The sequence below is a fragment of the Nycticebus coucang genome, chromosome 13 (assembly GCF_027406575.1).
Source record: "Nycticebus coucang isolate mNycCou1 chromosome 13, mNycCou1.pri, whole genome shotgun sequence".
NCBI lineage: Eukaryota > Metazoa > Chordata > Mammalia > Primates > Lorisidae > Nycticebus > Nycticebus coucang.
Window position 1 is genome coordinate 46,892,104 of NC_069792.1, and position 72,089 is coordinate 46,964,192.

General features: G+C 42.4%; 1 long non-coding RNA gene across 1 annotated transcript; it reads left to right on the top strand.

Moving 5' to 3' along the window:
- The first annotated feature begins 6,213 nt into the window (after nucleotides 1-6,213).
- On the top strand, nucleotides 6,214-55,499 carry LOC128563837 (uncharacterized). The gene is made up of 4 exons (XR_008373906.1): nucleotides 6,214-6,313; nucleotides 48,231-48,339; nucleotides 53,638-53,750; nucleotides 55,189-55,499. It is a non-coding gene; the product is annotated as an uncharacterized LOC128563837 (long non-coding RNA).
- The last annotated feature ends 16,590 nt before the right edge of the window (nucleotides 55,500-72,089 follow it).

Here is a 72,089-nt window from a genome sequence, read left to right on the forward strand (position 1 = left end):
AGTTTTTTTTGAGACAGGGTCTTGCTGAACCTTTTTTTTTTTTTTCTTTGCGGTTTTGGGCCGGGGCTGGGTTTGAACCTGCCACCTCCAGCACATGGGGCCAGTGCCCTACCTCTTTGAGTCACAGGCACTGCCCAGCTGAAACAATTTTTTTTAAACACCACATAATGTTGAGGGAAGAGAATGAGAAACAGAATAACATCTATAACCCAATAAATACTGTTAATAATACAAAAAATACAAGCACAATAAACAACAACACATTTTTCAAGAACAGAAACAAAAGAGACACATTGGTGGATTAAAATGGTTGCATATAAAGGAAAATGTGTCGGTAACAAAATAAGCGCAGGGCTTTGCTAGGACGCCTGGGGATTTTTTTTTTTTTTTTTTTTGAGACAAAGTCTCACTATGTTGCCCTCGGTAGAGTGCCGTGGTGCCACAGCTCACAGCAACCTCCAACTCTTGGGCTTAAGAGATTCTCTTGCCTCAGTCTCCCAAGTAGCTGGGACTACAGGCACCCACCACAATGCCTGGCTAGTTTTATTGTTGTTGTTGCAGTTGTCATCGTTTAGCTGGCCCGCCGACTGGGTTTGAACCCACCAGCCTGAGTGTATGCAGCCAGCATTGTAACCACTGTGCTACAGGCACTGAGCTGAAGCCTGGGGATTATGTGCCATCCAAGAAAGAAAAGAGAAGGAGGGTTTTGGGAAATCTGGACAATCCATTGAGATTTCCAACACTGTCTAGGGGACCCCATTTGGGCTCTGGATGCTGAAGCTCCACCTCAAGTGCTATGCAGTGTGCTTTACATACATTACTCCTGTTTACAGCCCTGAGACAGTAGACTGCTCACAGAGGAGACAGATTCCTCCCCCCGAAGGTCTGAGGCCCTTAGCTCAAAGTAGGAGGCTGGCCACGGGGGTCCCACTGGAGCTCTGCGGAGAAGGTGAATTTAACTTGGGACTTAACAGGTGACCTAAGATTTTTTGTGAGCTGAGAAACCAGCAGAGGCAGGGGAGAATAGTGTGTGGCAGAGACAGAGAATGACCCCATCAAGGAGAGAGGTAAGAGAGGTAAGCAATCTACTCACAGAACAGCAAGGCCTGAACTCAGACCTCAGCACATATCCAAGTACTATTGGTACTTTTATTTACCTAACACTTTTAAATGACAGATAACAAATGGCAAATAAGCACATTAAAAAGACGCTTGGTGCCCATAGCACAGTGGTTACGAAGCTAGCCACATACACCAAGGCTGGCAGGTTCAAACCTGGCCTGGGCCAGCTAAAACAACGACGACAACTGAAACAAAAAATATCCAGGCATTATGGTGGGCATCTGTAGTCCTAGCTACCTGGGAGGCTGAGGCAAGAGAATCGCTTAAACTCAAGAGTTTGAGGTTGCTGTGAGCTGTGATGCCATAGTACTCTACAGAGGGTGACATAGTAAGACTCTGTCTCAAAAAAAAAAAAAAAAAGAAAGAAAAGAAAAGAAAAGAAAAAGATTCTTAACATCCCTAATCATTTGGGAAATGCAAATCAAAACCACAATAAGATGCCACTCCAATCCATTAGAATAGCTTCTATTAATTAATAAGAAGAAAGTGGGCAGGCATGGTGGCTTATGCCTGTAATCCTAGCACTCTGGGAGCCCGAGGTGAGTGGATTGCTTGAGCTCAGGAGTTCAAGACCAGCCCGAACCACAGCAAAACCCTGACTCTAAAAATAGATGGGGCTCAGCGCCTGTGGCTCAAGCAGCTAAGGTGCCAGCTACATACACCTGAGCTGGTGGGTTCAAATCCAGCCTGGGCCTGCCAAACAACAATGATGGCTGCAACCAAAAAATAGCCGGGCATTATGGTGGTCACCTGTAGTCCCAGCTACTTGGGAGGCAAGGCAGAAGAATAGCTTGAACCTAGGAATTGGAGGTTGCTGTGAGCTGTGATGCCATGGCACTCTACCCAGGGTGACAGCTTGAGGCTCTGTCTCAAAATAAAGAAATAAATAAATAAAATAAATAAAAATAAAAATAGCTGGGCATTGTGGCAAATGTCTATGGTCCCAGCTACTTAGGAGGCTGAGACAAGAGGATTACTTGAGCCCAAGAGGTTGAGGTTGCTGTGAGTTATGATGCCATAGCACTCTAGCCCAGGGAGGGCAAAAGAGTGAGACTCTGCATCAAAAAAACAAAAAGGAGGAGAAGAAAGTGTAAGGATGTGGAGAAATTGGAAGACTTGTGCACTGTTGGTGGGAATGGAAAATGGTACAGCCTCTATGAAAAACATTATGGCAGCTCCTGAAGAAAATAAGCATAGAATTACTATTTGATTTAGCCATTTCACTTCTGAGAATATACTCAAAATAAAGCAGGGTTTGAAGAGACATTATATACTCTGTGTTCATAGCATCATTATTCACAGAGGCCAAAAGGTGTAGGCAACCCATTGTCCATTGATAGATGAAAGGATAAACCAAATGTGTTATATGCAAACAATGAGATATTATTCAACCTTGAAAAAAAGAGGAAATTCTGACACATACCACAACATAGATGAACCTCGAGGACGTGCTAAGTGAAATAAGCTACTCATAAAAGGACACTTATGTGGGAACCTAGAGCAGTCAAACTCACAGAGACAGAAAGTAGAATGGCAGTTGGTAGTGAGGGGATGATGATTGGGTAAAAAGTTTAAATTTTGCAATGTGAAAAGAGTTCCGAAATGGATGGCGGTAAAGATCATACAACAACGTGAATGTACTTAAGCAACTCAACTGTGCACATAAAAATGGATAAGATGGTAAATTTTATGCTGTGTGTATTTTACAATATTTTTATAAAAGGAAGCTTTATATCACTATTATAAATAAAAACCTTTCTAAAGGAAAGGTCTCCCTAAAGACAATTAGGTGCTGAAGCCTGCTAAAGCTGTGCACGGAGACCTCATCTCTCTTTAATTAAAGGGTGAATCAGCAAGTGCCAAGAAGCGTTAAAAGCACTCTGGAATCAATTCTGTCCTTGGCAAACTCAAGACTGAAAGAGAGCCTCAGAGAGAACCACCTTCTCCCCATTGGTCTATCAGGGGGATGTCTGTGGGGGATTAGAACCATTTCTTAAGCTAGGGATCATGGGCATCCTACACTTTGAAAGACACACACTCCCCCATTCAGGACAAGGGTATAGGGACCAAGAGCAGTTCAGGCAAAGCAGACCAGACCAAACCAAGTGGGGGAAGCAAAGAACCCCATGAGGTCCTAGAAATGGCCCAGGCTGTTTCATCCAGGAATTCTCCAGGTACTCCTTGCCCTAAAATTGGGGCCTCCAACTGGGACCCCTCCCTCTAGGGTGGGGACTCCATTGCTCTGGACTAGGGGCCTGGAGGTAAGTGAATAGGTAAAAGTCAGTCTCAATCGGCCAGGGCACAGTAGACCCGATGGAAGAGAGAGAACTGGAAGGAGAAAGTGTGAACGATGTAGCCAAGAAGGCACCAGTAGGGTGGTGCCTGTGGCTCAAATGAGTAGGGCGCCAGCCCCATATACTAGAGGTGCTGGGTTCAAACCCAGCCCCAGCCAAAAAAAAAAAAAAACTGCAAAAAGAAGGCACCAGTAGCCGTCTGATGTTTTAGCCTGCACTGCATCCATGCCCTTTTCCTGGAAACAGTGCTTCAGTTTGCTTTTGGGAAACTGTCTCTTCTCCATTCTCCGTATTTTTGGTTGCGCAAGGCTGAATCCACCCACTCCTCACAGTAGGAGGCAGAAGACCCGGCCCCAGCAAGTCAGATGTCATCCTTCCTCCCCTGCTCTCAACGACCCTGTAAGATCCTGAATTCAGCCGCACTTGAAGATACACTCATTCTACCCCCTAGCTTTTGCTTTAGAATGATGCATTTTTTTTTTTTTTTTTTTTTTTGTAGAGGCAGAGTCTCACTTTACCATCCTCGGTAGAGTGCCATGGCGTCACACGGCTCACAGCAACCTCCAGCTCTTGGGCTTACATGATTCTCTTGCCTCAGCCTCCCGAGTAGCTGGGACTACAGGCGTCCGCTACAATGCCCGGCTATTTTTTTGTTACAGTTTGGCCGGGGCTGAGTTCGAACCCACCACCCTCGGTATATGGGGCCGGCGCCCTACTCACTGAGCCACAGGCGCAGCCCAGAATGATGCATGTTTTAACTAACATGGGTGTGTGTGTGGAGAGAGATGAGCAGCAGATCTCACTACAATCTTCTGGTCCAGGGCCCCTGGAGGTTTTCCTCTTGTCTGTAGAGGTCATTCCCAACCACTCAAGTGCCCCTGCAGTTCTGGGTTTAGTAGGCCCCCACACTCTTACGTACAGAGACATCTCCCAGCCATGATGTCACCTGTACGACTTGGAGTTGAATAGTTGGGTATTAAATCTCTTAGACATGTAATTTTAAATACTTGTTTTAAAGTTTTGGCTTTTTGTATTCTGTGCTCAAACGTTTCAATACACTATTGGAAAGCTCCTGGGCTCTAGGCCCAGTGACTGTCACCCCTGCCAAACAAACAGGATCCAGCGCGGGTGCAAAAGGCTAGTGGTCGCCTCAGACCCTCGTTCAGGCAGGCGGGAGCGGGCATGTCTTGCACGCATGCGCGCGGGGCGGGGCTGCGCCTCAGGCGTGCGAGTTGCCGTCAGGTCGGCTGGGCGGGGCGGTGGCGGAGGCGCGCAGGCGGCGCCCGCCGAGCGGACGAGATCGTACGCCTGAGGGCAAGCTTGGGGCGCATCCTCACAGAGCTGCCCCTCTATACCCCCGCCGCATCGAGGCCAGGCGGCCCCCTCTCAGAGGGATGGAGAGGGCCACCCCCCCCTTAGTTCTTGCGGGACACCGAGTAAACGACCGCGTGCGGCCTGAACCGGGGTCCTGGGCGAGGGATCGATGGGCGCGTCCCTGTAAGCGGACCCTGGACGTGAGGGCAGCGGGGCCGCGGCACCGAGGAGAGCCGTGTTCGTGCTCGCGCCCGCACAAGCCCCGGCAGAGCCCGCCCCGCCTCTCGTAGCCGGCCGCAGAGCCCGGTCCGCGAGCGGCAGCAACGGCTGCCGGAGGGACGATGAGCGGCGCGGCGCGGCGCGGGCGGGCCTGGCCCGGCTCGCGGCGCTCACACTGCTGACCTGCAGCCTGTGGCCGGCGCGGGCGGACATGCCGCGCCCACGGCATTACCGCCGAAGCGAGGCGGCGCTGACCGCGTTTAGAACGCCGGTAAGGAGGCTTGTGCTCCACGGAGCTTCGCCCCCAGCGACCCCTGCACAAACGGCATCAGAAACGGTGCTCTACGTGCCAAGTCACCCGCAGGAGCTTGAACGACCGTGGCAATCTTTAAAATTTATCACTTTGTTTTTCTTTAACATAGGTCTGTGTGTTCTGATACTAATCACAATGTGCTTTCTCAGGGCTAGACCCATTGCACTGCAGGATAAGATAAGGCACGAGCTTGCTAGACTCAATACCGCCTATAAGTCAGGCACTAAGACGTTTAAGTAATAAATACCTTCACAGTAAATACCAATGATTTCAATGTATAAATGTTTTATTAAAAAAAGAATCATTTATAACTAGAATAGACAATGATCCTATACAAATCAAAATAGTACAATCACGCAAAGGCAGGGAAAGCAGGATAAACAGAGAAGTAAGAAATTATGCCAGCCTTCCCTTTATCTTGAGCAGTTAGCAAGAAAATACAAACCTTGTTATCTCTAGAAAGAGGAAGAAGCAAACAACTTCACAACCATGCTGAGACCAGCTCTTTTATAGTGAGTTAAACTTTGTACTGTTTAGTCTGGACATGCTTTTGACTGTTATCAACAAAAGGCAGAGCAATTGAATTGTTGTTGAAAATGTCTGGAACAATCAGAGCTTACCTAAGCATGAGAAACTGCAAACATAAAGGAAAAATCTGTAACTTTCCCACTAACTCAAAATAACTCTTGTGTAACCTATGACGCCCCCTGCCTGCAAAAAGAAGTGTATAAGTACTTGCATACTTTCACAGTAAAGTTGCAGCTGCATACTCCAACCCGTGGTATGTCAGACTGTCATTCCTGCGCCGACCTCTCAACCTTCCTCGTTCCTTCTCCCTGCTCTTCCTCGGACTGAAGCCCACCGACTGGGTGGTCCGTGACACGGACAACGCGAGCCAAGAGTACTATACGGCGCTCATGAACGTGACGGTGCAGGAGCCCGACCTGGTGCCCCTGCTCAACGTTCAGCATTGACCGCCGGCGCTACGTGCTCGACTCGCCAAAGGCCGAAGTGCGCGGTCAGGTGCTGGCACCGCTGCCCCTGCACGGAGGTGAGTTTGGGGCCGGGGAAAGGGCAGCCTGGGATGCGGCGGCGGGCCCAGTGCGGACTGGCCGCGGTGCGCCGCTCGGCACACCCCGGCAGGGTAGGGGTTCTGTGGTGTAGAGCCGGCCTGCTCGTGCCTGGGAATGAGGCTCCAGAGGCGGTATTGGGTTTTCCCCCTTTTAAGAAAGACTTGGAACGTTCTTTTTTCGGTTTAAGTAGCTTGTTTACTGGAGGGCATTGAACTGTGAGTTTGTAGGACAGCTAGACAAAGGAGGTGGTGCAAGAGTGCAAAACTAATTCATGGTGGATGAGATCGCAACCTGTGTTTTGGAATCTGCAGTTTGTTCCTGAAATCAAGGACCTAACCCTGGATTGGCTCTCCAAGTCTGAGATCTTTTTCTGGTGGAAAAAACGTGCCATTTTTCTTAAATGGTCATGGGGCGGTGGGTAGGAGAAAATGGGCATCTTCCCTGTTGCTTTTGGCTCTTATTCTGCCCCGGTGGTTTTGTAATTTGACGCCTGAAATTTTCACATTATGAATAATCTGATGCTAATTGGAACTACTAACGAAGTCTTCGTTCGGTTTACAGTTGACAACCAAGAAGGAAATAGCTAAAATTTTCAAGAATTGTCTTTGAAACCGTTTGCCTTAACGTCTTGTTCCTTTTTTTTTTTTTTTTAATAAAGCGGGGTTCTGTTTAATTATTTGGTGTAAAACATACATATATGTATATATATATTTTTTAAATTGCTGGTCATATTTTTAAGGAAATATTTTCCACGTTGTGTAATATGATTTTGGGGGGTTTTGGCCCACTTGGAACTTTTGGGAAATGTTCACCACCGCATTCTCATCCTGAGAAAGCTGAAAGATTTTTTTTTTCACTGCTGTTCATGTTAGGATGACCTAAACTAGGCAACCTAAATAAGGTAATGGTGTTTGTTTTTATACTCTAAAATATTAACATATCGTGCCCTTCTGAGATCTGTATCTGTGTGCTAAAGTACTAAGCTGTTTCTTCTTTGAAGTAATCGGGCTGGGAAAAAAGAATCACAGAAGACTTTTTGTGTAGCTTGTCTCTAACATAGGCTAGGCTTTTCCAAGTTTTTCACCTTAATGTTCATTTTTCATCTCCACTTTGTTAAAAATGGCAGTCAGGATGCCATCTTGGCCATAGAAACAATTTGTCTTGGGTTCATTCAGTACACATTTGTCTGCCTGCTCTGTGCCAGTCACTGTGGTTGGGATGCATAATGTCTGCAAACTAGGGCAATAACAATGGTAGCCTATTTTCTGGTGGGGGAAACCATGGAGTCACGTGGAAGAGTAGAAAGAGGAAGAGAGGCAAGCAGTTCTGGAGCAAGAGCTGCTGGCCCTGTGCAGTGTTTTGAAATCTCTGGTTTGTCTTTGAGGGAGGCTTGGTTCCCTCAAGCACCACAAATCCATAACCTTAACTTTGGATTGTTGCCTCCAAAGTGTTCCCAATATGCTTAAATTACTTGTTGCTTACCTCCCACCCCAAACAAAAACTCCCATATCTTTGAGAAAGCAAAGCTATTTTAGGTGTTTCAATAGAAGGGAATTGGAAACTAGCTGATGTGAACTGATGTGTGGGTGAAGGCTAGTCTTCATATGGGAAGAGCATTATAGGAGTAAAGGTTCTGAGTCACACCTGTGCTATATGCCTGTGTGACATTGGAAAAAGTAATTGTGCTTAGCCTCAGTTCCTTCATGTAAACTGGAATGACGGAGTACTTACCTCTTCAGGTTTTTGACCGATTTAAATGGTTGCTTAGTTCTGAAAAGAGGAGATATGTTAACCTAAAGAAATCTCTGTTGGTGGAGTTTTAGACACTGCGGCAAAATGAACAAATTTGTACAGTGTGTGGAGATTTGAGTGTGAGATCAGTTCCTCCGAGTTCTTTCTTCCTTTCCTTGATTCTCAAGGGTGGTCATTTTGTACGTTTCCCACCTGGTTCCAAAATAAATTTGCTTCAGGTTTTCTCTTGGTGTTGGTGGTGGTATCTAGCCTACAGGTCAGTGGTTCCCAACTTTCCTAATGCCGCAACCCTTTAATACAGTTCCCACAGGTTGAGAACCGCTGCTATAGTAATCTGAGTCTGGCTTTGTACCAAGGAGTATTCACACATGAGATCTTTCAGTTCAACAAATACTAATTGAATCCTACTGTCAGCACCAATCAAGGAACTACTGAAGAAGGAAGGGTAACAGCAGTGAGAAAACAGCGGTGAGAAAACATAAAAAGTTTTTATAAGTTAGGCTACCTGTAAATTGTTTCTAAGCCTGTGGGTTTATGTGAAATCCAAGGCGTTCTGCTTTTGCAGTAGGAACTTTGAAATGTATTTTAAAAGCAAGAATGATGATAGAAATCTGTAAAATTATTCATGTTTAAAATAATGGTTTGAAATTGTAACAATATTTAGGTATTTCACATTATAGTATCGTTTTAGTGAGTTTCAAAGTTTCTTTTACTTTTGGGAAAAATAGTTCATTCCTATGCTCTTTATGTGCTTATAATTTTGAATTGAGTTTTTGGTATTTATTGAGGATTTATTGTGTGTTGACATCAAGCAAAGTGACGTTCAAATTACACAAACATGAAAGTAATGAGGCAGATTCCTGGCTCAAAAACAGCTATAGTCAATAGTGTGAAATTTATGAAACTTCATCTTGAGGTTAGGTGTTTGGTACAAATGTAAAAACAAAAGAACGTTATAGTTTTCCTACAGCTTTAAAATGATGGCTCATTTTAAATCTTTTTTTTTTTTTTTTTTTTTGAGACAGAGTCTCATGTTGCCCTGGGTAGAGTGCTGTGGTGTCACAGTTCACAGCAACTTCGGACTCTTGGGCTTAAGTGATTCTCTTGCCTCAGCCTCCCAAGTAGGTGGGACTAAAGGTGCCCACCACAGCACTTGGCTATTTTTGTTTTGGTTTCATTGTTGTTTAGCAGGCCTGGGCCAGGTTCGAACCCGCCAACCCCGGTGTATGTGGTGCCACCCTAACCCCTGAGCTATGGACCCAGAGCCTCATTCTAAATCTTGATTTGTGAAATTAGTAAGTTTTCTGTTTTGCAGCAAACTACTACATATGTGAATTACAAAGGTAGGCATGTGTGAATTACTGAATAAGATTTATTTGTCCTATACTTTTAAAGGGGCAAACTGGCAATTTTTTATTAGACTCTTTGATATTTTGGGTTGGGCAGGACTCAATCCTGTAATCCCAGCACTGTGGGGAGCCAAGGGGGGAGGTTCCCTTGAGGTCAGGAGTTCAATACCAGCCTGAGCAAGACGGAGACCCTATCTCTACTAAAAATAGAAAAATTAGGTTGGAAGGCTGAGGCAGGAGGATTGCATGAACACAGGAGTTTGTGAACTGGCTGACTCCACTGCACTCTATCCTGGGGAACAGAGTGAGACTCTGCCTGCCCCCCCCACCTCCCCAAAAAAGTACATTTTGAAAAACGTCACACTTTACATGGTACACTTTATGGAGTACTTCATAAACAAGTGCTATACTTTGAAAATAATATCTGTGTGCTTAATGAAATGCTCTGGTGAGTGGAGATGCATTTTTGAGGGGGCTTACAATTTTTGTATTTTTTTTTTAACCAAACAACAGAAATTTATTCTCTCTTAGTTCTAGAAGGTAGGAGTTGGAAATGAAGATGTCAGCAACCTCCAAAGGTTCTAGAAAAGAGTCCTTGTCTCTTGCAGCTTCCGGTAGCCCTAGGCATTCCTTGGCGGTGGCAGCACCAACCCAGTTTCCGCTTCTGTCTTCACATGGCAGTTTTCCTGTGTGTCTGTGTCTCCAATTCTTCTCCTCATCAGGACACCAATATCTGGACTTGGGCCCACCCCAATCCAGTATGATCTCGTCTTTACTTGGTTACATCTCTATGGAGTGCCAGGAACTGGTGGTGAATGAGTTATTAAGCCACAGCAGTCATGTCACTTATAGTCATACCTCCATTACGCACTCACGTCACAGCAGAGACATCGTCACTTGTCAGGGAGCCTCTGGAAAACTGTGCAGTATATCCCTGTGAAGCGTTTCGGTGTTCTTGGACTTGGCACTCAGTTGAACTGCCTTGGGGAGAGCTTGAGCAGGAGTGTGGAGAACTTTGGGCATTGTCTGGGGCCCCAGACTGAGCCACTGAACTGGGCGCAGGAAGTCATTGTGAAAGAACTGCCCCACAATTTTTGTATTTTAACTGATAAAGAATTCATTCTTAGAAACTGAGTTTTGAAAAGAGTCTGTCTTGTGTTTATGCGCAGATTTACAGTTGCTTTTTTACTACTTAAACAGTAAACTTAGAACTAGGAACAAATTTTTGAGACAGAGTCTCACTCTGTTGCCCTGGGTAGGGTACTGTGGTGTCATAGCTCACAACAACCTCAAACTCTTGGGGGTTCAAGTGATACTCTTGCCTCAGCCTCCTGAGTATCTGGGACTACAGGCGCCTGCCACAAAGCCCAGCTAGTGTTAGAGACAGGGTCTCACTCTTGCTCAAGCTGGTCTCCAACTCCTGAGCTCAAGCAATCCACTTGCCTAAGGCCTTCCAGAGTGCTAGAGGAGTGCTAGGATTATACGCGTGAGCCACTGGGCCCGGCCTCTTAGGTACAAAACTTTTAATACCATTGCAGAGCACACTTGCTAGTGTCTGCTGTGGAGCAGATGTTGAAATGTGCTTTTTATGTATATGCACACTAACTTCTTGTTTGGGCACAGAGTAGGGCTTGGGAGAGGAGAAGGCTCTATGTTGATGATTTGATTATGTATGTAGATGTTCTGGTGGAAAGAATTGCTTTGAATAGAAAGGTTCAGGATTGGTTGTTTAGCCTTAGAGAATAATTTGACCCAACGATAAACCTTTTCTGCTAACTTGCTGACTGTAGGAATGCAATAAATTTCAAAAAAAAAAAAAAAATCTTTGTTTTTTTATATTTTTAAAAAGTGATCCTATTAGATGAACCTGTAATTGGTTTTAGAACTTCTCATAAGCAGTGCAGAAGATTGATGCGAAATAGGAATTTGGATAAAAAGGGTTATGTTAGAATTCATAATGGCAAAAGCAAGGGCTTTCAGACATAGAGATTTGAAAATATTCAGAGAAAAAGTGTATATATGATCCTGGGAGCAAGAATGCTGAACCTTCAGAAGGAGAATTCAGAAAGAGCTGGAGGCTCTCAAAACCAAATTTTGACGTAAGTTAAATAACCAGGAAAGAAGAAAGAGGAGATATATACAATAAATTATATTGAACTTACAGCTTTGAAGATGTGTTACATAGTGTGTTTTTCCTTCATTCGTGGATGATTTCCATTAACACGTAAATATTAGAATGTTTGTAAAAAGCCACTCAATCTCCCACCAAATCCTTCTCTTGCTGTCACCCCATTTCTCTGTTAAGAGAAACAGAGGCTTCTCAGAAATGTTATCTATACCCCCATTTTTTTTTTTTTGGCAGTTTTTGGCTGGGGCTGGGTTTGAACCCGCCACTTCCGGCATATGGGGCCGGCGCCCTACTCCTTTGAGCCACAGGCGCCGCCCTATACCCCAATTTTTCTTCCTGCTGTTCTTTGTACTGTGAAGATCTTTGATTGTCATGCGGGTGATTTTGGTAAAGATGTGGTATATTTAACTGATATAGTTGATGACAGGGTCAGGATTCCAAAGATCTCAACGTGTGGAATGATGGACTAGAGCTAACAAAAGAAGTTCATGGGAAGAAATATATAGTACTGAATTTGGTTTTTTTAAAAAAAAAAATCACCCGCCTTGAGGGAGATGAGGCTTAGCTATGATGTCACTAGCTAAGCAAAGCTTATGTATGAGCTGTTTCTGACTTTGCCGTGTCTAGTCTTGTGCTGCATTTGGGAATCTGGATCGAAGGCAGCACCAGTCCCACTTCATGTAGTCTAAACCGTGCACCTTCAGTTTATGTTTAGCTCTGAATACTAGTTTTAAGAGATGAACAAACCACAGAGAAAGCATCATTTTGATTGTTTAAAAGGAAACTCTTCATTTGAAAGAAGGTTAGACTAAATAGCATCTAAGATTCCTCTACCTAGTAATAAGACAAATCTTAAACAAATCTGCCAAAATATACCATTTAAAGATAGTGGTGACTATGGGGAAAGGGCCAAGGAAGAGGAAGGGAGGGGGGAGGTTTTGGTGGAGGGAAGGTAATGGGTGGGGTCACATCTATGGTGCATCTTAGAATGGGTACAGGTGAAACTTACTAAATTCAGAATACAAATGTTTACATACAGTAACTATGAAAATGCCATGAAGGCTACGTTGAACAGTTTGATGAGAATATTTCAGATTGTATATGAAACCTGCACATTGCACCCCTTGATTGCACTAATGTACACAGCTGTGACTAACAATAAAAATAAATAAATTAAAAACAAATAAATAAAGATAGTGGTGGTCTTTTCAAACCAGTCATATTGGGAGAGTGTGCCTGTGTACATATTTATACACATAATATGCAGCAATGAAAACATTAAACATCGTTAGCATTCGTTTTGTGAGACCTTTTTGATCAATTAAAAGTATCTTCAGCATATTAAATCTATGTCTTTTCTAGATAGATTAGAATTTTGACAATAATCATGAGTTATTCAGTGGCTGTTGTGTTGAGTAAGGTGCCTGCCTAAGCAAGGTAATGAGAGTTTTGTTTAAAACGAGAGAAGCTATAAGAAAAGGAATTTAGAGAAGTTTCTCTTCAAATCCCTTGCCCAGCCTGCGATGGGATCCCTTGTTTTTTTCTTGCTGATGCGTTTGAGTTCTCTGTGGATTCTGGTTATTAAACCTTTGTCAGAGTTATACCCTGCAAATATCTTCTCCCATTCTGAGGGCTGTCTGCTTGCTCTGCTTACTGTGTTCTTAGCTGTGCAGAAGCTTTTTAGTTTGATCAAGTCCCAGTAGTCTATTTTTGAAGCTGCTTCAATTGCCCGGGGGGTTCTCCTCATGAAATACTCACCCAGACCAATTTCTTCAAGGGTTTTCCCTGCATTCTCCTCTAGTATTTTTATAGTTTCATGTCTTAAGTTTAAATCTTTAATCCAATGAGAGTCTACCTTAGTTAATGGTGAAAGGTGTGGGTCCAATTTCAGTCTTCTGCAGGTTGCCAGCCAGTTCAGCCAGCACCATTTGTTAAATAGGGAATCTTTTCCCCACTGAATGTTTTTAATTGGCTTGTCAAAAATCAAATAGCGGTAAGTAGCTGGATTGATCTCTTGGTTCTCTATTCTGTTCCAGATATCTACTTCTCTGTTTTTGTGCCAATACCATGCTGTTTTGATCACTATCGATTTGAAGACAGGCGCAAGGCCTTCAGACATATGAAAAAATGCTCATCATCTTTAATCATCAGAGAAATGCAAATCAAAACTACTTTGAGATATCATCTAACTCCAATGAGACTAGCCTATATCACAAAATCTCAAGACCAGAGATGCTGGCGTGGATGCGGAGAAAAGGGAACACTTCTGCACTGCTGGTGGGAATGCAAATTAATACATTCCTTTTGGAAAGATATATGGAGAACACTCAGAGATCTAAAAATAGATCTGCCATTCAATCCTGTAATTCCTCTGCTGGGCATATACCCAGAAGACCAAAAATCACAACATAACAAAGATATTTGTACCAGAATGTTTATTGCAGCCCAATTCATAATAGCTAAGTCGTGGAAAAAGCGCAAGTGTCCATCGATCCACGAATGGATTAATAAATTGTGGTATATGTATACCATGGAATACTATGCAGCCTTAAAGAAAGATGGAGACTTTACCTCTTTCATGTTTACATGGATGGAGCTGGAACATATTCTTCTTAGTAAAGTATCCCAAGAATGGAAGAAAAAATACCCAATGTACACAGCCCTACTATGAAACTAATTTGGGACTCTCACATGAAAGCTATAACCCAGCTACAACTTAACAATAGGGGGAAGTGGGAAAGGGGGGGGTGGGTAGAGGGAGGGGAATCGGTGGGATCACACCTGTGGTGCATATTATAGGGGTATTTGCGAAACTTGGTAAATGTAGAATGTAAATGTTTTGGCACAGTAACTGAGATAACGCCGGAAAGGCTATGTTAACCACTGTGATAAAAATGTGTCAAATGGTTTATGAAGTGAGTGTATGATGCCCCATAATCATATCATTGTATACAGTTATGATTTAATAAAAAAAATTAAAAAAAAAAGAAAGAAAAGGAATTTATTTTGATGTGCTTCTGAATCCTTTCTTTACGCAATTCACAAAAGAGGAAATCCAGCCATGTCCACATCAGTGGGATGAATGAAGATTCTTCAGGGCTAGTTCTCTAAAGTATAGTAATCTTGATTTATTTACAAAATGAAACTATTGGGTTTTTCGAGACCATTAGCATTTGTGTGTTTTGTCAGTGTTATGTTATTTTTCAATACTAGGCATTCATTATTTTCCATAAACTATAATAGTGTAGTTTCTTTACTCTTGGAGGCAATTTTGAATAAAACAAAAGGAGCCCTTCAGCTTCAACATCAAATGAAATAAATTAAAAAATACTTAATAAGCACCTGCTCCATCCTTGTGTTTTGCAAGTCCCGTGGTGCATGCAGAAGACATGGTATATAATTTCCAATCTGGGAGAGCTTGGATGCCTTGAGATCAGTTTTGTCTGAGCAGTACGACTAGGACATGCTACTGTAAAAGTCGGTGGAAGCTGTGTTCAGCTTACAGTGGATTTAGTTCTGAAGCAGAGGTCTTTAGAACTAAAGGGGACCACAGCTTGTTATTGTAAGTAATTTTCTTGAAACACAGCTAGGCCCACTTGTTTATATGTTGTCTGCAGCTGCTTTTTGCTACGGCCACAACTGAGTGGTTGTAGGAGACGGCAAGTCTAAAAGATTTACTCTTTGGCCCTTTAAGAAAAGTTTGATTATCTCAGTTTTAAATGTTCACTATACTTTTCCTTTAAAAACTATCTTAGGGAAGATTTGATTCCTAAATTATCCCAAACTGTGAACTTCTGGAAGTTAGATAGAATGTCGTCTTTGTTTTAGCCAAGCACCTAAGACTGTACCTGACACTAGCAAGCCACAGGAATGTGCAATTGCATTTAATCCTGTGGGACTTAGTCTGCTACTGAAACTGATGGCATTGACAAGTGGAGGGGGTGAGGGCAATAATGGACAGAGCATACTATATAGGGCCTCTGTTTTTTGTGCTAAATTGTAAATGATATAGAGACCAAAGGAACAACAGCAAGAAATTTGGCTTTGTCTAGAAAGGTTTCTTAGAAAAAGTGGAATTTTAACTCAAAAACTTGAGTGGAATTTCTGCTTCCGCTCATAAGAGAGTGATGAGCACTGGGTTACATTCCCACTTTAGTTGATGCAAAAACCTAAGTTGTTTATAAAATAGTAGTTTTAGAAATCAGTTAATAAGCAGCACAGGACATTGATCCCTAAGAAAAGGGAAATCAACAAGGGAGTCCTATCAACACTGCAGGTTATTGCCTGAAGTTTCCAGGCTGCAGAGGAGGAAGGAGGAACCCTCCGTAGAGTCTGGTGGTCTTGCAGAGTTGAGGAGGGCATTCAGAGCTTCTGGAGGCTGATGCACTATGCGTGTCCAAGATTAGGATACCGGAGAGCTGGGAGTGGCACAGGAGAGCCACTGTGGGGAGGGGGAAGTCCTGTGAAGGTTTGGTTTAGCATGAATCTGTGAATTTCATGAAGAAACTACCAGAGGCTGGGAAGAAGAATGGCCAGAAGGTGGTCAGTGGAAAAATTTTTAGAGTTCTCACAAGGCTGGAATAGTTCTTACTGTTACTAATCAAAGTAGAAAGACCTTCTGATGCACAGTGCATGGACTGAGGCCAAATTAACCCTGAGACTCTCCTGACAAACCTTCAAAAGAAACCATAAAAATATCTGATTGCACTTAACTGGTCCCAGAACAAAACCCCATAATATTTCAAGGAATATATCAAAATTCAGCTGCCCCCTCCCACCCCCCCCTCCACAAAGCCCCCTGCCCAGCATTCAATCAAAAATTATCAGGCATGGGAAAAAAACAGGAAAATATAACCCGTAACTGGAAAAAGGTCCAGAAATTACATAAATGACAGAATTCCAGATGAGGATGTTAAAACAGCCATTACGAATAACACTATGTTCACAGAGCTAAGCGAAAATGTGAATATGAGGGCAGAAATGGATATAAAAAAGACACATCAAACTTCTCAGCCTTGAGGAAGTGTGGGATTTATACTGATAGAAAAAAGAAGAAAGAATATAATGAGAAGATGATAATTCTTGTTTTGCTCTCAGTTTACATGGATTGGATACGTACTGTGTACCAGGAATGGTGCTAAATATTTCATATGGGTCGCATTTACTCCTCGTAACAGCCTGGCTTGTTACCCTCCCTCTGTGGATAGGCAATTCAGAGCACTCGGGTCTCCCATTTAGTGCCTTTTTTCTTTATAGTACTTAACATGATTGGAAATTAGATATCTACTTTCTTGTTTGTTTTTGAGGGTAGGGATCCTGTCTCTTGTGTATACTCTTGTTTGTATCTTCAGGGATTAATGTGGCACTTGGGACATAATGGGGTGGTGCTGAGTCATTAGTGTTGGGTGAATTAAAGAGAGGGAGGTGACTCAGTGGCTGTGCAACCTTGGGGACTTGGCAGAGCTGGGCCTTCCTGCAGGTCTGACTTTAGTGCCCACATTGTAACCACTTGTTTATACTGCTTCCCAAGTGGGTTAAATAAATGATGATCTAGCCACTCAGTGACTGTTACACAGCCATAAAATGGGATCATTGTGAAAGCTGTGCACGTGCTGCAAAAGTAAAACAAGGTGATTGACCCCATGACTGTGCTGAATTTATTTACAGTGCACAAGGACACAGAGTAATATGCAAAAATGAAAATGATTATGTTATATAGATTAGGTCATGAGAAATATTTCTCTATTTTAAAATAATTATTGTTAATTTTCACTACAAAAGGGGGAAAGTTATGTTCTCTGAAAAGGATAACCATGAACAAGTAAGTCTTTGCAGGTTGACTCTTTTTTCTTTTTAATTCCCTAGCTTTAAGTAAAAAAGAATGATTCCCAAGCATTTTTTAGGATAAGTAGGGAACTGGAAGATAGTAGGGATATATTGAAAAAGGCGTGTTTCTCTAGACCAGGGCTACTTGGTCCAAATAGGAAGCAAGCCAAAACATGGCATGAGTTTGAGCAGTTAGTGAATCCTAGCAAAGAAAATGGGATCCTAGTACAGGACTTGACTTTTTTGTAATATTTATTTGCTTATGATGTTAATGTTTTTACTGGTTTTGTTGGTTTTCCTGTTAGAATGAACCAGGAAAAGTAGTTTAGTTAAAAGTACTAAAGACTTAATTCTAGGTGCAGAGCAGAAACCTTGAGAATATATAAACATAAATAACAAAGGTGGAGGAATGGAAAAGAAAGAAGATTGTGGGTTAAGGAGATTTAAGGGATAGTCTGTAGTTGCAGAAACTAGAAAGGCTTAATTGGCCACAGAGGAAAACAATGAAATGCTAAAATGAGGAGAAAGGGGAGATGGAGAAGAATAATTGAGCAGAATTCTGACTTAGGATATCATGTATCCACAGATAATGTCCAAAGTCAACAAGCCAAGAAATAGTGGCTATAGCCAGTGTAGAACTGTGGGGGCAGGCCACCAGAAGAACTATTAGTAGAAAGTAGTTGCCTATGGGAGTAGGGGCGGGTGGGATTGATGAGGCAGTTGCACTTCATGGTAGACATTGGATGAGTTTACTGTGCATACAGTAAGACTCCCACTCTTTCTCTTCTGCTCACTGCAGGTGAGTCTGCTATATATTTTTTCTCCTTTGAAGAAGCTCCTTACTTTTCCAACATCTGAGCTCTTCTCTGCCTCTACTGACATGCTGTGGAATTTAGGATTCTGCACAAACTCAGGAGATCTCTTCCTATGGAATCAGGAAAGGCTACTGGTGAATTAAGTGATTTTGTTTCATTAACTTATTGCAATAGCTCCTGTGTTGTCTGGCTTGTAGCGTTTCTCTTTCCTCTGGCAACTACCTCCCTCCTTTTTGTGGTATTCTTTGTATTGAACACAGTGTGAATCTGTTCCCTGATCCCCATCAGATAGCTGTGAGTTGCCTTTCTGCCCCCTTCTGCCTTCTCTCTTCTCTTCTTACTTGGTTTATGTAATTGCATGATTCTTACTGATAATCACCCCTTTTCCTTCGGTCCTCTACAAATACTTTGTATTTACAAAAACATTTTATAGAATTCCATCCTGTGTAAACCATGCACCATTTACCTTCCCCATGCCCCCAAACTAAGCAGCTGAATGTTGCTGGAACAAAGTTCTAGAACCCAGCTGCTTGAAGTTTGAGTTTATACACTTTAAGCAAAACGAAATGGGTACTTAACAATGACCAATAATCCAAAAATGTTTTCTTATGAAGAAATAAGACAACCCACAGAGACAATATTTTTTTTCTCTCCACATGCCTCCTGTGATCTCTTTCTGTGCCTTTAATTTTGGCCTTGACCTCTCCTCTAAGCTCTAGATTTATACATTCATTTGCCTACTTGGTATCTTAAATATCTCAAAGACATCTCTAAATCGCATAAGCTCCTACTGCAGCTTTGACTTTTTTTTAACCTTCCAGTCTATACCACTGCTCCCCAGTTTTTCCCACCTTAGGAAGTGTCATTGTTTGTTATTTAAACAAACTTAGTAGTCATCCTTTGCTGCTTTTCCTCACACTCAACGTGTAATCCATCTTCCACAATTTACCTTTAGAATATATCGTATCTTTCGTGCCATTTTCACAGCTGCCATCTTAGTTCAGGCAACTATCATTTCCTACTCTTTCTTGGGCTCTGGCTGCAGCCAGAATGATCTTGAAGGTTCATGTGGGCATTTCACTCCTTGCTGAAACCCCGTTAGTGACTTCCTGTCACCCTGAGAATGGGCATTTTCTGTGCCATCTAAGGTGCTCACTGCTTGGGCTGGCTTCAGGCTCTGTGTCCCCCTCCCTCAAGCCATCTCCCTCTTGCTCACTTGAAACCATTCTGATATTCTTTCAGTTCTTGGACTTCCGAGTTTTCTTTGCAGTGTGTACCCTCTGGCTGGCATCCCACCCATCTCTACCTCCTTTTCCCCTACACAGTGTTACCAGCATTAGTGGAATCTTACAGAAGTTCTTTAGTTATATAAAATGGTCAGTTAAAGAGAGAGAGATAAGGGAGGGGAAATATAGAATCTTAGAATTTAAGGGTTATCAGTGATCAGTTAAGTCTGGCCTCTCACCTGAGGCTTCAACATTCCTATCAGATAATTGTACAGCTTAAGCTTGAACAAATGCAGTGACAGAAAGCTGCCACATTTGTCTCTAGAGAACAGTGTTAGTCTTTTTCATCTGAAAAAGAAATTGGTTCAGGTATTTAATACAGTCATTATTTTCTTTGTTTGACTCAAGTCCTCTAGTGACTAACCTTTGGGCTTTGTATCCCTACTTCTTTTTTTTTTTTTTTTTTGTAGAGACAGAGTTTCACTTTATCGCCCTCGGTAGAGTGCCGTGGCCTCACACAGCTCACAGCAACCTCCAACTCCTGGGCCTAGGCGATTCTCCTGCCTCAGCCTCCCGAGCAGCTGGGACTACAGGCGCCCGCCACAATGCCCGGCTATTTTTTTGTTGCAGTTTGGCCGGGGCGGGGTTTGAACCCGCCACCCTCGGTATATGGGGCCGGCGCCCTGCTCACTGAGCCACAGGCGCCGCCCTGTATCCCTACTTCTTTTGATTATAGTAATCAATTAATATCCCAATTAAAGGATGTCTATGGCCTGAGTATTGGTGTCCCCACCAAATTCGTATGTTGAAACTTAGTCACCAATGAGATAGTATTAAGAGGTGGGGCCTTTAGGAAGGGATTGAGTCATGAGGACAGAGCCATCATTAATGGGATTAGTGCCCTTATACAGAGGTTGGAGGGAGGGCATATATTTACCCTTCCTCTCATATGAGGAAGGCACCATCTGTGAATAATGAAGTGGACCCTCACCATACCCTGAATCAGCACCGGCCTTGATCTCACAGCTTCCAGAACTGTGAGAAATAAACTGATGCTATTTATAAACTACCCAAGCTAAGCTATTTTGTTGTAGCAGCTCCAATGGACTAAAATGGGGTTGAATGGTGTCTTGCAAAAATTCATGAGTACTTAACAACCTCAGAATGTGACTGTATAATGTATACATGATCTATGTGTTTATGATTTAATAAAAAAAAAGAATGACTTTATTTGGAAATAGAATCTTTGAAGATGTAATTAGTTAAGGAAGATGAGATCGTGTAAGTTTCCAGTGGGCCCTAAATCCAATGACTAATGTCCTAATAAGAAGAGAGAAAGATTACAGAGAGAGACAGAGAAGCAGAGAAGGTGGCTGGGGGAAGGAGGAGGTAGACAGAAATGATTACTCTGCCACAACCGGGAAGTAAGTACCAAGGATTGCAATTACCAGAAGCTAGAGGACAGGTTTGGTTTCTTCCCTGAACCAGAAACAACCAGTCTTGCAAACACCTTGGTTTTTGGACTTCTGGCCTCCAGAACTGTGACAGTAAAAAGACTGTTTTAAAATGTTGGAAAATTTTTTTGATTTTTTTTTTTTTCTTTGAGACAGAGCTTCAATCTCTTGTGATAGGCTATAGCAGTGGTTCTCAACCTTCCTAATGCTGCAGTGTATTTTCATTGTTAAAAAGGGGTCGCGACCCACAGGTTGAGAACTGTTGGGCTAGAGTCTTGGTGTTAGCCTAGCTCACAGCAACCTCAAATTCCTGGGCTCAAGCAATCCTTTTGTTTCAGCTTTCCAAGGAGCTGGGACTATAAGCACCTGCCACAACACCCAGCTAATTTTTCTGTTTTTATAGAGATGGGGTCTCTTGCTCAGGCTGGTCTTGAACTCCTGAGCTCAAGGGACCTCCTACTTCAGCCTCCCACAGTGCTAAAGTTGTAGGTGTGAGCCACCCTACCCAGCCTGTTGGAAGATTTTTTATTGCTGCTTAAATTTTGTTACATGACATTGGTCTGTTCAGTTGTTTCTTCCTGATTGAGCTTAGGGAAGTTGTGTGTTTCCAAGAATTTTTCCATTTCCTTAGTGTTTTCAAGTTGATATGCATAGAGACTTTCATAATCAGAGATGATATTTTGTATTTCTGTGGTATCAGTTGTATCTCCTTTTTTCATTTCTGATTGAGTGTATAAGGGTCCTTTTTTGTTTCTGGAACAAGAAGTTTGTCAATTTTGTTTATGTTTTCAAAGAACTAATTTTTTGTTTTATTAATCTTCTGTGTAATTCTTTTGGAATCATTTTCACTGAGTTCTGTTCTAACCTTCCTTTTATCATGCTGGGTTTAGGATTGGTTTACTCTTTCTCTTCTAATTCCTTAAGACAATTCATTAGATTACTGATTGGTGATCTGTCTTTGGACAAAGGCATTGAAGGCTGTGAATTTTTCTCTTAGGACTGCTTTTGCAGCATCTCACAGATGTTGGTTAATTTGTGTCCCCTTTGTCTTTTTGCTTAAAAAAATCTTTTGATTTTCATTTTAATTTTTTTCCTTAACCCTATGATTGTCCAGGAGTAACTTGTTTAATTTCCATGACTTTATGTAGAGTTGAATTGATTTCTAATTTAATCCACTGTGGTCTAAGAAGATATGTGTTTTTTTTTTTTTTTTTAATTTTTTGAGACATGTTTTGTGGCTCAGGATGTGATCAGTCTTAGGGAGGGGGGTGGGGCCTTGGTGTGTGCCACACCTTTTGGGGGCAAGGCACGATTGCAAGAGGGACTTTACCTAACAAATGCAATCAGTGTAACCTGGTTTATTGTACCCTCAGTGAATCTCCAACAATAAAAAAAAAAAAAAAGAATGTACATTCAGTAGTTTGGGGGTAGAATGTTCTGTAAATATTTGTTAGGCCTGTTTGTTTTAGAGTCCTTTAGATATATATATATATATATATATATACATACACATATATATTTTCTGCTTTGAGGTCTGTCCTATCAGTGTAGTGTTGAAGTCCCTGTCTATTACCGTCCTGCAGTTTATCATTTTATTTAGATTAGGTAGGATTTGCTTTATGAATCTGGGAGCACCTGTGTTAAATGCATAGATATTTGGGATTGTTCTAGCTTCTTATGAATTGAATTCATTATTCTATAATGACTATCTTTATCTGTCTTTATTTTTATTGCTTTTAAGTCCATGTTAGTGGATACGAGCATGGCCACAACAGCTTTCATTTGGTTTCTATTTGCATGGAGTATTGTTTCCATCCCTTCACCTTGAGTCTGAATGAGTCCTTGTGGGTAAGATGTGTTTCCTGGAGACAGTAGGTACTTGGCTGGTATTTTTTTTATCCATTTAGGCAATCTTTGTCTCTTAAGTGGGGAGTTCAAGCCATTCACATTTATTGAAAGAATTGATAAGTGGGATGGATTTCTATTCATCCTGTTGTGTATAACTTTATTGCTTTGTTTTAGCTCTTGAGCCATTGTGGTGTCTGGGCTCTAAACTTGAGCATTTGGATGGTTTTACTCTGCTGAGTGTTATTGTGTTCATCAGTTAGAATGCTGATCTGACACTTTCCACAGGTCTGGTCTTGAAAGTTTCCCTCAACATTTGCTATTCTGAGAAAGTTTTCATTTCTATCTCAGATAAGGAACTTAGTTTTGCAGGATACAAAATTCTAGGCTGTCTGTTCTATTTGAGAAGACAGAGAATGGGACTCCAGTCCCCTCTGGCATGTAAAGTCTCAGTTGAGAAGTCTTCAGTTTGTTGGGTGGATTTTCCTTTGTTAGGCCACATGATGCTTTCACCTTACTGTTCATAGGAGTTCTGTTGTGTTAATTTGGCCAGTCCCATGACTGTATGTTATGGTTATGTCTCTTGATGATGAATCCTATTGTGCTTCTAGTGCCTTAGATGTCCAGATTTCTAGCAAGACTTGGAAATTCTCCTCCAGTATTTCTTCAAATAGGTTTTGTGTATTTTCTTTTTGACCCTCAGGGATGTAGGCTTTGTTTGTTTCTCTTATTTTTTTGTTCTTTTTGACTGACTTGTTTAATTCAAAGATGTTGTTTCCTTGCTCTGAGGTTTTTTTCTTCTGCCTAATCTAGCCTGTTCTTAAGTCTTTCCACTGTGTTTTGTATTTCTTCGAATGAATTTTTCATTTCCAGAAGCTCTGCTTGATTTTTTTAAAATAATTGTATTTCTATATTCATTTCTTGCATTGTTTTTGTGGTTTCTTTGTGTTGGGTTTCTGTTTTCTCCTGTACTTCATTGAGCTTCCTTAAAATCCATGTTCAAAATTCTTTACCAGCCATTTAAATATTATTGTTTTGGTTGGTTTCTTTTGATACAGAGCTTTTGTGGGGTTTTTTTTTTTTTTTGTGATGATCTTCCACTCAGTTTTCTGTGTATCTGGCGATCTTCTGTTGATTTCTTCTCATCTGGACCAGCTTTTACTTCTTATTTTTGGATTTTCTTTTTAAGTTTGTTACAATGTTATGGTAGCCACAGGAAACTAATATAAAAGGAAGACCCAAAGTGAATACAGTCTTCCAGGTTTCATTTTGCTAGTGCAAGAGAGAGTGGAACTACTTTTATCCATCTTCCTGGATATATGCCTAAAGTCATATAAGTTATTTTGGTATTCCTAATCACTGACTCATACTGAGCTTGCTGTTGATTAAAGCTTTGGAGTCTTTCGTAGAGGCTGCTCCTAAGCTGTATAATTTTGTCTTTGTTAGATTCAGCCTGTTTGTCCAGCTTTTCAAGATATTTTTTGAATCCCAATGTGTCATCCACAGTCTTTACTTTCTAGCTGCTTGTGTCACTAATAAATGTCATGAACATGCTTTCTGTATCTTTATCCAAATTAGTGGTTCTTAACCTTCTGGGTTTTAAAAATTCCCTTTAAGACTTTTAAAGCTATAGACCTTTCTGCAGAAAAATACATATTAATATTTATGTAGGTGAACACAAAACTTTAATAAGGTTTAGAAGGTTCATTTGCCTCTTAAAGCCCCAAGTGGTCCATGGACCCAAAATTAAGAATCCCTGTGTTAAGTTATTGATTAAAGTACTGAAGAGTGAATGGACAGACCTTTTGTAGTGTGCTATTAAAAACCTAGGATGATAGAAGTTATTCCATTAATCAGCACCCTCGGGAGGTGAGCATTTCACAGTTTTTAAATTCATTTTACTGACTTGACATTTAATATGTATTTCTTTGTCTTATGATCTCATAAAGCGTGTAATCAAACACTTTGGTAGAGAAAACTTGAAGATATTTACTCTGTTCCTGCTTGACTAGGCCAGGAACCAGGGCAAAAAAGGAAATGAATGTTTCATGGCTTAGCCATCGTGTATTAGTTTCCTATTACCACTGTAACAAATGACCACAACTAGGTGGCCTAAAACAACACAGATTTAACTTTTTACAGTTTTGGAGGTCAGAGGTCCTAGTGGGTTTCACTGGGCTATAATCAAGGTGTTGGCAAGACTGCATTGCTTCTGGAGGCTCTAAGGTAGAGTCGATTTCCTTGTCTTTTTCAGCTTGTAGAAGCTGCTTATGTTCCTGGCCTGTGTCCTTCATCTTCACATCTCTCTTTTCAACTTTCTGCTTCTCTCGTCCACATTTAAAAGACCTGTGTGGTAACATTGGGCCCACCCAGATGGTGCAGGAAGAATCTAAAGCAGTGGTTCTCAACCTTCCTAATGCCTGTTAACGCTGCGATCCTTTAATACAGTTCCTCATGTTGTGGTGACCTCCAACCATAAAATTATTTTCATTGCTGCTTCATAACTGTAATTTTGCTACTGTTCTGAATCGTAATGTAAATATTTGATACGCAGGATGTATTTTCATTGTTACAAAGGGGTCTTGACCATAGGTTGAGAACAGCTGGTCTAAAGACAGCTGATTATTCACCTTACTTTCACTGCAACCTTCATTCCCCTTTGGCATTCAATGTAACCTGGTCACAGGTCCTGGGGATCAGGACATGGACATCTTTGTGGGAACTATTCATTTGCCTACCACACCCAGCAAACCTGTGCTAGCACCCTGTGATTATAACTTTCTCTTCACATTGTCTGTTCCTTCAATAATCATTTCTGAAATGTGGTTAAGGATTAGCTGTACCTCAATGGCTTCATTGTTAGCACAGTTCACCTTCATTGTTTGGTAAATATTTGAGTGCTATTTATACAGGTTAGTTTCCTAAACTTCCTTTTCTATGACTCCTCAAAGGTCACTGTCAGTGATACAGTTTCTCGTTTACATGTTGTTGCCTGGATCAGAATTCCTAAGGGACAATTTCTTCAAGTATTCATTTATCAAGTAATTATTAAGTACCTACTGCATGCCCGGCATGACAAGAGGATCTGATCAAGCAGCCATCTGGTATCCTTTATCTGACATCGGAAGAGTGTGCCTCAGGGGAGTGTGGAAGCCGTTAAGGTTATGATAAGACAATTAACGACAATTAAGGTCGTGGGGGGAGGGGAGGAAAAGCAGAGAGAGGGAAGGAGGGAGGGGGGTGGGGCCTTGGTGTGCACCACACCTTCTGGGGGCAAGACATGATTGCAAGAGGGACTTTAACTAACAAATGCAATCAGTGTAACATGGCTTATTGTACCCTCGATGAATCCCCAACAATAAAAAAAAAAAAAAGAAATCCTCTAAACTAAGTGTGTGCCACCTTCAAATTCACGGAACAGAGGTGGTACTAGAGTCTACAGTTCCATAAAGATTATAAGACAGGATCCTTAGCATGACTGATAAAATAACATCATCTCACTTTTATATAGCTTCTTCTTGTTCCCACCTCAGAGATAAATAAATCTTGATAGCTCCACATCAGCAGTGAGGGGACAAGTACTTTCCCAACCCTGTGATAAAGAGTCAAATTTTATCCAGAGTCAAAGAACAAGTAACAGAAGAAAACATAATTAAACCAACTTGATACTATAGGATAGAATTGACCATACTCCTGAAAAAACATCTTGAGAACACTTACCCGGCATCCTCTGTGTGAGGGGACCACTGCAGACACCGCTCGCCTCACCCTCTCCTTGTTGAATGCAGAGGTTGTTATAAAGCCTGGGACTAGAAAAGGGAGAATTGCACTGAATACAGGTTGCCAAAGTACTCAGAGCAGCGTTTCCCAGCCTTGGTTTAATATCGGTCTAAATATCTCCATTTCTAAATTCACAGCACACTATCAAGGGGTGAAATGAGGCTATAACAGTGTCCCCAGAACTTCATCTTCGATAAAGATTTGTGTGTGTGCAGATGGGGAGAGAAGGAACTGCAGGCTTTTGGCGAACAGGAGAAATGGAGCTCCACACGGCTACCTTCAGTTCACATAGATGTGCAACAGCCTCAGACCATGAAGAGTTTCATGTCTGTGTCAGCCATGCGTTGACAGAGCACACTCTCAAAATTATACAGACTATCCACGACAGCTATAGAGAAAAAATCACGAAGACAAATGATAACAATGTGTAACATACATTTATTACTAAGTAAAAGCCAGAAATGAGGAGCAAGGAATATGGAGTATAGATAACAGGAAAAGGGAGTGGAAGGGCGGAGTAAATGAACAGGTTTCCAGGGGGTGTAAGGGAGTGGCAGGGGAGAAATGAAGGTAGCTCAAAGGTGGACACAGTCCCAGGACAGGTCTCCTCGGCCTTGATGTTGTTGTTGGCCTATTCAAATGGTGGCTCCGGCTCCCAGGAGGAGCTGTGGCTGCAGGACCGAGAGGCAGCTATGAGGCCACCAGGAACAGAATTCAGGTCCCCCGCCCAGGGTCTGCCTGGCAGGCCTGCACTCCTGGCACCCAGCAGTCACAATGTCCCAGGGACTGTTGGTGACCAGGAAAAAACGGCCACAGGGTCTTTGCAGCTGGCCACCAGACACAGTCCTGATCAGAGATGCACAAAGGTCCCCCTACCCTCCCTCCGCCAACCTTGTAGGCAGTCACCTACTGTACCACTCCAGTGGCTTCATGCTTTGGAACCAGGACTGAAATGCTTTGTCCAGTTGAAAACCAAAATTACTGGCAGTCACCTGCAACAACTGCAGCTGCTGGAGGATCTTGATGGCCTGGAGCCAGAGAGAAGGATGGATGCTGACTGAGCCGGGGGGAAGATTCTGAAGGGCCCATGTTGGGGAGGGCAAGGGGCCGATCTCTGGGGCCTTTCTCTGGAGTGGTTCCCTTCTCCCCTCCCATCCTCTGAAGGCCCAGTCTGTCCTCAGAGTTGGATATAAACTGCCTTTCTCCAGGAGTTGGTTTTCATTCCCATTCTGCACGTTTCATGGGGTGGACTGCCCCTTCCCTGACGTCAAACCCTCCCAGGAAATCTACGATGTGGAGGATGCAGCCACGGAATGTCCTCCCAGGGCAGTCTCTGACTTCCACATGTTGTGCTTCCCCAGAGAGAGGCCCCCAGTTGCCCACCTTCCCCTTTGTGTTATGTTGAGCACATTTCCATGCAAGGCACAGCCAGTGCCCGGGAGAGAAACCCCCTACCCATGACTCCCTCCTCCTTGGGCTCCCTTGCTGCGTGTCATCCAGGGTCACCGGCCAGGGGACCTGCACAGAAAAGCACTTGCACCCACATCACGATGTGGGTTGTGATGTAAGGGGTGGGGGGAGCTGAAGCTGGGCCTTCTGTCCCAGCACTCCCTCGTGACAAGTAGGAACACACAAACTCTCCTTGCACACAGAGTGGAGCCACATGGGAGCTGCCTGAGTGTGGAAGGGCCAATTTTAACTCCTCCCGTGGGCAGCACCTGAGGAAGAGGCTGAGTCCGGCTCAGCCAGACGCTCGGGCAGCTCAGCAGTCAGGCAGCTCTGCAGCATCTGCCTGGGGAGCAGGGACTGGAGGCTGATGTCAGGCCTGATACCCCAGCTCACAGGGCTGCCTGGGAGCAGTTTTGCTGAGTGCTGAGTTCTCAGGGCTCCATCCAGGAATGTCTCCCCCCAGCCTTAGGATTCTGGGCCCCAGTGGGCCAGCCCCAGGCTCACTCACAGCCAGATCATTGTGTGTCCACTGGTGCAGCCGGATTAGGTCATTGAGGAAGATCACAAGATAGGGAATGATGCCCTGTGTCATTGGGGTGGGAATGGTGATGAGCACCCACCTGCAGGTGGCCTTCCCAGTTCTGTTGCTCAGAATCTCACCACCCCTGTCTCCTAGACCCCTACTAAAGATCTTTGACTTGGAGCAGCCATAGACCTTCAGCTCCTCCTTCAATTCTATCCGTCTCCTCCCCCAGCTGCACCCATGGTCACCTACAGCCCTGGGATGTTAACAGGTCACAATGTCTTGTGGTCCCTGACGCCACCCTGCCCAAAGGGCATGTTGAGCCCACTCTTCCAGGCCTCTGTCCTGGTCCCTCTGCTGAGGGCCTTTGAGGCACCAGCTATAGGAAGGATGGCCTAGGAGGAGGCCCTTGCTCTCCTGATGGAGAGACTCCAGCTGGGAGGGAGGCCCTGCCCTCTGTCCCAGCGGCCCTCCCCACCCACACCAGAGGAAGCTCACCTTCTGTCTCCGCTACCTCATCTGGGCTCTCTGGGGGTTTCTTTCCATGCTGGCCAGCTTGGAGATGCCCCGCTGCCAGGGTCAGGACAAGGTCAGTGAGACTATCTTGCCCTCACTCAGCTACTCCCAGGACCCTGACCTCGCACTGTGGACACCTGGCCACAGTCAGCTGGTGAGGTGCCACAGTCACTCAGTGAGCTCTGGTTCTAGACCCAGCCCTGTGTCCTACACCCACTTGCTATGTCACTTGGGGCATGCAGCTCAGCCCCTCGTTTGTCTGGAGACACTGCCCCAGCTGCCCACACCACACACCAGCAATAGAGGCCTGGATTTCTGGCTGGTTTTGGGAAAGAAAGCAGCGCACCATCACCGCCGCCACCATGACGTTTCCCCATCGCCTGGTGGAAGCTCCATAACCAGAGGGACCAGTGCAGGAGCCAGAGCCCTGCTAATTATCCAGCTCATCCTTGATGAGCAGCCAGCAAAGCCTTACGGCCAGAGCCCCTGCCTGCACCCACCTGCCCCCGGACAGACCCTTCTCGCTTCTGAACAGGACTGGAGACTGGTAATTTTCAGGTAAACGTTGAGTGAGAAAATTAACCAAAAACACCTGGCCCGGTACCCTTTCCAAATTCACCTCTTCCTGCCCCCATCTCCAGTCCCCCTTTACCTTTAGCAGCTTTCCCCGGCTCATGCCATCATCTTCTGCACATAGTTTTTCATATGCCCTGGAGCTTTCCATTTGCAGAGGGGAAAGGAAGTCGGATAAATCAGGGAGTAAAGGGGAGGAGGGTGAGTTCACATTCCTTTCACTGGGAATGCAAAGGATCCAAACTGGCAGGATTTGTGTTTCCTCTGGGTTCCTGATTCCCGGGGGCTCTACAGGACCGCGGTGGGCGCTGACCTGCTGTTCATCTGGCCCAGACCAATGTCAACTGGGCAGCTCAGTTTCTCAGTTTACATGTGCTGTGCACTAGACATGGGAATATCTCCAATGTGGCAAAAACCCGTGCCCCACAGTTAAGAAAACTTGGTGCTGAGTTAGACGTTCAGTGCTAACACCCCAGTGAACTGAAGAGACCCTGCCAGCCCGCCCATTCCTGTCTCTGGAGGCGCTGGGCTCCCCTTCCCTCCCAGTGCAGTGAGGGAGCATGGCAGACCTGGGAGAGGTGCTGGGTGCAGCTCAGGAGACAGACGCCCACCCACCTGGATACTGCCCTCCAGGTTCCCTGGAGCATAAGGATGGGCGCAGTCTTCAGGTCTTGGACTATGCCATGCGAAGATGAGTAGTTTCTCAACTTTTTACACTCCTGGGGAGGGAAGAGGATGCACTGTGAGGTGGGAGGTTGGAGCCCCACTGCCCCAGATTTCCCCCCTCTGCTGACCTTTCCTCTGTGGGGACGCAGAGGTCCAGGGAGGTACAGGAGAGCAGTTGGGCCCCAGTGAGTTTCACACTCTGGGAGGACAATTACAGTTCAACCCAAGGTAGGTGTTCAGGTGGAAAGGACGCACCAACACTGGGCATGGAAGTCAAGGTCAGTGTGCCCCTGACAGGAAGGAAGGGCTGGGGGCCGTTCAGGGGCTTGGACTCTGTTCAGCAAATTTGACATCTGACAGAGGAGATAACGAGTGTCCTAGGGCCTCCCATGCTTTTCCGGGGCCACCTGGATCCAGAGCCCCAGCACCCTGGCCCTGTCCCGGGCCCTCCCACGGCTTACCCTGGCCACCTCAATCCAAAGCTCCAGCACCCTGGCCCTGTCCTGGTCCTTCATGTTGTGGGTCCCCAAGGATGTCGTTATTACAAAGTACACTACACTATCAAAGTGGAGGAGGCCAGCATAGACTGTGGGTGCCACCTGCTTCAGGTCCATCCACTTCCACTCAGTCCAAATGGACCCCAGGCACTCCCAGGGCAGCACATTCATGAATTGCTCCTGGGGAGGAAGAAAGATCCACATGGGCACGGCCCAGGACAGCTCTGAGTCTAAAGTCACCCCTTGACTCAGGCAGGTGACCAGACTCTGAGCTTTGGCATTGGCTCTCCCAGAGTAGTCGGAGCCCCGGGTTTCATTCCCCTTTCATGGAGAGAACGAAACGCATAGAGCTGAGCAAGGAGAGAACAGCATGTGGTGTTTCCCCCAGGCCGGCCTCACGGACCCCACACTCCGCAAGATGGCTCAGCCCGGTTCTTCCTGAGTCCACCTGTGTGCCAGGCCTTCTTTCTGTGGACTCGCACGTTGCCTGTGGCAGCCACCTCCAGGGTCTCAGTGTGGGTGTCTGGTCTGATATGGAGTCTGTGTCAGATGTGTAGTAATTGCTGAGGCTGGTGAGGCCTCCTGGGCGGGGGGCTTAGCAGCCGGAGGGAGCGTGCTCAGTGGGCTATTCCTGCATCTTGTGGGCCAGGCCCCCACCCTGTGCTCTGTCCCTTCCCATGGGATGTGCCCAGCAGATGTGTGTAGCTGCCACAGATACAGGGACAGTATCTACAGAAAGAAACTCAAACAGCTGGCCTAGCTCATAAGACATGCAGCAGGGTGGGCCAACATCGTTGGCCTCTGCTCAGGGAATGGGGTTTGAGCAGCTGCTCACCACATCCAGCAGCGTTAGTTGCTCAGCCACATGTTTCGCTGTGTATGCCAGGATGGGAGATGGCCCTGCCCTGCGCAGCATTTTTTCAGGCACAGTCTGTGAATGGCTGAGGCCTAGAATTGCCTTTGGTTGTGCCTTTCAAGTTGTCACTGGCTTTCCAGATGGTTCTGTCCAAGTTGGTGGTGCTGCCCTTGACCCTGGAGCCGGCTCTATAGACATTGGCAGATCTAGGGATGCAGGTGCCCCTGGCTCCAGAGAAGGCCTCTGCTCGCCCCGATCTGCCGGCGGCGCTGGTTCTACGGCCAGCACTGGGAATGCCTGTTGTTCTGGAGATTGAGCAGGAGATGGAAAAGGAGATGAAGTCAGCCCCATCTGTCACTCCCTACTGGGTTATCCAAACACCCCATTACCTCCCCATGACAAAGAGAATTTCAGCCCCAAACTCTACCTTTCTGAAGCTGGTAAACTGAGGCCATCCCACCCTCTGGGTTTGTGCCAATGGGCCCGAGTTGGTACAGCCGGGCAAGGGCGATGGTAGCTAGATGCTCCAGGTGTGATGTGGACGCGGTGACCTGTATGTCAGCCACCTGAAACCTGAGCCCTGGAATGTTCACATACTGGTCGAAGACCACAGGGCATCCTTCTGACCAGGAGATATAGATGGAAGAGGTTGTTCTGGGGATGACAATGGGAAGCTGAGTCAGAGGCCTGGCTTTTCCTCCGACACCCTTCCCAGGACATTCCTGTGTATTTATGTGTCCCTGGGCCTGCTCCTCCAGTTTAGAGGACAGGCTGAACTCCCCGGCTGTCTCTGTTGCCCTGGCAGGGACAGAACTGGTCATGGATCAAGATTGGACACACTATTGTGGGCCCCGCCCTCCCCCTGCCATTGTCACCCCAGGTCAACTGCAAGGACCTCTGCACCCCTGGGCCCTCAGGGCTGTGACTGGAGGCTGGAGGGTCAGCAGGGTACTCATCATCACACCAGTCTGGGCTCCTGGTGCTATGGTCGGGGAGGGGGTGTGGGCTGGAGGAGACAGGCAGAGCTGGGAAGGACTGTGCTGAGGATGGGCCCCTCAGGGGCAGCTCTGAGCCCCGCTTCTCCTCTCTGCAGGGACCTGCGACACCCCCACAACTCTAACCGAGTCATTTCCTTCCTGAAATCCCCTGACCTTAGCCCTCTCATGAGCATCCTCAAGTGGCTGAGACCCAGGCTCTGTTTTGTCTCCCCAGCCACAGTCCACAGAGCCCCATACTCTGAGTGGAAAAGGAGTTCTTTCCTTGGACCACAAAGCATGCCTTTTGAGTTACTCGTGAGGTTCATGATGGAAAAATCCCAGAATCTGGGATCTTTCTCTGTGCATAGAAGATGCTGGGTGGTCCTCCAGGAGGAGGACGTTACTTCCTCGTGTCTGCTCTGACTTCCTGCCTCCCTGCACAGAACTGCAGCCCGAAGACTGTCACATTCTTTGTTCATTAAATTAAGTTTCTAGCACATGCCTGCACAAGCAGCTGGTTACTCAATGACTCCGACTGAACCTTGGCAGATATCTAAGTGGTTCTCGGTACTCTGTCCCCACCCCAGGAAACCCCGTTCTCTCAAGGACAGGGGCAAGGTGGAAGGAAACTCAAACCTCCGCGAGTGGGACCAGGTTTGCTCTCTCTGTGCTTTTCCCACAAAGGGACACAGACGTATGGGCTACTGAGGTGTGAGGCAGAGGGCGCCTTCTGTGAGGAGACAGACGGTAAATGTGAACAGCCACAGCAGAGTCTGACGCCTCTCCACAGAGTCAGCAGGGAGGGACCCACCTGCCACCTCTTATTCTATTTATTTTCCACCAAAACCTCATAAAGGTCATCCTCTGACCACTCCACTTTTCAGAGGAGTGAGGCGAGTCTCAGGGAACTGAATTACACCCACAGACATAGATGGCAGGTGGTGGGCAGCGCTGTCCCTTGGCCACTCACCTCCTGGCCAGTTTCTCTAGGAAGCATGCCATGGTGTTGACATCGTGGTAGGAGCCCTGGGAGGTCACGGAGCAGATGGTTTGTGCCGGAAGTGCTGGCACCAGGGAGCTCACCAGCATGTCCCAGGTGGCTGGCTGGGAGGTCCTCATCACTTGGAGCTGCGTAAAGCAGAGGGTCAACTCATTTCCATACTAGCCGGGACAAAGAGGGACACACAGTCAGTGACCCTGACCCTCCAGAGAATGGGGTCTGATGCTCAATGCAGGAAGCTCCAGCCCTTCAGAGACTTGGGCCTTTAGAAGTCATGGGTGTCCCCAATTCTACACTTATGATGTAAAATGTGATGACCACGAAGAGATGCATGAAACCACTGATACCCTGCAGGCTGCTTCAGGGGGCTTGTTAGGCAGAACAACAATGCCCCCACTCAGACACCCTGTATGAAGAGCCCAGTGCCTGTGAGTCCCCAAATGACCCTCACTGTGCAAATGAGAAAATTCAGGCTCTGGGATGTCACCTGGCTGTCACCCGCATGTGGGTCAGAGCTGTGGCCCTCCCAGGGAGGGCTGCATGAACTTTCCCCTAAGCTAGCAGCAGCTCAGCCCACTCTCACTCAGGGAGAGGGTCTTGGCCCAGCCTGTTTCCCCTCTCTCTGTAGAGACCATGCACAGGGCCATTCTCTCCACTGAGAACCGCGCAAGTGTCTGTCAGCAAATCTCCGCTTGGCATAGGGGCAAATGCAGTGAGACCCCAGGGTGGAAGAAAGCTTGTCACAAGGCCACAGGGCTGAGGAGGTGACTCAGCAGGGAGACATCTCAAATAGGTATGCAGAAATGTATAGGTAAGACTGAAATATGACTCCCAGGTGTCAGTTGCAAAACTGGAAATGGAAGCAATGATGTGATTGCATTTCCTACCAAACCTACATTGGAAAACATTTCAAACAATATTAAAACCAGGGAGGCTGGCTGCAGAGCAGCAGCGACATTCAAAGACCACTGCTAACCAGTCCGTGCCCCAGGAAGTCTGGAGGTTATACTGAACAGTTGCCAAGCACCCACTTCCTGGGAGCCCACCTAAGCACATGTCATGGGCCGAAATTCATAACTTAATGTCTGATGTCCCCAGAACATGACTGCATTAGGACAAAGGTCCTTATAGTTACAGGTCCCTAATAACATATGACTGGTGTCCTTCTAAGAAGAGGTGCTAAGAACACAGGCATGACAGAGGACCTTCCTAATCCGGGAGACCCCTGGGCCATATTAAATCTGTGAGAGCAGCAGCCTCCTGGGGAACTATTCCTGGACTTGTGTAAAGTGAAAACTACAGGAAGCATTTCCTCTGACATCCCCACAAGTATGTGAGTAGTGAAGGTGCCTTTTACCAAGTTGCCACTGGGGACACACGAAGGACAGAATATTTAGGGAGGGGATTGTGGGTCACTCAAGGGGTAAAACTGCCAAGGACAGAGCCCGGGGCATCCCTCTTTGGGTCTGTGGAGACCCCTTTGCGCCCATTCTCACCCCAGTCTGGTGCTGGCCTCGGTCGGTGGCCTGATGCACCAGTTCTTTATCCAAAGACAGAGATTGTGCGGACTCCTCTAGCAGCTCCTCATGGATTACCTCCAGGAAGCTCTGGAAAGAGAGGCCCCGACATTGGGTCGAGAGCCTTCGATGCAGCTAGGTGCTCTCCTCAGGGGAACCACCAATGGAGATTCATCTCTATTCTAGCATGGACAAAGAGAGACACACAGTCAGTGACCCTGATGCTCCAGAGAATGGGCTCTGATCCTCAATGCAGGCAGCTCCAGCCCTTCAGAGACTCATGCCCTTAGAAGTCATGGGTGTCCACGATTCTACACTTTCCAGCTAAAAAGTGATGGGCACAAATTGCTGCATGAAACCACTGACACCTTCCAGGCTGCTTCAGGGAGGTTGTTAGGCAGAACAACAATACCCTGCTCACACACCATGTATGAGGAGCACTGTGCAGTGAGTCCCAAAATGACCATCACTGTGCAAATGAGAAAACTCAGGCTCTGGGATGTCACCTGGCTATCACCAGCATGTGGGACATGGCTGCGGCCCTCCAAGGGAGGCCTCCATGAATTTCCCTCTAAGCTCACAGAGACTCAGCCTGCTCTCACTTGGGGAGAGGGTCTTGGGCCAGCCTGTTTTCCCTCTCTCTGTAGAGACCATGCCTAGGACCAGACCTGCCAGGAGAAAGCTCTCTACTGAGAACAGCGCCGGTGTCTGTCTTCGTTACATTGAACGGATTCCGGAGAAACAGCCTCAGCAACTCTGGGCCTGGCATAGGGGCAAATTCTATGAAACCCCAGGGTGGAAGAAAGCTTGTTACAGGGCCCCAGGACTGAGCAGGTGACTCAGGAGAGAGAAATCCCAAATAGGTATGAAGACACTGAAATGTGACTCCCAGATGTCAGTCGCAAAGCTAAAAGCGGAAGCAATGATGTGATTGCATTTCCTACCAAACCTACATTGTAAAACACTTAAAACAATATTAACACCAGGGAGGCTGGCTACAGAGAAGTGTGACATTCAAAGACCACAGCTAACCGGTCCGTGCCACAGCAAGTCTGGAAGGGAAGTTATACTGAACACAGCCAATACAATTCTCTAATGTAAACTGTTGGCAAGCACCTCCTTCCTGGGAGCCCATCTGAGCACATGTCATGGGCCGAAATTCAGACCCTCATGTCTGATGCCCTCAGAATGTGACTGCATTAGGACAAAAGGTCCTTGTAGTTACATGTCCCTAATAACATATGACTGGTGTCCTTAAAAGAGGAGGTACTAAGGACACAGACTGGCATGACAGAGGACCTCTCTGTGAATGCGGAGATGAAACGTGGCCACAGAAGCCGAGGAGAGAGGCCTCTGAGAGACCTCCCCAGCCGGCAGCGTCACGTGGGAATTCTGGCTTCCAGAACTGAGAGGAAGTCAATTTCTATTGAAGGAGCCCTTCAGCCTTGGGGCTAAGTTCTGCCAGCTCCCCAAACTGTCCCAGCCACTTGGTACCCAGCAGGTTCCCTGCAGCATGGCTGACTGAGAAATAGGATTGTGTCTGGTCAGGCTCCACCGGCATTGAAAGGCTGGACAGCAATGGGAAACGGCCTCCCTGAGGAAAAATGGCCAAGACCGGAGGGCAGAGCTCCTGCCCGCTGGGGCTACAAGGATCTATTCCCGAGATGTCACTTTGCAGACAAGAGCAGGCAGCAGCTTTGTCTCCTTCTGTGTGTGACTCCTCCCATTTTGTTTAGCCACCCTGGTGTAGAGTGGCTGTTAGAGTTGGAGAGGCCTGGCCAGGAAGGGAACTGCCTGCCTACTCCGGGAGACCCCTGGGCCGGGTTAAACTGTGAGAGCAGCAGCCACATTGGGAACTATTCCTGGACTCGTGTAAAGTGAAAACTACAGGAAGCATTTTCTCTGTCATCCCCGCAAGTATGTGAGCAGTTTTGATGCATCTTAGTAAGTTGCCATTGGGGACACACGAAGGCTGGATTATTTAGGGAGGTGATTGTGGATCACTCAAGCGGCAAAACTTCCGAGGATAGAACCTGGGGCATCCCTCTTTGGGTCTGTGAGGACCCCCTCTGTGCCCATTCTCACCTCAAGTCTGGCGCTGAATGTAGTCGTTGGATTGGTGCACCTGTTCTTCATCTGAGATCAGAGATTGTGTGGAGTCCTCCAGGGGCTCCTCACGGAGGTCCTGCATCCCCACGCACCTCTGTAAACAGAAGGTCCCATGCCGGGGCGAGAGGCATCAATGGCTGCCTGGCGCTCTCCACAGGGGAAACCCCCTGGGAGATTCTGCTCCCCAGAACACACACAGTGGGGCGTCTGAACAGACCTCCCACCAGTGAAGAAGGCAGATGATAGCTGGATATCTAGGGATGACATCTCAGTAGACAAACTTGTCCTTGACACTCACCTTTCTGTCCCAACAACCAGGACCTGGAATTTTGGGGTATCAACCTGACAGCCCCACCAGGATTCCCATTGGTGACACACTTCTCCTGTTCACCAGGGGTCCCCTTGTCTCTTCCTTCCCCAAACATAGTGATATGAGGCGTGTGGACCTTCCCAGATGGGCTCACAGGTGAGACCGTGCCTGCAAGAGACTACATGGGGCTGCCCTGTGTTACCTGTAGATGCACCCTGCCAGGTCTCCACAGGCAACGGGAATAGAGGGAGCACCAACATCGTCCAAGTCGGATAAGGCACCCACTTGGGGCGTTCCGGACGTCAGAATCCCGAGAAGGTGCGATGCAACAGGAGAACATCTTGCTCTCTTGAGCGTCTCCCACCAAATGAGCCAGACAAAGGTCTGTGTCTAGAATGTGGGTGCCTGGCTACCAAGGTTTCTAAGTTCTGTTGGGGTCTGTCACCAAAGAAGTGAAGTCACTTTTCCAAGATTCCACATTTGGCCCTCACCCTCTTCACTGTGTCAACTCTTCACCTGTACACTGTTATACAAATGCAGCCCCCTCAGTGCATGGTCCCCCACCCTGTGGAGACAGGGCTGGCTCTCAATCTCCCTTCCTGACCTTGAAGGTCACCCTAGACAAGTCCTGTGTGTTTTTCCATTCTGTCCCCCAGTTGAATACCTGCACAGTGGGGATCGTGCTATCCTCTATATCCTAGGGAATTCATCAAGTGTACTTGAAAACAACGTAGAAAGCTCACAGTTTCTTGTCACCTCTGGATAACACACAGACTTGTGGGTGGAAGAATCACAAGAAGGGGTGGAGACAGAACACTGAATGGTACCAGTTGATGAGGCTATTCAAAAAGCCCACCAGATATTTGAAACAGCTACAAGTTTACCATGTTCTGGTATTAAAGGGATATGAATTCCTTGGGGGAAAAACTAAACACATCTGCTCTAATCCCTGAGAGCATTCTGAGGCAGCGGAATGCAACTGCACAGATGTGAGTCTCCACCTTCCCTAGACTGTCATTGTCTGGGTTTCATACAATTGTGATTCCCTGTCACTTCAAAGCAGGGATAGTCGAAGTGTAAGTCAATCACTTTACAAATAACCCAGGGACATGGAGAGAACAAGATCGTCTTCTAACCATCTCTCTAACTGCATAGCATTCTAGAGAGAAACTGAGAAGCAGATTGTAAAGGGAGATTATACAAATCTGGAGCCCAGCAATATGTACATGTATTATAGTGTAAATGCAGAAATTGTCCCATTGGAAAATACATATGTATTTCAAGTGGATCAATGAACAGTATAGAAGATTTAATCAATTATGATAGACATTCTATGTATTCACTCTATTAAACTATGAAGCAAGATAGCCTTCTAGGATATTTTACTGCAGAACGTAGGAAAAAGTTCCATAAGAAAAATTTCCATATTTAATGAGAATGTCTCTAACTCAAAAATGGTCATGTGTAGGATAAACAAGGAAGGTGTTTTGATGTAGCCTTGGTTTAATGATTGGTTGAAATTATGATGAAGAAAATCCTTCAACGAAAATAAGAATACACCTTCGAAGATACACTGACAGCAGATTATCTGCTCTGATAAGTTTTAGATGTCTCTCTTAATTCCTTCTTGTTTTATTTTTTCTTTTGACAAGATCATAAAGTAAAAAGTGTCCTAAAGGGAGCAGAAAATACATGAGCAAGTAGTGTAACTTGCTATATACCATTTCAAGTTTTCTACTATAATTTTTTTTTTTTTTTTTTTGGCCGGGGCTGGGTTTGAACCCACCACCTCCATCATATGGTACCGGCGCCCTACTCCTTGAGCCACAGGCGCTGCCATTCTACTATAATTTTTATTAAAGTTAATTTTTAAAATATGTAATGATCTTACAAAATAAATGATTTCTTTTTTAGTGACAGAGTCACTATGTTGCCCAGTAGAGTGCTACGGCATCACAGCTCACAGCAGTCTCTAACTTTTGGGCTTAAGAGATTCTCTTGTCTCAGCCTGCCAAGTAGCTTGGACTTCAGGGGCCTGCCACAGTGCCCAGCCCAGTGATTTTTTTGGGTGGAGTTGTCATTATTATTTTGCAGCCCTGGGCTGGATTCAAACCCCCCAGCCCTGGTGTATGTAGCCACCGCATAGCTGCTGAGCTACAGGCACCAAGCAACAAAATAAATTATTCTACCAAAAAAAAAAAGCAATACAAATGTATTAAAAATAAAAACTCCTAAAATTTTACTTTAGGGAACTAGATCTTGTTCAGCCAGCAAATTGTTATTATTTTGTTTCATATGTTTAAAATTTGTCAATATTTATTTATTCATTCATTCATTCATGTCTTAGACAGGATCACACTCTTTCACCCTTGGTAGAGGGCTGTAGCATTATAGGTCACAGCAACCTTAAACTGGGGCTTTCGCTATCCTCCTACCTAAGCCTCCCTAGTAGTTGAGATTACAGGCGCCTGCCAGGACACCGGGCTAATTTTTCTATTTTTAATAGAGCTGGGGTCTTGATCCTACTCAGGCTATTCTCCAACTCATGAGATCAAGCAATCCACCCACCTCGGCCTCCCAGAGTGCTGAGATTACAGGTGTGAGCCACCGCACCCAGCAGAAATATCTAAACATTTAAATCACTTTTCTCAAACTGAGATAAAGAAAGATGCTGTGAGAAAGCTGAAAGCACGTGGGAACTTTGCAGCATGACCTGCTCACTAATAAGATATGTGCAATGTGCATAGGAACTTGTTCATAGTTTTGTTTTGTTTGTTGTCTCTTTCGCTCTGTTTTATAAATAAGAAAACAAGATCAGAATGTAAGTAGAATATGTTCCATCTCCATCCATGTAAGCATGACAGAGGTAAAGTCTCCATCTTTTTTTAAGGCTGCATAATATTCCATGGTGTACATATGCCACAATTTATTAATCCATTCGTGGATCGATGGGCACTTGGGCTTTTTCCATGACTTAGCAATTATGAATAGGGCTGCAATAAATATTCTAATACAAATATCTTTGTTATGATGTGATTTTTGGTCTTCTGGGTATATGTATTCTTCTTAGTAAAGTGTCTCAAGAATGGAAGAAAAAGTACCCAATGTACTCACCTTTATTATGAAACTAATGTAGGACCTTCACATGAAAGCTATAACCCAGTTACAACCCAAGAATAGGGAGAAGGGGAAAGGGAGGGGAGGGAGGGTGGAGGTAGGTGGAGGGAGGGGGATTAATGGGATTACACCTGTGGTGCATCTTACAAGGGAATTTGTGAATCCTAGTAAAAGTGGAATGTAAGGAGGTGGAACAAGATGGCAGCCGAGTAACAGCTTCCTTGCATCTGGGCACCGTGAGTCTGGGGATATAGGACTCCAGGCATCTCTGACTGGTGGTATCTGCCTATCATCACCCCTGAGAGGATACAGGGAGTCAGCGAGAGACTTCTGAACCCCAAGAGGAGGACTAAAACAGTGGAAAACCGGCAAGTGGTCGCATGTGTTCCATCCGTCTAAACCTGCCCGCAACTGTAAGTTCAGTAGTAGCAAGACTGCAAACCAGAAAGGCCTTACCTGTGAACTGTTTTGGTGTCTTTGGACTTGGCACTCAGCTGAACTGCCTTGGGGAGAGCCTGAGTGGGAGTGCAGAGAACTTTGGCCTTTGTCTAGGGCCCCAGTCTGAGCCGCTGAGCCAGACGGAGCTAATAGTGTTTGGCTCTGCGTCACCGGCAGCCATTGTGAGTGAACTGCCCTGGCAAGCTCCGCCCTCAGGGTCACAGAGCTGGAATTGGGTGTGAGCTGGTAATCCAGCAACCAAGTAGCCTAAGGGTGGAGTCTGAGCCGCCTTGCAGCCCTAACCCTCGGGGGCAGAGGGAGACCAGTTTTGGCACACAGGGTAAGTGGATAGCCACTTCAGCAGTGATTCCAGCAACAAGCACTTCCCTGGGAAAGCGTCTGCTCAGCAAGTGAACAAGCGCAAAGTGCCTTTTAAGTGGGCTGAAGAGAGATTTAGGGTGTCTACCTGCTGGGGTTTGAGAAACTAGCAGCCTCGAGTTATATCAGAACTGTGATTAACATCTCATACCCCAGAAGACCACGTGTGGCCCAGACAATATTCAATAACATATACATACTGCTTTGTGTTTGGTTGTGTTTTTTTTTTTTTTTTTGGTTTGGTTGTTTTTTTTTGTTTGTTTATTTTGATGTTCTTCATTGTTGTTTTGTTTTTTAAGTTCAACCTTTTCCATACAGATCCTTTTTCTTTCTCAATTTTTCTAGTTTAATTATAATTTCCCATTGCTGCCTATTTCAATAATTAGAACTTCATTTTTGTTAGTGTTTCTACCCCTATTATTTGGTTTTTCCAGCCAATTTTATCCCGTAAAGTTTCCTGTTTGCTTGTTTTGGTTTGATTTATAGCATTTTTGTCTTTCCTCTCTACTTGGTGGAGGTGGGGTACTGTGTCTGATCAGGTTAGCAAAGAGCTGCTGACCTCAAGGGAACCACCCAACTGGGCACCCCCAGAAGGTGGTTTGTTTTTTAAGGTTATATCAAAGTACCCTACTGTACACCTATATTGCTCTGTCTCCCTCTTTCTGTGCCTCTCTTCTTTTTGTCAATATTCCTTTTACCCACCCCTTCTCCTTTCTTTATTTTTCTTTTTTTTTTTTTTTCTTATCACTCGGTCCTCCTTTCTTTCATCCCTTTTTTGCTCTTCAACCTTTTCACCCTTCTGGTCCTGTAACCCTTAGTCCACAGGCACGAGAACTTAAACAGCAAGCGGCAGTGAAAGGAAAATTAGGGCAAGGAAACAGATAAAGGTAATCACTCATGAGGAAGAATCAGCAGGAAACTCCAGGGACATGAAGAACCAGTCCAGAAAAACCCCTCCAAGGGACCATGAGGTAGCTACTGCAGAGGATTCCACCTATACAGAAATGTTAGGAATGACAGAAAGGGAATTTAGAATACACATGTTGGAAACAATGAAAGAAATGATGGAAACAATGAACGAAACTACTAATAAAGTGGAAAACAACCAAAAGGAAATTCAAAAACAGAATCAAATAAGAGATGAACGATATGAAGAATATAAAAAGGATATAGCAGAGCTGAAGGAAATGAAACAGTCAATCAGGGAACTTAAAGATGCAATGGAAAGTATCAGCAACAGGTTAGACCATGCAGAAGAAAGAATTTCAGAGATAGAAGACAAAGTTTTTGAGATAACACAGATAGTAAAAGAGGCAGAAAAGAAGAGAGAGAAAGCAGAACGTTCACTGTCAGAATTATGGGACTTTATGAAGCGTTCCAACATACGAGTTATAGGAATTCCAGAAGGGGAAGAAGAATGCCCCAGAGGAATGGAAGCCATACTAGAGAATATTATAAAAGACAATTTCCCAAATATCACCAAAGATTCTGACACACTGCTTTCAGAGGGCTATCGGACCCCAGGTCGCCTCAACTCTAACCAAGCTTCTCCAAGACACATTGTGATAAACCTGTCCAAAGTCAAGACAAAAGAAAAGATTCTGCAAGCTGCCAGGAGTAAGCGCCAGTTGACCTACAGGGGCAAATCCATCAGAGTGACCGCAGACTTCTCTAATGAAACTTTCCACGCAAGAAGACAATGGTCATATACCTTTAATCTACTTAAACAGAACAATTTCCAGCCCAGAATTCTGTACCCTGCTAAGCGAAGCTTCAAAATTGATGGAGAAATCAAATCATTTACAGATATACAAACATTGAGGAAATTCGCCACAACAAGACCAGCTCTACAGGAAATACTTCAACCTGTTCTGCACACTGACCACCACAATGGATCAGCAGCAAACTAAGAATTCAGAAATTAAAGGACAGAATCTAACCTCCACACTGATGCAAAAGATAAAACTAAGCAATGGACTCTCACAAAATAAGATGAATAGAATACTACCACACTTATCAATTATCTCAATAAATGTTAATGGCTTGAATTCCCCACTGAAGAGACATAGATTGGTTGACTGGATTAAAAAACACAAGCCATCCATTTGCTGTCTGCAAGAAACACACCTGGCTTCAAAAGACAAATTAAAGCTCCGAGTCAAGGGTTGGAAGACAATTTTTCAGGCAAATGGAATTCAGAAGAAAAGAGGAGTTGCAATCTTATTTTCAGATACATGTGGACTTAAGGTAACTAAAGTCAAAAAAGACAAAGATGGTCACTTTATATTGGTCAAGGGAAAAATATAACAAGAAGACATTTCAATTCTAAATATCTATGCACCCAATTTAAATGCTCCCAGATTCTTGAAACAGACCTTAGTCAGTCTAAGCAATATGATAGCTGATAATACCATAATAACAGGGGACCTTAACACTCCTCTTACAGAGCGGAACTCATCCTCTAAACAGAAATTAAACAAGGATATAAGAGATTTAAATGAGACCCTAGAACAACTGTGCTTGATAGACGCATATAGAACACTCCATCCCAAAGATAAAGAATATACATTCTTCTCATCACCCCATGGAACATTCTCCAAAATTGAACATATCCTGGGACACAAAACAAATATCAACAGAATCAAAAGAATTGAAATTTTACCTTGTATCTTCTCAGACCATAAGGCACTAAAGGTGGAACTCAACTCTAACACAAATGCTCGACCCCACACAAAGGCACTGAAACTAAACAATCTTCTCTTGAATAACAGATGGGTGAAGGAAGAAATAAAACAGGAAATCATTAACTTCCTTGAGCATAACAACAATGAAGACACAAGCTACCAAAACCTGTGGGATACTGCAAAAGCAGTTTTGAGAGGAAAATTCATCGCTTTAGATGCCTACATTCGAAAAACAGAAAGAGAGCACATCAACAATCTCACAAGAGATGTTATGGAATTGGAAAAAGAAGAACAATCTAAGCCTAAACTCAGTAGAAGAAAAGAAATATCCAAAATCAAATCAGAGATCAATGAAATTGAAAACAAAAGAATCATTCAGAAAATTAATGAAAGAAGGAGTTGGTTTTTTGAAAAAATAAATAAAATAGATAAACCATTGGCCAGACTAACGAGGAATAGAAAAGTTAAATCTCTAGTAACCTCAATCAGAAATGATAAAGGGGAAATAACAACTGATCCCACAGAGATACAAGAGATCATCTCTAACTACTACCAGAAACTCTATGCCCAGAAATTTGACAATGTGAAAGAAATGGATCAATATTTGAATCACACCCTCTCCCTAGACTCATCCTGGAAGAAATAGAGCTCCTGAACAGACCAATTTCAAGCACTGAGATCAAAGAAACCATAAAAAATCTTCCAACCAAAAAATGCCCTGGTCCAGATGGCTTCACTCCAGAATTCTATCAAACCTTCAAGGAAGAGGTTATTCCTGTACTGCAGAAATTATTCCAAAAATTTGAGGAAGAAGGAATCTTCCCCAATACATTCTATGAAGCAAACATCACCCTGATACCAAAACCAGGAAAAGACCCAAACAAAAAGGAGAATTTCAAACCAATCTCACTCATGAATATAGACGCAAAAATTCTCAACAAAATTGTAGCCAATAGATTACAGCTTATCCTCAAAAAAGTCATTCATCATGATCAAGTAGGCGTCATCCCAGGGATGCAAGGCTGGTTCAACATATGCAAGTCTATAAACGTTATCCACCATATTAACAGAGGCAAAAATAAAGATCACATGATCCTCTCAATAGATGCAGAAAAAGCATTTGATAAAATCCAGCATCCTTTTCTAATTAGAACACTGAAGAGTATAGGCATAGGTGGCACATTTCTGAAACTGATTGAAGCTAACTATGACAAACCCACAGCCTACATTTTACTGAATGGAGTAAAACTCAAAGCTTTTCCTCTTAGAACTGGAACCAGACAAGGTTGTCCTCTGTCACCTTTACTATTCAACATAGTGCTGGAAGTTCTAGCCAATACAATTAGGCAAGACAAGGAAATAAAGGGAATCCAAATGGGAGCAGAGGAGGTCAAACTCTCCCTCTTTGCTGACGACATGATCTGATACTTACAGAACCCCAAAGACTCAACCACAAGACTTCTAGAAGTCATCAAAAAATACATTAATGTTTCAGGATATAAAATCAATGTCCACAAGTCAGTAGCCTTTGTGTACACCAATAACAGTCAAGATGAGAAGCTAATTAAGGACACAACTACCTTCACCACAGTTTCAAAGAAAATGAAATACCTAGGAGTATACCTAACAAAGGAGGTGAAGGACCTCTATAAAGAAAACTATGAAATCCTCAGAAAGGAAATAGCAGAGGATATTAACAAATGGAAGAACATACCATGCTCATGGATGGGAAGAATCAACATTGTTAAAATGTCTATACTTCCCAAAGCAATCTACCTATTCAATGCCATTCCTGTCAAAATACCAACATCATACTTTCAAGATTTGGAAAAAATGATTCTGCATTTTGTATGGAACCGGAAAAAACCCCGTATAGCTAAGGCAGTTCTCTGTAACAAAAATAAAGCTGGGGGCATCAGCATACCAGATTTTAGTCTGTACTACAAAGCCATAGTGCTCAAGGCGGCATGGTACTGGCACAAAAACAGAGACATAGACACTTGGAATCGAATTGAAAACCAAGAAATGAAACTAACATTTTACAACCACCTAATCTTTGATAAACCAAACATGGACATACCTTGGGGGAAAGACTCCCTATTCAATAAATGGTGTTGGGAGAACTGGATGTCTACATGTAAAAGACTGAAACTGGACCCACACCTTTCCCCACTCACAAAAATTGATTCAAGATGGATAAAGGACTTAAATTTAAGGCATGAAACAATAAAAATCCTCCAAGAAAGCATAGGAAAAACACTGGAAGATATTGGCCTGGGGGAAGACTTCATGAAGAAGACTGCCATGGCAATTGCAACAACAACAAAAATAAGCAAATGGGACTTCATTAAACTGAAAAGCTTCTGTACAGCTAAGGAGACAATAACCAAAGCAAAGAGACAACCTACACAATGGGAAAGGATATTTGCATATTTTCAATCAGACAAAAGCTTGATAACTAGGATCTATAGAGAACTCAAATTAATCCACATGAAAAAAGCCAACAATCCCTTACATCAATGGGCAAGAGACATGAATAGAACTTTCTCTAAAGACGACAGACGAATGGCTAACAAACAGATGAAAAAATGTTCATCATCTCTATATATTAGAGAAATGCAAATCAAAACAACCCTGAGATATCATCTAACCCCAGTGAGAATGGCCCACATCACAAAATCTCAAAACTGCAGATGCTGGCGTGGATGTGGAGAGAAGGGAACACTTTTACACTGCTGGTGGGACTGCAAACTAGTACAACCTTTCTGGAAGGAAGTATGGAGAAACCTGAAAGCACTCAAGCTAGACCTCCCATTTGATCCTGCAATCCCATTACTGGGCATCTACCCAGAAGGAAAGAAATCCTTTTATCATAAAGACACTTGTACTAGACTGTTTATTGCAGCTCAATTTACAATCGCCAAAATGTGGAAACAGCCTAAATGCCCACCAACCCAGGAATGGATTAACAAGCTGTGGTATATGTATACCATGGAATACTATTCAGCTATTAAAAAAAATGGAGACTTTACATCTTTTGCATTAACCTGGATGGACGTGGAATACATTATTCTTGGTAAAGCATCACAAGAATGGAGAAGCATGAATCCTATGTACTCAATTTTGATATGAGGACAATTAATGACAATTATGGTTATGGGGGGGAACAGAAAGAGGGAAGGAGGGAAGTGGGTGGGGCCTTGGTGTGTGTTACACTGTATGGGGGCAAGACATGATTGCAAGAGGGACTTTACCTAACAATTGCAATCAGTGTAACCTGGCTTATTGTACCCTCAGTGAATCCCCAACAATAAAAAAAAAAAAAAGTGGAATGTAAAGGTCTTAGCAAAATAACTAAGAAAATGGCACAAGAGCTGTTAACTAGTGTGATGAAAATGTGTCAAACGGTCTATGAACCAAGTGTATGGTGCTCCATGATCATACTAATGCACACAGCTATGATTTATTAAATAAATAAATAAATAAGTAAATAATAATAAAAAAAGAATGTAAGTAGATTGAACAAGATCACACATTAAATAGTGGAGCTGAAATCTACGCTTTTGTCCCTCACCCAGAAACCTGTGACCTTAACCACTAAACTCTATGTATTATAATATACATTCCAGTCTAATGAATTTGCATTGTGAAATTGAGAAAACATTTTCCAAAAACAGTTGTCTGTGTCCCTGTTTGTTTCACACAGCTCTGCTTTCCAAGGTGACCTCAGAAAGTTAAGATTTTCTTAGGTGCAGGGAAACCAAGAGAAAGCCATTCCTTTCCTCATGTCTTTGGCTTGGAGGTAAAAAGTTTGCTTTCACTTCTATAGCTTTGGTCTGAAGCTTTATGATCCCTCAAAAACTATGAGACCAACTCCTTGACTTTTGCATAAGGCTGTACCTTATTTTACCTTCTGGCCTATTAGTCAATTGCATCCCATCCTGCATGGTTTATGGTGTTCTTTTTGAAGGTCCTTTTTGCATCAGAGGTTCCAGTACTTCTCAATGTGGCATTGTTAGAAACCTTGACTCTGGAATATAAAGACTGGTAGCACATCTTCCCTCATGGGGATAGCCAAAAATGCTGCCCCACATTTTTTATTTTCCTTAGATATAACCCTCAGTTAAGAACCATGGAGAAGAGGCATTTTCTACAGAAGACTTGATTTGCAATTCATATGCTACTCTAAGAGAGGGAAAATTCATCCCCCACCCTGCAGGTAAGATGTTTAAAATTTGTAATAAGAGTATGTATTATTAGTAGCAATAATAACAGAGAACTAATTCATTGGATTACTTAATTGCCATCTTGGAGACTAAAAGAGACATTAAAATTAGAAGGAAAAGTAGGAAAATTTCACACGCCAATTGAGACTGTCCTAGACAAATCAGGTCAATGGTCATAGTAGGGATATGGTGGAGCCTATATTGATGAGAAGGATTTGGAACAACCAAAGACATTCTGAGTTCCTTTAGCCCTGGAGGTTGGGACTAGTCACAGGGCATAAGCTCTAAAGAAAACCAAAGACAACTTCTACTTCCTTAACCAGATTTTCCTTGTTTAGCATATAAGATCCCAGCCCAGGGTCTTAGACAAAGGGAAATACTGGAAGAATTCAAATAGGAAAAACTATTATTGCCTCCTTTGCCTGGGTGAAAAAACAAAGTTATTTTAATAACCTAATACACACTACCCAAAATAGATCTCCAAATTCTAAGTTCATAACCAAGGCTGAAGTTCCTTGGTTTTGAATCTCAATTGAATACTTTTTTCACCAAACCAGTCAAAAGCATCATTTACCCAGAATTGTATTATTTACTTATCTAAGATTACCACTGCTAGAATCAACAGAGGTAAATACCAAAAGCAAAACAAAAACAGTCAGGAAGCCCTGGGATGTATGTGTTAAGGCCCTACTGTTACCCAGTTAAATAAGGTTTCGACTTTTAAATCCAAACTATACAGTCATGTTTGTCTACTGATGCTCTTCTCACTCCCCCAGGATATAATATTGTTTCTGGATCATTCTGGCAATCAGTTAAGTATCATCATGGGAAATAAGTTCCAAGTTTGAGTTCAAAGAAAATATGCTCAGCATATCTAAACGTGTCTCTCGTAGAATAGGATCTCATATTAAAAGTTAAGATACCAACCCTCCCAGAATCCTTTATTTTTTAATGTTTTTTACATTAGCCTTTTAATTGTTAATGCCAGTTAACAAATAATGATAGCTAATATTAATGGAACTTCTTCTACTTACCCCTGACAACGCTGGTTTGCATGTGACATGGGTATCAATCTCATTCCGCATAGTCACCTAGGCAAGAAATATTTTGTATCTTTATCTTTATTTTCAATAAAGATAAATTTTCACTACATTTTACTTTAATACCCATCCCTCTGGCTAGCAGGAAACTTAATGTCATTTTCTGGCTTTCTCCCTCACCAGCACAGAGTTACACTACTGCCTGAGATCAGACACAAAAACAAGGAATTTTCCTAGGTCCAAGTGGAGTGTGCAGGCTCCATACCTGCAGGGATTCTCAGGCCCGGCAGTGCTCAGACAATCCTGGCCACACATGGGCCAGCCGTGATTTTGAGGTTTTCTGGAGCCTCCCCAGCCTGCACTCACCTTGCAGCCATTCCTCTCGGGAGTTTTGTTTCTTCTCCAGATGCTGCCAGAATTTAGCATGGACACCTCCTGCCTTCGGAATCCATGGACCTCTCTCTGTCCCTCCAGCAGTGACAGGGTGTTTGTGTAAACTCAGGGAAATCCTTTCCCTTCCAAGTTTTCCAAATTCTTTCCTCCCCACACACCCTTCTCTTTCTTCTCCATCCTCTGTAAAACCTGTAAGTTCTATGGCCTTTCACTTTGAGAAAGATAAATCCATACAGAGTTGCAGGCTATTTCTGCTTCCTGCCTTCTCCACACCCAACTGGAATAAGTCAAGGGAACTGACCCCTTAGAAAGGATGGAGGAAGAAAGAAGAAAAGGTAAAGAAAAGTGCAAGGAGAAAAAGTGCCTTCCAACATCCAGCCTCACACCAAGTCAGCACCAGGATCCAGTGGCACACATGTTAATGTCTCAATTTTATAAACAGGAAGACAAATTCAGAGTAGTTAAAAACAAATAAATAAAAACATTTCCACATCACACAGCTATTAAATAGCAGACTGAGAATATAACTGTAGACCTGAGTGACCCGCAAATGTCCGATCACATTGGCGGCATCGTTTACAAAATAGGCAATATCATAGAAAGGTAGGATGTGTTTATAAGTATCTAATTTATTTAGGTTATTTTAATTGTCTAATTAGTGTTTTTCTTAAAAATTATTCAAGAAACTTCCCCAGCATGGCTTAAAACTGAAATAGGGATGTATGTGTTAAATGCTTTTGCTTTCTAAAAATGTTTCCTTACGAACTTGACTAAGATTGTATTATCTCCACCAGTATCAACCCAGGAAAAAAGTATTTTCAAGGCAGCTTGACAAGTTTTCATACTGTAGAAGATGTGAGTAAAAACAATTGCTCAGTAGGGTATTGCTTGCCATGATTCTCCTGCCTGCTGGGTTTCTGTTTCTCAGGCATTGTGACAATGATGTAGTCTTTAATTGGCCTCTTTGCAAATGCCTGCTCCTCACTTTTGACATTAATCGCTAATTAATAAAACCATGAATATTCAGTATGACAGCATATGAGCCAATACCTTGATATTGAAGAATTATACAGAAACACAGCTTTTAGATGTTGGATAGGCAAAAAAGCAAAAATTCAACAGCTTTCAACAGCCCTTCTTCACACTTGCCCTGCTCTAGTTAGTTACTTGCACAAGACCCACAGCACCTTCCCTACACAAAGAGACTTGGATAAACAGTTTCTGCTTAGGCAAGATGTCCGGTAACAATGGCCACACCCTGCAGGGTGCGCAGGCACTGCCTCAACTCCCATCACTTCTTAAACTTGGGAGGCTTTAGGTACAAATACAAACACACAACTATTTTACATTTGAATGGTTGCATTACTTCAGTTTTTGGCAATTAGGGCAAGATCTGGGCTCAGCCTTGGAAAGGGGAAAAAACCAGCTCAGGTTATCAGAGAACGCCCAGCCACAGCATGGGCAGAACCTCCTCTGGTAGAGAAGGGACTCGCCAGGTTTTCATTTGCTATTGGAACTTCTGTAACGTATCCCTTGAGAACCTCATGAGGAGGTTTGCAAATATTTTTCCTGAATAGTATTCACTAAACACCAGGATAGGCCATCTTTTAGAGCTCAGAATATTAAAAAATATGGAGTAAACTTTTACCCTTGACTCTTTCTCCTTGTACTCAAAAGATTCTTCCTGTTAAAGAAAAAATAAAAAGGCACAAATTCAAATAGAAAGGGCCTAGCATGTTGTGAATGTAGTAGAGATACTAAAAACATTCGATTTGAAATGGGCTAACTCTTGAAAGGCAGCTCACCACCAATTATCATGAAGACCTTATCACTGTTGCCAACTGAAAAGGGACATTTGACAGTAATTGTTGTCTGAAGTCTCCAGTTTGCCTTTGTGAAAATAAACTCACTTTTGATGAACAATAATAATAATAAATAATAAAATTATTTCATTTAAAATCAGATTATTTATATTTTTAAAGCAAAAATGTTTTTACGGGAAAATATCAAAGGTAAGAGAGATAAAACTATTAAAATGAAATTATTTACAAATTTGTATTATTCAAGACATATTTATTCCCTCTCCATAAAAACCTTACATTGGTAGAGCAGGACCAAAGAACTGAGGCCCTTGTTTAGAACAAACTGGAAATTGGCTTTGAGACCTAAGTGGTGGGAATATCCAAGTTAACTGACAGGTACAAAGAAGCTGCTGTCAGAAGGGTGAGGACTCTATAACTCTGCTGCTCTCGGTGTATCCCCACACCGCCACCCCGCAGCAAAGGCTGGGAGGCCTAAGTCTTACATGAAACCAAAAAAGTATCACTAAACAGAAGTTCAGTGAGCCCAATCCAGGATTTAGAGGTGCACTTGGAAATGGAGCCCCACATAGATACAGACAGCTAGCTCACCACAGCTTACTAAAGATAAAAAGAGGAGCCTTGTTTTTCCAAAATAGATAGAGGGTACTGTCTCCCACTCAACAGTGTACAAATGCAAAGAGCCAAAGATATAAGAAAGATTAAAATATAACCACAGAAGATGGAAAACAGCAAATAAGAAGCCAGGAGCCTCTGTAAGAGCTGACACAACATCGTATCTTCTGCAAGTGAGGCTCTAGACTCTACTGTAGTCAGTAGAGTCTAGAGATGGTGCAACCTGGGGCCTGCCTACTGCTGTTAGGGACCCTAGAACAGACTGAGAATTGATTCAAAATGCAAACCCTTTGTAGTTTGTATTGGTTAGATGGTATGCATTTTTATGGATGTTCATTTTTATATATAATTAAGTCATTTTCAAAGAGCCTACTGTATTATCCTAGGTTAGCACACTCTTTAGAGTTTATTCTGGCTACCGTATGAAGCTGGGCAATGTCGAAGAGTTCCACTGTGCACATGTACAAGCAGCCAGTTGCATCTGGCACTCGGACAATTTTCTAGAAGGGCCATTCATTCTGAGTATTGGCATCTTAAATTAGCCACGCTTTCCATTTACAGCTATTCCTACCTTTTAATTACAAAACACTCAGTTTAGTTTCTTCACTAAAAGTTTAGTTTTGCGAATGGAATATTGCACGCTCACATAAACATTATTTGGGGCGTACAATTTATATTATTAAAACCATTCATATCCATAATTTTAAACCAGAAATACTTAATAATTGCCAGCATACATTCTTAACAAATGTGTTTAGACAGTAATACTGAACGGTTTCCACCTATATATTTTTTCTAAATGAAATGTTTTTTAGGGGCAGAAATCAAGAGAAACAGAGGCCAGGCTGGTAGTGGCAGCTGTCAGTGTGAGTCTGAGTCCCACTCAACTGTGCCCACAGCTGCGGCTGAACTCAGAGGGAGGCGAAGGGCGTGTGCTGAGGCAGCAAGGCCATCTACAGAGATGCACAAAAATTGCCCTGTATCCTTGTATCCAGCTAGAATTTTTCTACCTTAGCTGTTACTATTTTCTCTCTTTGGGGAATATTTACTGGTTTTATTATCACATCGAAGTAGCTAAAGAGACCATTGTACAGAAGATAAAAAGAATATCATGTGACATTAAATTCCTCCTTGCTTTCTGGATTATACTCATATATTCTATCAATCAAAAAAAATGTTAAGAACTTAATCCAAATACCAAATACGTGCAATTGGGTTGTCTGTGAATCACATACAATTATTATCATACTATTACATTACATAAATAGTACCATATACAAAATAATTTTAGTAAGCTTTAAATAAATATAAATGGAACTTCTAATCATTTATTTTCAACCTTGATATATCAACTGACATACTCCTATTTTGAAGAATAAGAATTTTGATATTTATATAAACAACTCTTTTTTTTTTTTTTCAGAGTTTGTGTAGTTTAACTTCTGCTCCACTAATCTGGCTTGGAAATGTATTCTCCTCTTAATTTGTGAATGAAATGAAAGGACACATTATATCTCATTAATGCCACGAATCAATGTAAGTAATATTCTGTTCAGTCCTCAGAAGGAAATGTTAGCAATTCCACACTCATACTAGAAACTTTCACTAACACAGAGGGTGCCAAAAAAAATGGACACACATTTTAAGAAAAAACTGTAGAATGTCATATATATATATAATTGAACAATGTAATACTCAAGTCATGTTTGACTTCTGCAATTACAAAAGAAATGAGGTACAGTATACAAGGTAACAAGTGCTAGGATATATATTGAGTATTACAATGTTCATACAGGTTTTTCTTTTTTAAAAATAGGTATATGTTTTTTGGCTCCCTCCGTGTTCAAGAATACAAGAGGGGAATTCTCATGTTTTTACAAAAAAAAAATTATGTAAGCAATAAACATGTTTTATGTATAAACACATCTTGTTAATCTAGCAATGAAAATTGCTGATTCAACTTTCTTGCGAAGGTTGGTTGAAAACCATCAACTTGCCTCCTGGAAACTGATGCAAAGTATAATTTGACCTTGTTACTTATTTCATAACCAGTTCTCAGGGAGACCTATTTCTTACCTCTCAAGATCAGTAAACTTTTTTCTTTGTTGTTCACACTGAGTTTTTCTGACTGCCTTGCCCAGTTTGGTTTGTTTTTTTAATTTCTTTTTCTAACTTTTGATTTTTCCCATGATATCTCATTTTTTAAAGATTATTTAGAAAGTAAACTATGTGCCAGACTTATTTTTTCATGTCTGTAGCACTTCTCGGTTGTGAACGCTAATGAATGCTTACTCCATCTAGTATAAATTTGGCCCAAACCCATTTACAAAGCTCACTTGACTTTCAAAGTAATAGTATTGAGAACTGGCACCATCACTTGTATTCCAAAATTATTAATGTATGTTAACACATGGCAGAGTTTTCCAATATTTAGATCCTTTTATTTGCATTCACAAAAGCATGAACTTAAATTACAAAACTATATTGAAATAAATGGTAATAAAGCAAAATTTTATAGACATGAAGCAAAAGTTCCATATTGTTAGGCAAGGGAATTTAGAGGAAGGAAGGAAGGAAGGAAGGAAGGAAGGAAGGAAGGAAGGAAGGAAGGAAGGAAGGAAGGAAGGAAGGAAGGAAGGAAGGAAGGAGTGCAAAAAAAGAAAGGAAGAAAGAGAAGGGAAAGGAAGGCAGGAAATAGTGGAAGTCTGGAAGTCAGTAGTGGGCAGAGGTCTTTGGGATTGTGCTGAAGTATCTTCCCTTTCCGTTCACTGTTGTTCCTTCCATCCACCACAAAGATGCACACTGTGGTTATTGCTTCGGGCCGTCATTTCTCTGGAGGACAGGTACTGATGCCGAGGGTAGGCCCAGGTCGAGCGATAGGACAGCATGTGAACTTGCAGGAGAGAGAAAAGCTGCCCTAGGATGTGAAAGGCCAATAACATATAAACCACATTTATCACTTTCTTCCCTAAAGGTCTGGCAAAGCACTGGAAGTGATCTCTGGTGAATATCGCAGTGGTGGAAAGCATGCAGTCTAGGCTGCCTGGATTGAATGTGAGCTTCATCACCCACTGTCAATGACCTTGGGCAAGTTACCAACTCTCTCTGTGCCTCAGTTTCTTCCTCTCACATGGGGAAGGACTTATTTCGTTAGGTTGCTATGGGGATTAAATTACTTATATATTTGAAATGCTCACAAGAGTACCTAGTATTTTAAAATGTGTTTTGTCAAATTTAAAAATACAGTAACTAAAATATCAATATGCTCCTCATAGGGGTATCCAGTCTGTGGGCAACATGCATCTTATTTGAGGACTGTTTTGCTTATCTGTATTGCCAGATATCACAAAATTTAAGTGTGGATTTTTTTTTTTTGGCTCATCAGCTTGTTAGTATTTGCATATTTAATGTGCCCAAGACAACTCTTCTTTCAATGTGAAGCAGAAAAGAAAAAAGGTTGGACACCTCTGGAGCCTTCAAACCTTCTAATTTCTTCTCTGAGTAAAATACAAAGTCCTTCCAACAGCCTGTCCCGTGCGATCTGTTTCATTTCCTCTGTCTGGGTACTCAGGGTGCACTTTCTGGGCCCCTTTGTATCATGTGAGGTCAGGTAAGCGACTTCTGGCCATAGCACAGAGCCTATGATAAGGCACTTCTAGGCCTGCTGGTATCACCAACCATGCTGGCATGCGTACAACTGTCCAGGTTTTGACAGAGAGGAAACCCCTCACTCCTGTGAAAATGGACAGTCATCTTGATCCTGCCTTCTCAAAACCCCTTATAATTCTTCATAATCTCTTTTTCTATTTGCTGGATATCCATGTCCAGGGCAACCTTGAAATTCACATGTTGAAGATAACAGAACCACCACCATCCTGGGCTTCTGAATGAAGCTGAGTTACTGCCTCTTTTCTCACTGGACTTTATGTAAGCAAAAATAAATTTCTATTCTGATAAACCACTAAGGTTCCATTGCATAGCTTAACCAATAAACTAACTACTGTGTTGGTCATTCTAGCCTCCTTGTTCCCACAACAAAATTAAGATTCACTGGCTGGGCGGCGCCTGTGGCTCAGTCGGTAAGGCGCCGGTCCCATATACTGAGGGTGGTGGGTTCAAACCCTGCCCCAGCCAAACTGCAACCAAAAAATAGCCGGCCATTGTGGTGGGCGCCTGTAGTCCCAGCTGCTCGGGAGGCTGAGGCAAGAGAATCTCTTAAGCCCAGGAGTTGGAGGTTGCTGTGAGCTGTGCGAGGCCATGGCACTCTACAAAGGGCCATAAAGTGAGACTCTGTCTCTACAAAAAAAAAGAAGAAAAAAAAGATTCACTGGCTGTTTACTCTGGTCAGAATGTTCCTTTTCAGACGTCTTCATGGCTAACTTCCTCACCTCCAGTCTTTTGTTGCTGAACTCTTGTTTTCTATGGCACCTACTCAACCGGTTTATTCAAAATAGAAAATTGGTATAGAAGGGACATTTCTTTAACTGATAGAGGCCATCTACAGCAAACCGACAGCCAATATCATATTGAACGGAGTTAAATTGGAATCATTTCCACTCCAGTCAGGAACCAGACAAGGCTGCCCATTGTCTCCATTGCTTTTTAACATTGTAATGGAAGTTTTAGCCACCGCAATTAGGGAAGAAAAGGCGATCAAGGGCATCCACATAGGGTCAGAAGAGATCAAACTTTTGCTCTTCGCAGATGATATGATTGTATATCTGGAAAACACCAGGGACTCTACTACAAAACTCTTAGAAGTGATCAAGGAATACAGCAACATCTCAGGTCACAAAATCAACATTCATAAATCAATAGCCTTTATATATACCAACAATAGTCAAGCTGAAAAAACAATTAAGGACTCTATCCCATTCACAGTAATGCCAAAGAAGATGAAATATTTGGGAGTTTATCTAACAAAGGATGTGAAAGATCTATATAAAAAGAACTATGAAACTCTAAGAAAAGAGATAGCTGAGAATGTTAATAAATAGAAAAACATGCCATGCTAATGGCTGGGAAGAATCAACATTGTTAAAATGTCCATACTACCCAAAGCAATATATAACTTCAACGCAATCCCTATTAAAGTTCCACTGTCATACTTTAAAGATCTTGAAAAAACAATACTTTGTTTTATATGGAATCAGAAAAAACCTCGAATAGCCAAGGCATTACTCAAAAATAAAAACAAAGCAGGAGGAATTACGCTACCAGACCTCAGACTATACTACAAATTGATAGTGATCAAAACAGCATGGTATTGGCACAAAAGCAGAGAAGTAGATGTCTGGAACAGAATAGAGAACCAAGAGATGAATCCAGCTACTTACCGTTATCTGATCTTTGACAAGCCAATTAAAAACATTCAGTGGGTAAAAGATTCCCTATTTAACAAATGGTGCTGGGTGAACTGGCTGGCAACCTGTAGAAGACTGAAACTGGATCCACACCTTTCACCACTAAGCAAGATAGACTTACTGGATTAAAGACCTAAACTTAAGACATGAAACTATAAAAATACTAGAAGAGAGTGCAGGGAAAACCCTTGAAGAAATTGGGTTGGGTGAGTTTTTTATGAGAAGGACCCCCCGGGCAATTGAAGCAGCTTCAAAAATACACTATTGGGACTTGATCAAACTAAAAACTTCTGCACAGCCAAGAACACAGTAAGTAAAGCAAGCAAACAGCCCACAGAATGGGAGAAGATATTTGCTGGTTATGTCTCCGACAAAGGTTTAATAACCAGAATCCACAGAGAACTCAATTGCATTAGCAAGAAAAGAACAAGGGATCCCATCGCAGGCTGGGCAAACAACTTGAAAAGAAACTTCTCCGAAGAAGACAGGCAAGCGGCCTTCAGACATATGAAAAAATGCTCATCATTCTTAATCATCAGAGAAATGCAAATCAAAACTACTTTGAGGTATCATCTAACTCCAGTGAGACTAGCCTATATCACAAAATCCCAAGACCAGAGATGTTGGCGTGGATGAGGAGAAAAGGGAACACTTTTGCACTGCTGGTGGGAATGCAAACTAATACATACCTTTTGGAAAGAGATATGGAGAACACTCAGAGATCTAAAAATAGATCTGCCATTCAATCCTGTAATTCCTCAGCTGGGCATATACCCAGAAAACCAAAAACCACATCATAACAAAGATATTTGTACCAGAATCTTTATTGCAGCCCTATTCATAATTGCTAAGTCATGGAAAAAACCCAAGTGCCCATTGATCCACGAATGGATTAACAAATTCCATGGTATATGTACACCATGGAATACTATGCAGCCTTGAAGAAAGATGGAGACTTTACCTCTTTCATGTTTACATGGATGGAGCTGGAACATATTCTTCTCAGTAAAGTGTCTCAGGAATGGAAGAAAAAATATCCAATGTATTCACCCCTACTATGAAACTAACTTAGGACCTTCACATGAAAGCTATAACCAAGTTACAACCTAAGAACAGGGGGAAGGGGGAAAGCATGGGGAGGGAGGGGGGAAGTGGGTAGAGGGAGGGGGATTGAAAGGATCACACCTGTGGTGCATCTTACAAGTGTACATGTGAGGCTTGGCAAATGTGGAATGTAAATGTCTTGGCAAAGTAACTAGGAAAATGCCAGGAGGGCTATGTCAACTAATGAGATGAAAATGTGTCAAATATTCTGTGAACCAAGTGTATGGTGCCCCATGATCATATTGATGTACACAGCTATGATTTCATTAAAAAATAAAAATTAAAAAAAATAAATTTAATTCTATTTATAAAAAATATATATATATATATCATCCCATCCATCATACCTCTCTCCTCTTCCTTTTTATTTGCCAAAGTATCATCACCTTTTAATTTATACTCTATTGTTTACACTCATTTCTTTTATTCTTATTTTATGTTTTGACTCCTGTACTAGGATAAGTAGAACATCAGTTTCATAAGGGTTGAGAATTTCATTTTAAAGAGTCTGGGACTGCAGTCCCCAAACCCCAGGTACCAGTTCACGGCCTATTAGGGACCAGGTCACATAGCAGGAGGTGAGTGGGAGGCAAACTAGGGAAACTTGTCCTCTTGGGTCCATAGAAAAATTGTCTTTCATGAACCCTGTCCCCGGTGCCAGAAAACACTGGAGACTGCTGATCTAGAGCATCATCTGAGACATAGTAAATAGTCTAGAAATATCTGCTAAATGAACACATTACCTTAATTTATTTCATTTCTACAGTTTACCAAGTTGAACACCAATAAAATTAAACCTTGGACTTTAATCCGCCAAGGAGTGACACATTTGATAGAGCTTTTATGTGAAGACTTGTTTCTAACAATTCCTAGAGTATTGTTATGGATTTTAGAAATTATGGGCAGAACAACCCAGCTATTTACTATTTCATAAAAACTTTTGTTCCTGGTTTGCATCCAAATCTCTGCAAAACAAAGAACCTAAATTGAATATGTCTAAAATCAAATATTTACGTCTCTGGGTATCTTGGCTCTTGTAATCACCTTAATTACTGGTTAGACTCCCCTGTGCCTCACCTCATGTTCTCTATCTTTTTAATGCTATAGCATTAAAAGCTGTAGCAATAACCTACTGGGCACTTCATCTCTTTCTGCCTTCCTGTGCTTGCACCAGTGCTGGCATTTCAGAGTGTTAGAGGCTTGTCCAATATTTACCCTCATAAATTATAAATTCTTATGCAAGTTAGCAGCACAGAATCTTTCATCAGGGTGAGGGGACACTGGAATCAGTTGGCTCTGCTATTGATTCATTACCCAAAATAAAGGACTTATTTGTTGTATTTGGTTTCTTGCTTAGAGCAAGTATTGTTTGTCAGTCTTCTGCGGCAATGACTGTGATGCAGAGATCCACAGGCACAGTTGGTGTTGTCTTTTCATCTCATCAGTAAGCAGAACACGAGGTATCACTTGTTCTCTGGGCATTCTTTTTGGTCCAAGGTTCCAGCTAATCAAGATTTGGAGTTGGCAGGAATAGCATCCCTGAGTGGCTGCTTTCAGAGTACAAGGATCTTTTGTGTTTAAAGAAATGTTACCGTGGATAAAGTCCTCCATCCTCTGATAGGATCGGTGTGATTCTGGAAAAGATTAAACAGCCCACCACTGCGTAATCCCATTGTTTATTTATATACCTCTGAGAACCATTTCAGAGCTGCTGTTATCACCGAAGGGTGCATATTCACAAAATCCGCTTCACGAGAGAGAGGTTTGGAATAACTCATTACAGATGACCTGATCCCAAATCTTTCAGAATTAATTTTTTATAATTTATTTTCGATCTATTTGCCTGTGCACTTTTCCAATCAAGCCCCAATCAACTGTGTGTCTGGAACTGGGCTAAGTGTTGGGATGATGAAGTGAGCAAATCTCCATTCCTCCAGGAACTGGCAGGCCAGTGGTGAAAGTAAACACAAGTCACCAGGAAAATGTTGCTCTAATGCCTCATATGGTGTGAAAGTCGGATGCTCAGAGTGTCCTAACCCAGGTTTGGTGGGCCAGAAATTAGCAAGGACGGGCAGTTAAGGTAATAATGAGTATGGTGCATTAGATGGGGAGACAGATAGGGGTAGGACAGAGGATTCCATTGAATGTGCAAAGGAGATGGAACTCCATTTTGCACACAAAGAAGGCTTCTGGTGTTGGAACCAGAGGAACAATATGCCCTTCAGAATGTTTACTCTTCTGTAAAAGGTGGAGGAATTTTAAATGATTATGAAATAAACAGAAACAAGGGTGGCGCCTGTGGCTCAGTCGGTAGGGCGCCGGCCCCATATACCGAGGGTAGGGGGGTTCAAACCCAGCCCCGGCCAAACTGCAACCAAAAAATAGCCGGGTGTTGTGGCGGGCGCCTGTAGTCCCAGCTACTCGGGAGGCTGAGGCAAGAGAATCACTTAAGCCCAGGAGTTGGAGGTTGCTGTGAGCTGTGTGAGGCCACGGCACTCTACCGAGGGCCATAAAGTGAGACTCTGTCTCTACAAAAAAGAAAAAAAAGGAAGAAATAAACAGAAACAAAAAAGGAAGACCAGAAGTCCTATTATGACAGGCTTTCCTGGAAGAGGTTCTGTGATAGTGGTGGCCCAAAAAGTAAGGGAAGGACCAAAACAGGGGAGTGAAGTAGAACACAAGCTGATGGGCATTGTCATCGGCAGGACAGGGAATGTCAGGGCAGTTCTCAAAATCAGTTTGGGAAACTGAAAGTTAGAATTCTCCACGAGACAACTGAAACACATCCATCCTCTTTGTGTGGGCTTTATAGTTCTTAGTCTTATTAAAAGTCCAATTAAGGGAAAATTAGGAAAAGTCCAATTAAGAGGACAAGATAATTTCTCTATTTCAGAAGCATATGAATTGTTGAATGCAACCCACAGTAGGAATTGTGTTTTGTCTCATTATTCACTGATACACAGAAATGGAAACTTGACCAAAAGTAATTCCTTCATTAGGTAGAATACATACGCTATGACGTTTTCTATTCTGATCCTATTTTATTATCTTTTTATAACACAGTGCATTTCATAATTGTGACTATAAAAGTTCAGCTTAAAAAGTTCAACATTTTGTCCCTTAGAAAAGAAGGATTTACCCAAGAAATTATATGTTTTCTTTACCCAAGAAAATGTATAGAAAAAGATATGGACTTTGAAATCAGACTTGCGTTCCATCCTGGATTCACGATTTACAAACTACACTGCCTGAGCCAATATACTAACCCCTTGGAGACTCATGATGATGATACCAATTATCATGATTAAGTATTTTCTCCACATCAGGCCCTCTACTAGTTCATACAACAAATGAGGAAGTATGTGTTATAATAGTAACATCAAATTAGAGGATTATTGTTCTGATTAGGTAGGATGGACCCTAGAAACCAAATCCGGAATACATTAGTTCAGAATTGAATGTGTGTGTTTGTGTGTGTGAAACATTTATGAAAGACATTATTAAACAGGACCTGTTATAGTTTCATTATAAAGTTGTTTCAAACATCCAAAAGAATACCATTATATGTGTATACACGCATACATGAATGTGTGTTTAAAGAATTAGGAAAGAACATAAATTCACATACCCAGCAGAAATAAAACATTGCAGTGCTCCAGTGGCACAATTGGTTAGCGCATGGTACTGACAGAAATAAAACGTTGCCCACACCTTCCAAATACCTGATGTTCTCCTCCCATCATGTCCCTCTTCTTTCTCCCCAAAGTGATTACTGTACTGAAGTTCATGTCCATCTTCCCTTGCTTGGCTGCAATGTTCCCCTCATTTATACAAGTCTTTAACAACTAACTGTTTCTTTATATATTGCTCTGTGCATATTTCTTCTATGACTTGCTTTGTTCCCCTCAGTGTCAAGTTCACAATACACATACTCACCCAAGAGGACGTGCATAACACATTTGCTTCTAAATGTCCCACGGAATGTTTACCCATTCTCTGCTTAATAAGGGATTATTTCCAGTTTGTTTGTTTTGTATTACAAACAACGCTCCTATATAAGCAACCTTGTACATGTTTCCTATGCACATGTGCATGAGTTGCTAGCATTGCCAAATAAAATACAGGGCATTCAATTAAAACTGAATTTTAAAGAAACAACATATAATTTTTAAAACTATAAGTATACCTCATGCAATGTTGGAGACATATACTAAAATTTATTTGTCATTTTTCTGGAATTAAATTTAGGCAGCCTATATTTTTATTGGCTAAATCGGCAACCCTATGAAATTCTCATACCTACAAAGTGGAATTACTAAGCCACTATTACAGACTAAATTATGCCCCCTGGAATTCGTATGTTGAATCCCTAACCGCCAATGTGACTACATTTGGAGACAGGACCTTTAAAGAGGTAATCAAGACTTGGCATCTGTGGCTCAAGCTGCTAAGGCACCAGCCACATACACCTGAGCTGGTGGGTTCGAATCCAGCCCAGGCCTGCCAAACAACAATGACAGCTACAACAAAAAAATAGCCGGGCATTGTGGCAGGTGTCTGTAGTCCCCGTTGCTTGGAAGGCGGAATCAGGAGAATCACTTGAGCCCAGGAGTTGGAGGTTGCTGTGAGCTGTGATGCCACGGCACTCTACCCAGGGCGACAGCTTGAGGCTCTGTCTCAGAATGATAAATAAATAGGTAATCAAGGGTAAATGCGGTCATAAGGATGGGGCCCTAATTTGTTAGAACTGATGTCTCTATAGGAAAAGGAAGAGACAGCAGAGGTTTTTCTCTCTTCCCGTGCACACAGAGGAAAGGACACGTGAGGGTACAGCAGGAAGGTGGCCGTTTACAAACCAGGAAGGGAGGTCTTATCAGACACCAACTCTGTGGGCACCTTGATTTCAAGCTTCCAGGACTGTAAGGAAAATTAATGACTATCCAGTCTGTGGTGTTCAGCTATGACAGACTTAGCAGACCAATGCCACCTAACCAACATCCAGTTTACTAAACATTTTCATTTTTGTGACTGTGATGGAAGGAAATGGTTTGCTTCGTGATTTCCATGTGTGCTCCTCTTCCTATTAATGAAGTTGAGTATCATTTCATGTGCTTATTGGTCATTTATGTTGCCTCTTCTGTAAAGAGCATAACCATGCTTTTGTCCATTTTCATTTTAAGTGATTCACCTTTTCATTATTGAATTGCTGGAGATTTTATGCATAAAATTCTGTATACGTGTGTGTGTATGTGGGTCACTACAGAAGTTTCAGACAGACTGTGTTATAGTCTATTATTTCACTCCCAAGAAACACAGTTGAAAGTGTCTTTCTGATTGACCTTTGCAGATTTCAACTTGCTCAGCTTATTGGTGCTGCTAAGACGGCTTCATTTCTTTCTGTCCATTCTGATTTTATGTTTCTTGATTTTTGTGCTTCTCCAAACTCTCAAATATCTTTTTGAACTTTGTGACTTTTCCTTTCGTGTTTTTATGGTATCTTTTTTTTTTTTTTTTTTGGTTTTTTTTTTTTTGGCCTGTGCTAGGTTTGAACCTGCCACCTCCGGCATATGTGACTGGCGCCCTACTCCTTGAGCCACAGGTGCCGCCCTATGGTATCTTTTGATGAACAAAAGTTACTAAGTCTGACAAAATAGCATGTATTCCTCTTTTTTATTACAGTTTATGCCTGTTTCTCTTATTTAAGAAATCCCTTCCTGAGTGTCAAAAATATTTTCCTGTGTTTTCTTCTACAAGTTTAAATTTTTGTCTTTTACATGTTCACTGTTAATCTATTAGTAATTGACTTTTGTCTGTGGTGTGAAGTAGGGTTACTTCTGTTTCATTGTCCCAGAATCATTTATTGATTAAGCATCCTTTCTTCAAAGATCTACAATGTCTCTTATAAACCAAGTTTAAATATACTGAATCTCTCAACCCAGGTTTTCTCTTTCCTGGTAGAACTTCCTGTGCAGTTCTCCCCAAACTTTCTCCACTTTTGTTCTTAGTAAACTCAGCAATTTTAACATTTCCTTCTATTCCTCTTTTATCAAGATTCCTTTATCTTTTTAAAGACTAAGATGTTACATATATTATAGCATCTCTTTATATGGAAAAAACATCCCTTTAAACTGTGCTAGTATTTTATTTAGGCCTGCTATTGTTTTGTCAGTGGCCCAACTACACATTTGTTGAGATTTTCTCTATAAGTCCCCAAACTTCTCAGTGTGCAATTTAAAGAAAGTAAGGATTCCTGAAAATGTGTTAATAGCAGTATGGTAGAAATAACTTTACCTTATATACTTTGCATCAGTTATGGTCAATTGTTTCCTAAGTTTTTTTTTTTTTTTTTGTGGTTTTTGGCTGGGGCTGGCTTTGAACCCGCCACCTCCGGCATATGGGACCGGCGCCCTACTCCTTGAGCCACAGGCGCCGCCCGTTTCCTAAGTTTTTATTGGTAGTACAGAAATATGCAATCAGCTTTTGTGCATTGATTTTATATGAAGTCACATTACCAAGTTATCCTTTTTAAAATAGACATATTAGCTTTGGTCTCAGAGAAGTGACTTGCGTTAGCCAGTGCTAGAGTAGCACAGATGACACAAGCTGGTGTGTGCTGGGGCAGCTGGCCTTGCCCACCTATACTTCTGCCATTACCATAAGAAGAGCATGCCCAGGTAGCCTACTGGTCCCAGATGATTAAAAAAAACATGAAACAGAATCATCCCAGACAATCAGAAGATCCACAGCTTAAAACAGAGCTTACCCAATAGGTCTGTGATCATGATGATAAGTGTATATTTTTGGAGGCTACTGACCTTTGACATGGCATCTTACACAATAGATGGATAACACCGAGGTCCTAGTTCCAAGGGAAGTGGGGGACACTTTCATTAGGAAGCACACAACAGTTCCATTGACTTAAAGCTATGACGACTGCCTCTCACTTTGAGACCCTGTTACTGGAACACCAGGAAACATTTATGCGGGCAGAGCAATCAGCCCTAAGGATCATGGTAAATAATCTAAGGTTGCTGCTCATGTAGGGCCCAGGAGACGTGTGCCTGAAGCATAGCAGACTCACCAGAACATCTTTTGTTGCTTTCATATCCATTATAATAGCAAGCAGGTGATTGCCACAACCATAGTCCAGCCTGATAAAGCAAGATAACTGAAGGCTCAGAGTCCTTAGGCATGAAGGTCTATGTTCTTCCATCAGGCAAGTAAACTGAACCAGAGCATTTTAAAAGTCAAAGGTGAAGAAATTACAGAATAGGTTTTAGAAGAGGCAAATAATGGAATGTTATCTGGACCAACTGAAAAAAGTAAGAACTATAGTTTTCTCAGCTAAATCTTCTGTTACCCAAACCTTGCTATCTTTTTTTTTTTTTTTTTAAGAGAAATTGTGACTACCTTGAAGAGTCTGTGACAGATTGAAATTAGCATGAAAGGATAAAAGGAATTGACCGGTATGCCGTGTGGATAGAGTGGAAGGAAGGAAGGAAGGAGGGAAGGGAGGGAGGGAAAGAAAGAAGAAAGGGTGTAGTGGGTTAAATCATGCCCCCCAAAGATGTCCAAGTCCTTACTCCCCAATACCTGTGAATGTGACCTTAATTGGAAATAGGGAAGGCTAGGATGAAGTTAAGGATCTTAGGACAATATTATTTTGGATTGAGGATGGGCCAAAATCCAAGGGCTGGTGTCCCTGTGAGAGAAAGGAGAAGGATGTTTGAGACACATGGCCACCCAGGGAAGAAGGGCATGGGAAGACGGAGAGATTGGAGTGATGCTGCCATAAAACTAAGGACCCACAGAAGGACCCTCCTCTAGTGCCGCAGGAAGGAGTGTGGCACTGCCGACACCTTACCACCCACAACTGTGAAAGAATACATTTCTCTTACTTTAAGCCACCAGATTTATAGACATTTGCTCCATAGCAGTCCTAGGAGCCTAAATACAAAGGCAAAGAAGGAGAGCATGAAAGAATTACAAGTACTTGGAAATATCTTAATCTTTTGCATAATTTATAAAATGAGGCATTGGTAAGTGATGACTGCGATTCCTTCTAGCCCAAAACATTCATGAGTCTATAAAGGCTTTGCACTAAATATTCATCCAATGTATTTTTAAGGAACTAAGGAAACATGAGCGAGATGGAACTCTGATGTGCTCCCTTAGCTTGGCCAGGTCCCATCAAGGCTCCCCTGCAGTACAAGCTGAATATACCCACTCAGAAAATCTTTTCTCCAGGAATAGATACAAGAAAATTTCCTGTGAATTGTTCTGTGAAGTATATGGGCAAGGTAGCCCTGCCAAGAATTTCAGTGAAGACTGATTCAAAATAGTTAACACAATTTTATCAATATACAGAATAAAGAAAATAGATTTTATTTTAGTCTATACAGAAGGGATCAAAGAGATTGGAAAATACTGAAAGATGCAATTCAGGATATGTAGAAATGAACTTAATAAGAAAATCAGCCTCTTGCCCTGATATTAGGTTTCAGTTCTTCAAATAGAATAACTATGTAAAAAATCATTTTTACTCACTAACATCTTTGGTTCTTAATGTCCATATCATCATCCCTGGAACCTATACATGTTACATCACATGGCAAAGATGTAATTGAGGTTAAAGACTTTAAGACAGGGAAGTTATTGGAGGTGAGACACCAATGTAACCACATGAGCCTGTAAAAGCAGATAAATTTCTCTGGCTAAAGGTAGAAGGACTGAGACAAAAGGATAAGTCAGAGAAATTCAAAGCATAAGAAGGACTACTTGTTCCATTACATGAATGCAGATGGCCTTTGGGAGACAAGAGAAGCTCCAGCTTATGTCCAGCAAGGAGATCAGTCCTACAACCATCGGGAGCTGAATTTGTCCAATGGTGTCAGTGACTGGGAAGTGATTTCTCCCTCCAAGCCTCCAGATAAGAGTTCAGACCTGTCAGCAGCTTGATTTTATCCCCATGAGGTCCAGAGTGAGAAACTAGCCAAACCCACCAGAGTTGTTGCCCTATAGGAATTATGACATAATAATTGTTATTTTGAGCCACAAGGTTCAGGGTAACTTGTTACAGCAGCAGTAGAAAACTAATACACACTCCCTGGCTGGAAGACTGTGAGGGACATCCTCTATGCCCCACAGCATTCCATTCAAAGTGCAGCCTTACTGTTTTCCCCTTAACTCCGACCCCTGTCTTATTACTCTCCACATCACCTCACTTTCTGATAGTCTATATAATTTACTGATTTATTTTGTTTTTGCCAATTTCCCTTCAAAAGGACAAGAATGTTTATCCATTGTGTTCACTTCTGGGCTTCAAACAGTACCTAGAACATAATAAAATATTTATTAAAATCGAATGAGTAAATGAAGGTTAATTCTGCTGCATTTCCATTTGGTTTGGATTGTGGCTGTATGCAATTGAGTGCATAAGATATGGGTCAAGATGCCTAAGAGTAGAAGAGAATAAAGCTATTAAAAAGGGGGAGTGAGTCTCAATGCAATTGATCTGCTGTCTTACTGCCTAGGATTTATGTGGTCACTGACTATCTAGCAGCCTATCCTCACAGCGTGCTTAGTATTTTGTTTCTAGGGACACCTAGCTGCTTCATTGTTAAGGATATGACCCTGTCGCTCCTTGGCAATCCTGCAGCTGCCCACTTTGTCCAAGAAAGCTGGTAAGCCTTGATGTTGAGATTTCATGGTTTATAAATCACATTGACACCTATGATGAAGTTATTCACCTGAGGTCCAGATGGTTTAAATTCTAACTTAGAGCCTGAACTTAGACTGGGGTTTCCAGTATCAGATCCCACATTACTCATGTTGTGACATGCTTCCTCTTGGCCTGATTAAATAATGATGATGAAGAAGAAAGACACGTGGAAACAGAGAAACTGCCTTAAGAGCTCTAATTGTGAGAGCATGAGAAGACTTTGAGAAGAGGAAAATATCAGGCCAAAATAAATTTAGGAACAGTATCAAAAAAGTTTTACTTTACTAAGAAGAATATGTTCCATCTTTCTTTAAGGCTGCATAATATTCCATGGTGTACATATGCCTCAGTTTATTAATCCATTCATGGATCGATGGGCACTTGGGCTTTTTCCATGACTTACCAATTATGAATTGGGCTGCAATAAACATTCTGGTACAAATATCTTTGTTATAGTGTAATTTTGATCTTCTGGGTATATACCTAGTAGAGGAATTATAGGATTGAATGGCAGATCTATTTTTAGATCTCTAAGTGTTCTCCAAACATCTTTCCAAAAGGAATGTATTAATTTGCATTCCCATATAATTGTCTTAACACAATAACTAAGAAAATGCCAGGAAGGCTATGTTAACCAGTGTGATGAAAATGTGTCAAACTGTTTATAAAACCAGTGTATGGTGCCCCATGATCGCATTAATGTACACAGCTATGATTTAATATTAATTAAAAAAGTTTTACTTCTGGACCTACCTAAAACAAGAACTCATGCCTTAAAAATGAGAGTAACTCATATATTTCATTAACCTGAATGTGACCTACAAAAATTACAATGACAGCCTTTTCTGGGTTGTCTGAGTACAGAATAGAGAAAGAATCATCATTCACATAGAAAATTTGAAATTGTCAGCACCTCGAACCCATTGTGACTTTCACCCCACTAGAGAGGGGCACCAAGTATAAATGAAAAGGCTTTCCAAGTGTCCCATGCTGACTGATACTCAGTTTTTCTGCTAAAATGAAGGTGTCCATGATGGCTTCTAGTAATGTGGATAGTTTAAAAAAAATAGGAGGGGGAATTATAACTATAATACATAATCATTTTAGAAAACTTACAAAATGAAGAAAAATACAAAGTGTAAGAAAAATATTGGCCCAAATGTCACTCTCCAGAGATCCTACTGATGAATATTTTATTATAACACTCACCAATTTATTTTTATAGGGTTTTTGCACATTATAAATGCTCTAAATAAAATTGAAGTACTTTTATATTCCTTTCCAGATCCATCCCCAGAGCCAACCATTATAAAAAGGAGGACACATAACCTTCAATTCAGGATTTTATATTTTGCTTATATACAGGCATATGCATATTATATTACTTTTGTGTTTTTAAATGTTCACATAAATGCTACTATACTATACTACAGATCTCTTCAGTACTGTTTTTTTATTCAATCGTATATTTTGACCTATCCATATTGTCAAAAATGAGTGCATTGTTCATGAATTGTAACTGCTATCTAATATTTCACAATATGTCTAGACCACAATTTATTTATTCCCTTCAAATAACATTTAGTTCTTTTCAATTTTTTCTCTTATATTCAGAAAACACTATAGTGGATATTCTTAAAATATGACTTTCAGGAGCTCCTTTGTAAGAATTTCTCTGGGCAATATTTTTAGAGGAGAAATTGTGAGATCATGAGGTATGCACAATTTATAGCTTCACTTGATTTTACTCAAATACTGTGCTTACCATGATTGTACTCATTAACATTACTACCAGTACATGAGAGCTCTTTCCCTCACATGCCTGCCAGTATCTGGTATGGCTATCCATACATATACATATATACACACACGCATCTACACATATTCTGGATATGAATGTTGGTTATGTTTGAAATATCTTCTTTTAAATATATCTTTTCCTTTTAAACTAGATTATCATATAAGTTTCCCATTTGATTATAATAAAATTTATCAATCTTTTCTTCTAAGAATTGTGCTCTTTTGTGGTCTATCCAGATGTACTTTTCTGACACACAGACATTGTGTTGGCTGTTCACTGTTTGCCAGCCCAGACCCACCTCCACCCTTATGTACTTCTGCTCCACATTCTGTCAATCCACCCTGTGTAGAATGCCTCAGCTGGGCTCCCTTGGCCTCCAGCTTCCTAGTTGGATTTGGCCAATGAGAGGTATCCACAGGAAAACTGGGGATTGGAAAAAGAACAGTCAAAGTCTGTATATTCCTGATTGTGGAAGTTGGGAAATGATTGCATTTCTCAGCCTAAGATCACGGCTATTGTCATGTGGCTCTCCTGTGACACTAGAGGTTTCTGCCTTTCCTGTGACCACTCCCTATTCCCTTCTCTTTCCCTTCAAGCTTGGGGACTGCCACGGTGAGGACTGTTTGCTGCTACCTGTTTCAGGATGCATCAGTATAACACACTAGTTTCCCTGGACCATCTCCACACCTTGAAAAGAGTCTAAAATAGTCATTAAACTTTCCTTAGTTGCCACCTTTGAATGACCACTTGTTTCCTGCCCAGACCCTATTCAATATAATCATGAATATATTCTCCTATATATTCTTCTATAATTTTCCGTGTTTTTAAAAAATTTGTTTATATGTATGGTACAAGGTGAGGAACTAATTTTATTTTTTTCCCCTTTGGAAAACCATGTGCCCTATACTATTTGTTGACTAGGCCAGTATTTACCCACTGACTTGTCACCTCTATCGCATTCCAAGACAGCACATACATTTGGATATGTTTTTGGCTATTCATTCACTTCCAGAAAGGCAAGACATTTAATCTCCTTGTACAGCTAGTAATAGTGTGTATTTTACACTGCTGCTTTTATGAGAATTAGGTGAGTTCATACTTGTCTATTACTTTGATTAGCACAGAGCACATAGTAAAAATTAAAATAATTTTAAGTTATTATTTTCATTAATATCTGTAGATCTTTGCATAAACCATGCATTATTCTAATGATCACAGCTTTATAATTAATGTTGATATCTACTGGGACAAGTTTCTTTTCCTCTTTTGTTATTATTGTCCTGTGGCTTCTCAGAGACTCTATGTGGAACTTTCATCTTCCAGCAGATCCTTCTAGCATCATGGGCTCTGCCATGTGCCTAGGCAGCAAGGTGTGACTTCAGGAGAACCCTCAGCCAAAGCCGATGATCCTGTGTGGAGCTGAGCAGTATAAACAACAGCATGTTTTTTTCTGTTTTAGGGAAGTAAGCTGGTCCTTCCTATTTAGGTATCAGTCATTGGGTTGATCCAGCTTGGGAAGAGGTAGGCAAATTCCTGTCTCTCAGTTGTCCAGATGAAAGAATTTAAATAGCCTGATGCTGGTTCTCAAAGAAAGTCTCATGAGCAACCCAGTAGCAGTGAAGTCCACTGAAGTAGGAAGATAGTGAATGACTCTGAGATGCCTGGTGCAGAGCACCAACACAGTCCCTTATAGCTGGTCCAAGCATGGCATTTACCAAAGGTGTGAATCAGATGCCGCAGCAAATCCCCCCAACCAAAAGAATCCTCAGTGCCAACAAAAATATATATTAAATCCCAAAACACTCTCCATCAAATTCTGTACTTTTCTATAGGATGTGTATAAATACATGTAATCTTTGCTAATCCCTCCAATTTCACTCTATTCC